This window comes from Rhinoraja longicauda, chromosome 19 (genome assembly GCF_053455715.1).
Source record: "Rhinoraja longicauda isolate Sanriku21f chromosome 19, sRhiLon1.1, whole genome shotgun sequence".
In the NCBI taxonomy this organism is placed as follows: domain Eukaryota; kingdom Metazoa; phylum Chordata; class Chondrichthyes; order Rajiformes; family Arhynchobatidae; genus Rhinoraja; species Rhinoraja longicauda.
Genome location: NC_135971.1, coordinates 30,849,827 through 30,921,915, shown reverse-complemented (window position 1 = coordinate 30,921,915; position 72,089 = coordinate 30,849,827). Strand labels below are relative to the sequence as shown.

General features: G+C 44.4%; 2 protein-coding genes across 2 annotated transcripts; both read right to left on the bottom strand.

Moving 5' to 3' along the window:
* Nucleotides 1-2,121: 2,121 nt before the first annotated feature.
* Nucleotides 2,122-3,235, bottom strand: LOC144602935 (putative G-protein coupled receptor 139). The gene is made up of 2 exons (XM_078416059.1): nt 3,091-3,235; nt 2,122-3,026 (listed from the first exon to the last, which is right to left on the bottom strand). The coding sequence occupies exons 1-2, from the start codon at nt 3,233-3,235 to the stop codon at nt 2,122-2,124; spliced, it is 1,050 nt and encodes a 349-aa protein (XP_078272185.1).
* A 23,129-nt stretch (nt 3,236-26,364) lies between these two features.
* LOC144602934 (major histocompatibility complex class I-related protein 1-like) lies at nt 26,365-61,948 on the bottom strand. The gene is made up of 7 exons (XM_078416058.1): nt 61,848-61,948; nt 55,246-55,337; nt 44,672-44,932; nt 40,108-40,383; nt 37,055-37,321; nt 34,027-34,134; nt 26,365-26,507 (listed from the first exon to the last, which is right to left on the bottom strand). The coding sequence occupies exons 1-7, from the start codon at nt 61,946-61,948 to the stop codon at nt 26,467-26,469; spliced, it is 1,146 nt and encodes a 381-aa protein (XP_078272184.1). The 3' UTR covers nt 26,365-26,466.
* Between the last annotated feature and the right edge of the window lie 10,141 nt (nt 61,949-72,089).

Below are 72,089 nucleotides of genomic sequence, written 5' to 3'. Positions count from 1 at the left end.
TGGGAAGGAGGCAGGAGAATGGAGTTGAGGGAAGGATAGATCAGAGCAGACGATGGGCCGAATAGGCTAATTCTGCTCCTATAACATATGAATTTATGAACTTCTCCATCCGTGTCTTTCCATTCGCATTTCCTCCAAATATATCAACAGTGATTGGCAACATTTCATCACATTTTCTCAGCTAACACTTCCGTCGCGCGTGTTTACAGCCTGACTTCGTCTGTGCCTAATCACGTGCTTACCCGTTCTATTCTGCATAGCCATTCGTTTTCCCTAGCCCTGACGAAGCACTGACTCAGTTGCATTGCCTACATATGCTCTCTCACCTCTCAAATATGTTTCTGGTTTTACTACAATGTGCACCATTGCCACTAAAAAATGCGAAGACCATCGACATATTACAACGGACTTTCAGCTTTGTTAAATTAAAATAGTAAGATATTGAGTCATAGAACTATATAACATGAATAGGTGTTCCTCGGCTCAACTCATCCATGCCGACAAGGATGGCTAATCTGAGGTACATTTGCCCGCGTTTGTCCACATCCTTCTAAAAACATTCCTGCTCGTGTAGGGTCAAAGTGTCTTTTAAATATAGTTATAGCACCTGCCTCAACTACTTCCACCAGCAGATCCTTCCATATAATCACTACATTCTGCGAAAAAGTTGCCTCTCAAATTCATATTAAATATTTCCTTCCCAATTCACACAATATCCTGTGGTTGTTGTTCGCAATCCACAAGGTAACATCTGTGCATTCACCCACCCTATTCTTCTAACGATTATATGTACCTCAAGAAGATCATCCCCCACCTCCTGCGCTCCAAGGAATAGATTACTATCTTTCCCAACCTCTCCCAATAGCATAGAGCTGCCGGCCGAGCAAAATTCTCGTAAATCCTCTCTGCGCACCTTCCAGGTTAAATGAATCACAAAATACTGGTTGAAGCAGACTGAAGAAGGGTCTCGACCCGAAACGTCACCCATTCCTTCTCTCCTGAGGTGCTGCCTGAACTGCTGAGTTACTCCAGCATTTTGTTATACCTTCGATTTATACTAGCACCTGCAGTTATTTTCCTACACTTGCAGGTTAAAGGTATCCTTCCCAAATAAGGGTAACAGATCTCCCGAAAAACACCACTATCCACAAGCCTCCAGCGAGAAAATAAAACAACCTTACACACCACTGTCTGCTTCCTTCGCTGAAGCTAAATATTTATTCAAACGGTTAACGAGGGAAAGGCCGTGGACGTTGTCCATATAAACTTAAGCAGGACCTTTGATTACGTTCTGCACAGTAGGTTGCTCTGGAAGCTTAGAGCGCATGTGCACCAGGAATAGCTGGTTGACAGAATAAATATTTGGCCTCAGCGAAGGAAGCACACTATGGTGTGTAAGGTTGTTTTTCTTGCTGGAGTACGTCTTCCAAAAACTAAATCAAATTCTAACGATACAATCTCCCACGTACAAAAGAATAGTGGCAGCCCCTAATAACCCCCCTATCCATATACCTTATACTTCAGATTCCCCGCTAGTAACTTGCTGACCGCATGCATATATTAGGTTCGCTGGTCTACAGTTCGCAAGGTTTTTTTGTGCAGCCCTTCTTAAATAGGTCCATACCGTATATTTACAACTATTGTTTTATTTCCATGCTTAAAAAGTAGTTATGATTCTTTATAATTGAATTTAAAATGTTTTACAATGACAGAAACATGCACCAAATTATTGGCATTGTTTGGAAATGGACGTAATGCCATATGATTAAAAAGTTAATGCTACACAGCTATGCAATAAACCAAACTCTAGTACAATTAATCGAGCAAAGCGGGCGATATACGGTGCTTACACGAGAATTTCTACTGTCCTTTCGAAGAATGTTGAAGTGGCGTTGCGTTTCACGCTTCGAAGCAACAGATATACTGGTCTCATTTATTAATTTATTTCAAGTCCGAAATATTGTGTGGCATCCAATATGATTAAACGTAAGAAACACCAAGATGCTTTTAGAATTCGATAGTAAGCTCCACGAAATAATTTCTGCACGTTTCTCTTTCTGCTTCTGAAATCAACTACAATAGTTATAGCTATAATGTATGCAGCATTACATAACAAATATTTTATTTCAATAGGTGGCCCAGGAATGCAACAGGACGTTTGATCACATTCTTTATTTCGTCTCTGAACTTGCTCTGGGACACCGCGTAAATGAAGGTGTTTGTGCAAGTACTTAAACATCTTAACATATATCCAAATTTTTCGGCAACGGTAAAAGAGTCGTTGTAATCGCTTTCCAGAAACTGAGTGTCTGTAAACTGTACACATATGAAGCAGGCAAGGATTACCACCCATAACAGAAGAAAATTCCCAGATATTGCGGCCAGTAGAATGATTGATTTCCTTCGGTCCTCCACCTCTTGGTCAGTCTGGATCTTCTCACTGCTCTTTCCTCTGAGTTTGCTCCTCACTCTATTGGACATGATGATTTGTTTGATGGTCAATGAATTGAGCAGGAGAATCAGCGCAAATGGTGCGAATGGTGTTAAGACGGTTTCGAACCATAAGTATGCAGCCCAAAACGGTGAGGTGTAGAAGCTTGCTTTTACAAAACAGGACCACGGTACATTGTCAATTATTTCACGCGGTTCATATATAAAGTAGACTGGAATATTTTGTAAAATGCTCAAACAACAAACTGTTATTATAACTGTTGATGCCATCTTTGGAGTGCAGTATCTAGTTCGCAGATTCTGAGAACATATAGCAATATGTCGATCAAATGTGAAAGTGACAGTCAGCCAAACGGAACAATCAATAGAAAAATAAAGCAGGGCCAGGTTAAGGCTACAAATAGGAGTGTAATTAAGGAATGAATCTGGAAAATATGCCTCTTTTATTTCATAAAGAAAAGCTTCAAATATTAAAACCATAAGGTCAGCTGCTGCCATCCACACGAGATATCGCGTGATGCATCTAGAAAGGCCACACTTTCCACACGACAGGATGTATATTGTCATTATGTTAGCTGAAAACGAGAAGGTAAAACAAAGAAATTAACATCTGTGAACAAAATCAGCCAATCTCGTTGCCGCAATTCATAGATTTAACGTTCAGTTTAACGACATGAAACTTGATGAAACTTGACCGGCTGAAGGCATCAACACAGGATCGAATTAGCCACTTTCTGGACGACAAAACGAAGAGGCTCTGATCTCCATAGCTGGGTAATGGCATCGCCAAAGCACATGTCCGAGCAGCAGTGAACAGTGAAACGCCATTTGCGAACATGCCCATAATTTGGCTTTCGCGAACAGGAATAGGAAATGAAACAGATGAAAGAAACTCAGATGGAAATCCACAAACCGGACGAAGGCGTCACATGCTGGATTATCTGATTCCCATACAATTAGATAAAGTGAAAATTATTACGTTGCTCTTCAGTTACAGAAGATAGAAATCGGAGGACGAGAGAGGGAGAGAGAGAGAGAGAGAGAGAGAGAGAGAGAGAGAGAGAGAGAGAGAGAGAGAGACAGACAGAGAGAGAGAGAGAGAGAGAGAGAGAGAGAGAGAGAGAGAGAGAGAGAGAGAGAGAGAGAGCTGTCCATAGCAATGACAATGCCAAAAGTAACAATGCCTTAAAAAAGGAGGGGAGTAACTTACCAGGAACACCGATTATTGCAAGAAGAGGATAATAAACGTATTTAATCTGCGTTATTAACGGCTGATTCATTGCGGCGATCCGACGATTAACGTGATGTTGCTATGGATGTGCTTGGCAATTGCTTTCAGAATAGTGTCGTATTTATATCCCAGCAAAATCTCTGGTGACATTTTAATGTTGCGTAATCATTAGAATATTGTTTTTGAACTGTTTAGCGGATTTAACGTCATGTCAGGATACGATATATTCCATAGGTAAAATGTCTGCCTTTCCATTGATGAAATGCATTAATGCTGCCATTTAAAGTAGACATTTTCCTGACACATGTGCATAACAGATGTGGATAGGTGCCTGCGTTTTCAACTCGCTCCACCATTTTCCTTGCTTAATAACAAGTGGTTTACTTGAAGGAGTCTAAAGTCGCATAAGTGATTTGAAATATATTAAATGTAGTCAGGTCTTGTCAGCTTAATAGAATTGTGCATATCCGATCAAAAAGGTAAATCCGCTTGATTAAAGTGTCCTGCCTGAGCTCTTGTCTTTGTTAAATCTCTTAATAAAGACCATCCACTGCATTCTTAAAATTGATGAGTGCGTGCGTTACTAAGGAAAACAAGATGAACTAGAAAATTCAAATCCGGCTGACAAACCAAGGATCAGTTCGCTTTTGTTGATCTAACGTGAGAGCTGGAACAAAACCATATTGGAAATAGGTTCACCCCAAACTTTCCAAAAGCATCGATAAACCAGACGTCAGTTTCATCTCAGTTTGAACATGGTTAGTTATTTCATGACAAATCAATATTTTTTTCTCTGTCTCTTTTCTCAACTACACTTGGCCAAACTGGCCGCGTTTTGTCCACGTCCCTCTAAACGCCCCTATCCATGTACCTATCCAAATGTCTTTTAACTGGTTTTCTATTAATAATACATGTGAACTACCTCCTTTGGCAGCTTGCAAAATATATTCCCCGCCGTCTGTGTAATACGGTTACCGCTCGGGTTCCTGTTAAATATTTCCAGCTATTAAATCTGAATACGCTGGTTATTGATTCATTTAGTAAGGGTACAATAATTTGTGCATTCCGCCAATTAATCCCCCTCGTGACTTTATATACCTCTATTCAGCATGGTGTGTTCCGAATAAAGACCTATCCCGTCCTATCTCAGAGTGAAGCCTTCAAACCTGACTAATTTTCTGGAATTATTTGAGGATGTAACTAGGAAAATGGACAAGGGAGAACCAGTGGATGTAGTGTACCTGGACTTTCAGAAAGCCTTTGATAAGTTCCCACATAGGAGATTAGTGGGAAAGATTAGAGTACATGGTATTGGGGGTAGGGTGCGAACATGGATAGAAATTTGGTTGGCAGACAGGAAACAAAGAGTAGGGATTAACGGGTCCCTTTTAGAATGGCAGGCAGTGACTAGTGGGGTACCGCAAGGCTCGGTGCTAGGACCGCAGCTATTTACAAAATACATTAATAACTTGGATGACGGGATTAAAACTAACATTAGCAAATATGCGGACGACACAAAGCTGGGGGCATTGTGAACTGTGAGGAGGATGCTGTGAGGATGCAGGGTGACTTGGACAGCTTGCGTAAGTGGGCGGATGCATGGCAGATGCAGTTTAATGTGAATAAATGTTGGTGGTAAGAGCAGGAAGGCAGATTATTATCTGAATGGTGTCAAGTTAGGAATTGGGGAAGTGCAAAGAGATCTGGATGTCCTTGTTCATCAGTCACTTAAAGTTAGCATGCAGGTACAGCACGCAGTGAAGAAAGCTAATGGCATGTTGGCCTTTATGACAAGAGGAGTTGTGTATAGGAGCAAAGAGGCCGTTCTGCAGTTGTACAGGGCCCTAGTGAGACCGCACCTGGAGTACTATGTGCAGTTTTGGTCTCCAAATTGGAGGAAGGACATTCTTGCTATTGAGGGCGTGCAGCGTAGGTTCACTAGGTTAATTCCCGGAATGGCGGGACTGTCGTAGGTTGAAAAACTGGAGCGACTAGGCTTGTATACGCTGGAATGTAGAAGGATGAGAGGGGATCTTAAGGAAACATTTAAGATTATTAAGGAATTGGACACGTTAGAGGCAGGAAACATGTTCCCAATGTTGGGGGAGTCCAGAACCAGGGCCCACAGTTTAAGAATAAGGGGTTGGGCAGTTAGAACGGAGATGAGGAAAAACCTTTCCGGTCAGAGAGTTGTAAATCTGTGGAATTCTCTGCCTCAGAAGGCAGTGGAGCCAAGTCTCTGGATGCTTTCAAGCGAGAGCTGGATAGAGCACTTAAAGATCGCGGAGTGAGGGGGTATGGGGAGAAGACAGGAACGGGGTACTGATTGTGAATGATCAGCCATGATCACATTGAATGGCGGTGCTGGCTCCAAGGGCCGAATGGCCTACTCCTGCACCTATTGTCCATTGTCTATTGTCCAAGCCCATTCTCCCCCGATTGCTCAGTTTGGCCGTGCGGCCAGCTCTATGACGAGTCCTGGTGGTTCCAAAGTTCTTCCATTTAAGAATGACGGAGGCCACTGTGTTCTTCGGGACCTGCAATGCGGCAAACATTGTTTTACATCCTTCCCCAGATCTGTGTCTCGACACAATCCTGTCGCGGAGGTCTACGTACAATTCATTCGTCTTCATGGCTTGGTTTTTGCTCTGAAATGCACTGTCAAATGTGGGACCTTATATAGACAGGTGTATGCCTTTCCAAATAATGTCGTGTCTATTTAATTTACCTTTGGTGGACTCCAATCAAGTTGTAGAAACATGTCAAGGATAATCAATGGAAACAGGATGAACATAAGCACAATTTTGAGTGTCATAGCAAAGGGTCTGAATACTAATGTAAATGTGATATTTCAGTTATTTCTTTTTAGTTACTTTGCAAAAATTACTAAACAACTCTTTTCGCTTTTTTTATTGTATGGTATTGTGTGTAGATTGATGATTAAAAAATGAATTTGACCCATTTTAAAATAAGGCTGTAACGTAGCAAAATGTGGAAAAGGTGAAGGGTCTGAATACTTTCTGAATGCACTGCAAGCAGAAAGAACTAGTCCATGGTACACAAGTGCTGGAGTGGCAGAGGGTCAGGCAGCATCCCTGAAGAACTAGAAAATGTGACGTTTCTGGACCAATCAATTCTTCAGACTATGTCCGTGATCGTGAACGGTGAAGATCGTTGTGCTCTGATTTGGAAGTAGGATTACGATCGTGCAGAAGATAGACACAAAATGCTGCAATCACTCAGCGCGACAGGCAGCATCTCTGGAGAGACGGAACATGGCTGAGGTTTCGGGTCGAGACCCTTCTTCAGACTGATTGTCAGGGGAGAGGGAGATACATGTATAAGGAAGTTTAAGGTGTGAAAACAGGACAAAGGTAATGGAGATCAAGGAACATGTAGAATATGTCATTATTAGCTGGGAAAATGTAAAAAGAAAGCAGAGATTAAATATGGTCGGAGACAGTAAGACTGGTGGGAGAATTGAGAAGGGGAGCGATGGAGTGAAAGGGAAAGCAAGGGTTACTTGAAGTAAGAGAAGTCAATGTTCATACCGCTGGGGTGTAAGCTGCCTAAGCGAAATATGAAGTGCTGTTCCTCCAATTTCCGCTGGGCCTCGCTCTGACACTGGAGGATACACAGGACAGAAAGGTCAGTGTGCGAATGGGAGCGGGAGTTAAAGTGTTTAGCAACCGGGAGCTCAGGTAGGTCTCGACGAACTGAGCGGAGGTGTTCATCGAAACGATCGCCGAGGCTGCGCTTGATCTCGCCGATTTCCAAGGTTCCACACCTGGATCAGCGGATACAGTACTTGAGGTTGTAGGAGGAGCAAGTGAACCGTTGCCTCATCTGAAAAGACTGTCAGGCTCATTGGACGGAGTCGGCGGCGGGGGGTGGGGGAGGGGGTATAGGGACAGGTGATGCATTTCCTGCAGTTGCAGGCGAAAGTACCTGGGGAGGGGGTGATTTGGGTGGGAAGGGGCGAGTGGGCCAGGGGCTGCGGGGGGGACGGTCTGTACGGAAAGCGGAAAGGGGTGGAGATGGGAAGGTGTGGCTTGTGGTCGGATCCCGTTGGAGGTGGCGAAAATATCGGTGGATTGGGTGCTGTATGGGACGGCTGGTGGGGTGGAAGGTGAGGACTAGAGAGACTCTGTCCCTGTTACGGCTGGGGAGAGGGGGAGCAAGTGCGGAGCTGCGGGATATCGAGGAGACCCGAGTAAGGGCCTCATCTATGATGGCGCCACTTGCAATTGTGCGGGCTGGTATTTGTAGATTGCAGTGCCTCCTCATATTCAAATCCAAATGAAATGCAGACGTATTTGACTGCACTAAGTATACCCATTTCTCCGTTCATTCAACAAGGCTTGAAGAAGAAAGCGCCCCGAGGAGTTTGGTGGTGGAGAAACGTAAAGAGAAGCCCAATTGCACATATTTCGCCTCACTTTCCCCAAATATTCAATTTCAACTCACCCACGAATTTGCTCCGGATATCAAACGTCACTGAAGAGGAACAATGGTGAGAGTGGGTACGCCCACAAACTGGAAGTACTTATATTGGTCCTGGTATACACATTGATTTATCCAGTTTCAAGTAATACCTTCGCTCATCTTTACTCTTTTCTTTGTACCATCCCTCCCCACTACCGCCACATCAATGCGCACCCACCTCTCCTACCAGCACAACCACCTTGATCAAAGCAACGTCCCCCCGTCCTCCCCACTCAGCACACCTACCGTGTCAGAACGTTACGGATTGTTCCTGGACCGTTTTCTCCCCCATTATCACCAGAAGTTTAAACAAACCTTCAACACACAAGCAAACTGTGTGCTTTTTGATAATGTCTATGTACGTTACTAATTCTAAACGACTCCACCACGAGCAAAAATATAAAGTCGATATTGTGAAGTCTTTAAAAATAAATTGTTCTGTAATTAGGCGGAAGAATGGTCCCGCACTTAAACATCGTCTGTCCATCGTGGTCCCTCCACGAATGTTGCCTGACTCGTGAGTTCTACTCGCACTTGGTTTACTCAAAATCTATAATGTTCACTTTCGCGTGATTCGCCGCGTCTTGTTGGATAACACTAAAGGGGATGCAGAATTTACAAGAAATGACTTTTGAAAACGGGTGTATTGCATTTGGAACAAAAGGGACTGATGAGTATATATAACTGAAGTCATTAAAATTGAGGAAACGTTTCGAAATGGTGAAGATAAATTCATTATTTCTCAGCAAAAAAAGGGCAATGATCGGCTTAGGCCGAGAAAGTTTACAAGAAAGTTCAAACGTTTTCTTTTTCAATCGACCAGTAAAGGATATGGGTGGGCATCGCTGGATGGCAGGCTGGCGTGGATTGTGAAATCACGGCTAAAATGTGTGGTTCACGATCTTCGTATTGGGTCGGAATATTAAAGTGAAGAAGCAGAAGGATGCTCCATCGTGAAAATAATACGAATCCATTTTACCTCCTTCGATGGTGCATTTAATTTGTGATGGGTGGACCTTCAATTCAAATTGACTGCCACAGAAATCAATGTTCTATGTTAAACCGGTGGTCTGTAGAGTATCTAGCGTGGTCCATCTATTCAGATAACCTTCATAAAAAGGCTCATCTCCTGGTAAAAATTCAGAGCTCTGTATCTCCGAATCTAAATGAAACTAATTCAATCCCGGAGGCATAGGTTCATGCAACGTGGAAACGGGTGCAACGGCCCAACTCGCCCGCTCCAACCAACATGCCCCATCCACACCAGTCCCACCCGCCTGCCTTTGGCCCATGTCCCTCTCACCCTATCCTATCCATGCACCTCTTTAAATGTTTCTTCAAGGTTGCGTTAGTACGTGATCAGTAAGTATATATTGTGTCAATGTGTATACAGTTGTTAGGTCGAAAATAAGTAAAAGTTAGATTTGTATCTTTGCAAGACTCAAAAATTTCACTTTATGGAGGAAGGAAAATGCGAGATTGAAGGCTTAACGGTTACTATGGCTACATGAGATGTGCGAAACAGGGATATTTTCCCTCTGAGGAATGGAATAATAATAGCTGTTTCGGCGACGTGTTCAAGCAGGAGTGCTGAAGGTATAATTTGCAACATCTGCTTCAGCAAATTAATGAAGCGGCTCTGACCCCGTGTATCGGTGCTCAAATGTACAACTTGTATTCATTGCAAATATCTCATCATATGTCATCACAACGAAAGGTTCAGCAGTAAACGAAATGGAGCGATCTATAATCCCACAGATTGAGGAAGCTTACGATCCAATTCTCGCACTCATTGGCATTCCAGGTAAGTTCGAAGTTGTTATTCGTTGACTTCGTGATTCTACCAAAGAAAAAGCAAACGGAAACAAAGAACTTACCATCTCGAAACTGTCAAACTCGCGAGCTTTGCAATGCGAGTGAAACTATCAGATAGATTGAAACCCTGCAATGATAGATTTGAAGTGTAGGAAGGATCTGACGATGTTTAAACCGAAAATAGACACCAAAACTGGAGTAATCCGCGGGTTAGATGCTGTCTGACTCGCTATGTTACTCTAGCTTGTTGTGTCTATGATAGTTTTGATATTTCATATAAAAATGTGTTTCGGAAATGCACGAAGAAGGAATGTGATTCCCTCTATGAGAATGTTTTATAAGATGTTGCGATTCGTTTCTCATCAAATTGCTCCAGTACTGGAACGATGAGATGCAGGCAAAACGGATATGAACATATTGGCGATCGGTATTTATTAGGGGAAATTAGGTTCGTGCAGAAAATTAGAAATAAGATCCTGCATCTTCCGGGTCATTCCCAGAAATCCCTGCCGTTGATGTTCCACTCTCATCCCTGCTCGGGTCCCTGTCCAGTCAACGTTGATCAGCATTCCCCCCCCCCCCCACCCCACCGTGTCTCTGTAGTCCCCTTGCTCAGCTGCAATAGCGACACATCTGATTTCGCCTCATCCCTCTCAAATTGCAGATTAAAACATCGCGTAGTGGTCGCTTTGGTTTATTTACCACGAGTTCCCTTATCAAATCCGGTTCATAAGACTAAATCCAGAATTGCCTTTTCTCTGGTAGGCTCCACTCCAAGCTGCTCTAAGAATCCATCTCGGAGGCACTCTACAGATTTCCTTTCTTGGGGTCCAGTACCAACCTGATTCCCCCAGTCTACCTGCATATTGAAATTTCCCATGACCGCCGAAGCAGTACCTTTTTGTTTATTTCCACATTTATTCCATGCAGAACACGGGATCTTTTCGACAAAGAGTTAATTCCTGGATTGTTTACGTTTGTTAAAGAGACCATTGCGCGATCTCGAGTGCTTGGTGATTCTTCTGGGCATTTTTCATGTCGGAGACACAGAACATGGAACAGTCCAACACATGAACTGACAATGTCGGTGCTGAACATGATGCTAAGATAAATTAGCCTAAATGCTTGCACTTGAGCCATCCCCTGCATACCAACCCTCTAAAACCCTCTTCAACACCATTATTGCATCCGCCCACCGCCACACGTGGCAGCGCGTTCAAGGCACCAACCACCCTCCCTGTAAAATGTTTCCCCTTTCACTTTAAAGTTATGCCCTTTCGCCTTTACCTTCACCCTGAGGGAAAAAAGATTTCGACTGCCTACCATACCTATACATCTCAAAATATTATGTACTATATATCAGAACTCCGCTCTACCTCTGGCTTTGGAGAGAATACAATCCAAGTCCGTTCAACCACAGCGAATGCCCTGTAATCCAGTCCTCATGCTGGTAAATATCGAGGCAGAGAGTGGAGCATTGAAACAAACGTGAACCCTCGAATTAACGCCGATGAAAATGCAAAGTGTCAATGTGAAGCATGATTTGTATATCCCGTCTAACATCATAAATCCAATGTAATGTCTCTCCATGTTTTATTACTTTCATTGAATCAAGAGGAAAAAATCGTCAGCTGTAGAAAATATGTCACTTGTTCAAATTCCACCAAATGCACTCTCCAGGAGCCAGTGTTAAGATTAACAGTTAACTTGTGCGATGTTTTGGGGATAATCAACCGCGTGGCAACAGGAATGATTTGGAGACGTAAGAGTCTGCAGATTCTGAAATATTGAGTAAAACAATGCGGGTTCAGCGACAACTGTCTGTCTGTCTGTCTGTCTGTCTGTCTGTCTGTCTGTCTGTCTGTCTGTCTGTCTGTCTGTCTGTCTGTCTGTCTGTCTGCCTGCCTGTCTGTCTGTCTGTCTGTCTGTCTATCTGTGTGTGTGCATGTGTGTGCTTGTGTGTATGTGCATGTGTGTGTGTGCGTGTGTGTGTGTGCGTGTGTGTGTGTGTGTGTGTGTGTGTGTGTGTATGTGCGTGTATGTGCGTGTGTGTGTGTAGGAAGGAACTGCATATGTTGTTTAAAACCGAAGATAGACACAAAAAGCTTGAGTAACTCCGCTGGTGACGTTTCGCGTCGAGACCCTTCTTCGGACGGTATATGGGTGGAGATGTATGTACACCCATATTACACCCATATTATTTCTTTTCTTTCTCTCGGTGATTATATTGATAACAGTGTAATATGTTTACATATTCTATTGTGCTGCTGCAAGTAACAATTTCATTGTTCTAACTGGGACATATGACAATAAAACACTCTTGACTCTTGACTCTTGATTCTGTGGGCAACATTGCCGATTAGGCTTAAGGCTGAAGGAGGGTCCTGATCCGTAACGTCGCAAATCCATTCCTTCCACAGATGCCGACTGATCCACTGAGTTACTCCAATGCGTTGTGTTTTATTTATGAAGGATTTGGAGTTAATCGCCAAGTAACGTTTTGTCCAAAGCGGTTATTCTCTGTGACTGCGCATTTTTCTATTCTTGTAGGTAATCTTATGGCGATTGTGATTCTATCTCGTGGGAACTGTGGTCTTTCCAAATGCATCACACGTTACATGGTTGCCATGGCTGTTGCAGACCTACTGGTGATAATATTTGATGTCGTATTATATGAGATTAATGATATGTATTTTCCACTTTCCTTCTTGCATTATACTCCGGTTTGCAGCCTTAAAAGTGCCCTGGTGTTTGCAGCCATTGATTGTTCGGTCTGGCTAACTGTTGCCTTCACAATTGATCGATACATCGCCATTTGTTGTCATAAGTTGCGAGTAAAATATTGCACCGAAAGAACTGCCGTTATAGTTTGGCAGTGTCTGGATTAAGCTTTGTCGAAAACATCCCAATTTATTTTGAGAACGAACACCTGGAGATCATTGACAAGATGCCATGGTTCTGCAAAGTGAAGTCAAACCTCTCCAGTTTACCAATATGGGTTGCATACTTCTTCTGCGACATCACCTTAACACCGTTGGTACCTTTCCTTTTGATTGTGCTGCTTAATGCCTTGACCACCAGACATATTTTACAAGCTAGTCGGATAAGGAAGGGGCTCCGGGGGGAGGGGAGAAGCGAGGATTGCCCTGTTCCGGAGATAGTAAACCGCAGAAAATCGATCATTTTACTGCTCTTCATCTCAAGCAGTTTTATACTGCTATGGATGGTAACATTTGTACATTACATATGCACACAATTTGCCGGCGTTGAGTTCATGGACACAGATTACAACGATCCTTTCGCCATTATGGAGCACATTGGGTACATGCTGCAATGCATGAGTTCGTGCACAAACACATTTATTTATGCAGTGGCTCAGGCAAAGTTCAGAGAATCACTGACGAATATTGTGAAATATCCTTTTACTTTATTGAATAAATTAGTTCTAACCTCGGACCATGGATCACGTAGCCTTTTGTCATAATCTATTATGTAAAACCATTTACCTTTTGTCGCATAATAAAAATTGTTTGAACAGAGCATTGTCGGCATGCCGTTTGTGTTTCGAACATGAGCAACTCCACGAAAGCATTTCTGAAACACTTATCAAATAACCTGAAGAAGCCAAGGAACATAACACAACCAATCTTCATCAGTTCGTAAACTGATAAATTGTAGGAGCAGAATTAGGCCATTCTGCCCATCATGTCTAATCCTCCATTCAATTATGGATGATCTATCTTTCCTTCTCAACCCCATTCTCCTGCCTTCTCCCCTTAACCACCGACACCCGTACTAATCAAGAATCTATCCATCTCCACCTGACTTGGTCTCCACAGCATTCTTTGGCAACCAATTCCACAGATTCACCACCCCCTACTAAGCAAATTCCTCCTCACATTTCTAAAGTTACGTCCTTTTGTTCTGAGGTTTTGGCCTCTGGTCCCAGACTTTCCCAATACTGGAAACATTCTCTCCACATACACTCTATCCACGCCTTTCATTGTTCAATCTGTCTTGCAAATGGAGGCACAAGAGATTGCCGATGCTTGAATCTTGAGCAAAAAAAACACATTTCTGAAGGAACCCAAGGATCTCGACACGAAACTTCATCTGTCCCTCCCCACCACAGATGCTGCCTGATCCACAGAGTTCCTCCGATAGATTGTCCTTTGTTATTCGTTCAATTATTCAATGCGATGGAACAGATTTAAATATTCTCAATGACTACCCGTATTTCTTTGTGATGTCACAAAGTCGAAATATTATCGTCCTGGCGTCGAACAGAAACTAACGCACTAAAATACACGGAACGTCTCACCACAGCATTTTCCTGCTCCCTCTCTACGTCCCATTATGAATTCATTGACCTCATTCTGATATCAGCAACCATGGGGAATATCATCTTTGATAGAAGCCTTTTATGCACCGTTGAAAATCGCCGAGCACGTCAACGTTAGGCAATGCACATTTGTACTTTTATTTTGTCTGCACGTTAGCTGCAAGCGCAGCGTCAGAACGCGGTATCATTTTATTCTGCATTCTCGTTTTTAAAAAAAATCTTTACTCTACGTATGTATGGCTTGATTTTATTCATGCATGGAATGATTTGACTGGATATCACGCAAAGGGTTTTTCACTGTATCTAGTTACCCGTGTCAATAATAAACCAAACGTTGTATTTATCGATTGTAGCACCCAGTCTTTATGTTAAACAGGTAGCAAGGTTTTATTAAAAGTTTGTTTTTGCCTTTGACTACTGGGTAAAGAGTCATTATTTTTGTCCGCTGAAGACCTCCTGGTGCTAGTACAATATTCTGTCGACGTGGGACGTTTCTGCATTTGCAACACTGAGGATCAGCGATATATTTCCAAATCAGAATGGCGGCCAATTTGCCATTGCTATTTTACATGGTAGACTTCAAAGGGAGAATAACACTCATTGTCCGCTTCGAAAGCGAAAGGGTGTTGATTCCAATGGCCAGAGGAAAATTATTACAATCTTCCATTCAGTGGCCAAAAGTAATATTGGTCCAAATGAGTCTTCTCTTCTATTGTACCCACAACAAATTTCAATTTTATTTAAGTAATCTCTCCCTATCTTCCCAGGACATAAGCACTTGCAGCTTCCATGTTAGGGCACACACACACATACACACACTGAACTTTCTTTTCCTCTCGTTGATTATATTTGTTTGCAGTGTACTACGACGATTGAGGAAGGACATTCTTGCTATTGAGGAAGTGCAGCGTAGGTTCACGAGGTTAATTCCCGGGATGGCGGGACAGTCACATGATGAGAGAATGGAGCGACTGGGATTGTATTCACTGGAATTCCGAAGGATGAAATGGGTTCTTATGGAAACATATACGATTATTAAGGGATTGGACACGTAGGATGCAGGAAACATGTTCCCGATGTTGGGGAGTCCAGAACCAGGGGCCACAGTTTAAGAATGAGGGGTAGGCCATTTAGAACTGAGATGAGGAAAAACTTTTTAACACAGAGTTGTGAATCTGTGGAATTCTCTGCCTCAGAAGGCAGTGGAAGCTGATTCATTGGATACATTCAAAGGAGAGTTAGATAGAACTCCTAGGGCTAGCTAATACCACCAAGTCTCCCAGTCTTCTGCCCATTGGAGACTATTTATGATGGCTATTATGGCGATTTTCGGGCCCAGTGACTGTCCTTCAAAGGTTCTGCATTAAATCAAGCACCGAGCTATTCCTACGTGTGTCGGAGAAAGAAAGTTTTATCTCATCCTTTAGCTAAATATCCTTGTAGGCTGCTCCATGATTTCCCAGTTATTCTAAGCGAGCCCAGGCATTTTCTCAAGCATCTAATTGTTTCATAAAGCCAGCCTGCTTGCTTATCATATGGTGCTGTTAACGGAAAATGTCATCTTCGGTGAAAAGCCTGTTTAACTTTTCCAATACATCAAGACCATAATGAACACACATCGACATGCCATACATATGAAATTCCAAACGGGCGTTGCGTAAAAATCCTTATCCTCTCTCCCTGTGACATCTAGCTCTCAAACCCTCCAGCAACGTGAACAGCCTCCCCACCCATTCTTCCCATCCCTTATTATATAAAATTCTATAGGATCGCTGCTTAGAATTCTCTTTAAATGGAACAGTCGCTGCCTCTCTGATCCACCCTTTGTTGTATATTTAATGGAATAACATGTGATCCATTCAGTGTAGCATTTGTATCCTTTCCAAAATGAAGTCACCAGAATGAAACACAATATTATGGCTCTGTCATCACAACCTCCCAGAAATGTTGGGGTAGATGGAGTCTAGCAGGAGGGAGGAACTAAATAAAACCAGTATTGATAAATAACTAATAAGGGAGATGAAAGTGGATCAAATGATTGATAGTTTTCCAGAGCTACGAGAACTAAATGTGTGACTATAGAAATGGTGGGTGAATTGGAATGATTTTTCAGATTCAGGAGAGATTCTAATGAATTGGAAATAATGGATAAAAACTCAAAATCTAGGGAGGTGTAGAAAAACAGGGAATTATAGACAGCCAGTCTGTCTTCAATGATTTTGAGAATGCTGTCGCGCATGATAAAACACATAAAAGGAGAGCACTTGGAGAAGAATAATAGGATTGGACAAGACAAACACACTTGTGGCATATTGATGCAGTCATGACCTTTGCAATTACACAGCTCCTGAATTTTGGATTGAGTCTTGACTGTGTGAAGTCTGCAACTTTTGAAAGTTTTCCACTTTCCTACCACGTTCTAAACAAATACTTGTTAGTAGAATCATTGCTATTATATATTGACCATGGCAAAGGTGGGTGGAAGGATAGGAGGTGTACAGGCAGGAGCAATTTTTTTTTATTACACGATTTGTGTAATTAGTGTGCAAGGAGTGGGTAAATACATGGCACCTACTACATAACATAAGTAAATAAGAAGCTATTCAATTTGGTGGGAATAACAGGAAGTCAAATTATCTGAATTGAATTAGATATAATAAAGGAATCCTTTCTTCAACATTCACTGAAACCAAGCGTGCAGGTGCATTGGGTAATTTAAGAAGGCAAATGGTATAACAGCCTTCATAATAAAATGATCCGAACATAGTATCAGCTATGCCTTTCTGTATTTTACTTCAGGTCGTGTCATAGCAGCAGAATTAAGCCATTGAACCCCCTCCGCCATTCAACCATGCTTGAGTAATCATTCCCTCTCAACCCCATTCACCTACCCTCTCCCTATAACCTTTGGCACCCTTACTAATCAAGAACCTGTCAATTTGTGCTTTAAAAATATCCAATAACTCAGCCTCCACTGCTCTCTGCGGCTGTGAATTCCACAGCCTCACCGCCCTCTGACTAAAGAAGTTACTCCTCATCCCTTTTGAAAGATACATCATGTTATTCTGAGACATGTACTTGCTAATAACATGGCATCTGTAGTTTTGGTCTCCTGATCTTTGGAAGAATGTTCATGTTATGGAAGGAGTGCTGTTAAGGTTCATCAGATTTCAGGGTTGGGAGGACTAATGAATGAATGGTGATTGGGGCAATTAGTTTTACACCAGTCCGAGCTCTAAAGTGATTAGGACCATTTAAAAATAACTATAAAATTCTTATGGGACTGTGCAGATTCAAGAGAGTCAAAAGTCAAGAGTGTTTCATTGTCATATGTCCCAGATAGAACAATGAAATTCTTACTTGCTGCAGCACAACAGAATATGTAAACATCGTATACTGTAAACATTATAATAAACGAGAGAAAAAAGACACACACACGCACGCGCGCGGGATATCAGGTCAGTTCAGGACCCAGTGGTCACTATCTGGACATCAGGCATAAAGGTGAGATGAACAGCGATTACTTCTCCCACAGAATGATGATCTTGTGGAATGTTATACCACTGGAACCAGTTGAACACAGATCATTAAATTTATTCAAGGAGTTATATGTTATTTGTATGGTCAAAGGATCAGAAATGATGGGGAGAAATAAAAGGAAAAAAACCCTGCAGATGCTGGTTTAAATCGAAGGTAGACACAAAATGGTGGAGTAACTCAGCGGGTCAAGCAGCATCTCTGGAGAGAAGGAATGGGTGACTTTTCTGGTCGAGACCCTTCTTCAGGGTCTCGACCCGAAACATCACCCATTCCTTCTCTCCAGAGATGCTGCCTGACCCGCTGAGTTATTCCACCATTTTGTGTCTGCCTTTGTGAGAAATAAGAGGATCAATGTACAAAATTTGGGTCACAATTGATCACATTGAATAATAGTTGTGGCTCAAATTCCTGAATTCCTATCACTTTTATGTTCTACATTTCAACATTTTGTATTTATCCTGCCCACATTTCCTCTACTTAGAAGAACATGATAACTGGGTCTGCTTAAAGGGAACAGAGACCCCGGTGCCTACGCCTTTATGCAGATAAGACAGATGCATACATTGGTTCAGTGTTAACAAAGTGAGGACATATCAGAAATAATGTTCTGAACACATTGCTATTTCAATGTGTTTACTCAAGATGCAAAAATGAATACTACTGTGTTTATAAGCAGTGCACTGAAAATGTACTAACCTATATTAAAAATGTCTTTGGACAAAATAACCAAAACATGGTCATCGGATCGCCCCGGGCAAGTCTTCCGCCCCCTGCCCACCACCACTTTCAGAAGTAGCTCTTTTCCAATTGTGGAGAAGAGCAGAATTCAGCACATCTATGCAATAAAACCCAGCAGAGAATTCTACAGAGAATGCTCCCTCTCCTCCCCTCCCACCCATGACTGGTGAGAATGAGGCACTAGATCAATGCATAGCATTTAGAGGGAGGCTGGGCAAACACAACAGAGAAAAGAACAGTAGGTTCGACATTGGAGAATCCAGCATAGACTTGCCAACCATTTTGCAGATCGCATAAGGTGGGAAGAGACTCACGTGGAACGTAGGCGACAGTATTAATAGGATAGGCATAGTAGCCTGTTCCTACACACTTGTCTCCACTACAACTTTGTATTACTTTGATTGCCAATGCATTTTTGATCATTTTGTTTCCAATCTTTCTTTAAAAAATACAAAATCAACTTTGACGGATAACTGTGATTGATGCTGTTGCAAATAAATGGAGGCAATACATTTTCTTAACCACAATTTAATTTTGTGCCTTGCATATTAATTGACCATATATCTTGGTTTTACTTTGCAAAATGAAGCCATTATAATACAGGGTGCAGTCCAATGTGTTTACTTGCATTTAATGCCCATGTAGTGAGTCCATACGAGCGATATTATCCAAAGACTTTATTGTCGATAAAACCCGTGACAAACGTAACGCACTTACTTTTGGACACGCACACACACTAACTTCGCTCGCTAATCTAATCTCTAACTCGAGTTTGGCGCCAGACACTCAAAAACCTCGCGCTCCCTCACCACGTGACCCGTAAACCAATCCGAGGGTTCTAGACTACCTGGCCAATCCGTATGTCCCTACATGACCCCCCCCCCCCCCAGAACCCTCGAAACCATACCTCACGGGGGCCCGAACCTCCCGCCCGGAACGTGTACGGAGGGGGGGAAACCGATACCGCCAGCGTGACAGAAGGCGGGGAGGACGCCGCCGCTGGAGGCGATGGAGGGTCCCCTGGAGCGGAGGGTGCAGGTGACGGGGGGCACTTGATCGGCAACGGCGGCCCGGGCCCAACCATAGGCGGCGGGGGCCCGAGAGGTGGCAAACAGGGCGCCGCTGGCGGGACCAGTGGAGCGGCCACCGGCCGGCTCCGAGGCTGAGCCACCGACACGGGGAGGTCCTGGTCCAAATGGGCCGGCTTGAGCCGGGATACCGAAACGAGCTCCTGGCGATTTCCCACCTGCAAGGTGAAGGTGACAGTCCCTCTTTTCAGCACCTGGAACGGGCCCTGGTAAACCGGCCGAAGAGGAGGGCGGTGAGAATCTTTCCGAAGGAACACAAAATCACAGCCCCGCAAGTCCGACGGAACGTGAACTGCTGTGCTTCCATGACTGGTGGTCGGGACTGGAGCCAGAGAACCCACCCGTGCCCGGAGGGAACACAAAACCGACGTGACGGACGGCGGCAAGGCGGGAGTGGAAGGGAGAATGTCACCCGGCACCCGCAGGGGCGAACCGTAGACGAGCTCGGCCGAGGACGTGCCCAGCTCAGCCTTCGGGGCCGTACGAATGCCGAGGAGGACCCAAGGCAGCTGGTCAGCCCAAACATGGCCGGTCAGTCGGGCACAAAGGGACGCCTTCAGCTGCCGATGGAAGCGCTCAACCATCCCGTTGGCCTGGGGATGGTAGGCGGTGGTCTGCTGTAAGCGAGACCCATACAGCTGTGCCAGCGCGGCCCAGAGGGACGAGGTGAACTGGGCCCCCCGATCCGTGGTGATGATAGCCGGAACGCCGAAACGGGCCACCCAATGCAACGCCAGGGCCCGTGCACAGGAGGCCGCCGAGGTGTCCGACAACAGGAGCGCCGCCGGCCAACGTGTAAACCGATCAACCACCGTCAGCAGATGGGTATAACCCCTAGAATAGGGCAATGGACCCACCAAATCCACATGGATGTGGAAAAAACGGACGGGGGGAACCTCGAATCTCTGGTATGGGGGCTGGACATGGCGATGAACTTTGGAGGTCTGGCACGGAATGCAGGCACGTGCCCAGGCTGCCACCTGCTTCCGCAGGCCGTGCCAGACAAACCGGGCGGCCACCATGGCTGAAGTCGCCCTGATGGACGGATGTGCCAGACCACAAATGGCCTCAAAAACCTTACGCCGCAGGGCAGCAGGCACCACCGGGCGAGGGCGTGGAAGGGAAACGTCACACCGCAACTTGGTACCTGTGGGGCCACACGCCACCTGTTCCAAACGCAGTCCCGAGGCTGTGGAGGCGTACACCGCGGCAGTTCCTTCCAGGCGCTGAGCCTCCGCTAGCTTCTGGAAATCCACCTGTCTGCCTACCACGGCTACGGAGAGAATGGCCGGCCCGGACAGGGCATCAGCAACGGCATTAAGCCTACCTGCAATATGACGGACATCGGTGGTAAACTCCGAAATCAGGGTGAGGTGCCGCTGCTGATCGAGCCGACCACGGATCAGAAACCTTAGCAAAAGCGAATGTCAGAGGTTTGTGATCCGTGTAGGCCACAAAAGAGCGTCCTTCCAAAAAATAACGGAAGTGGCGGACTGCTAAATAGAGGGCCAGGAGCCCCCTATCAAACGCACTATATTTGAGCTCGGCTCGAGAGAGCTTCCGGCTGAAAAACGCCAGGGGCTGCCAGTGACCGTCGACCTGCTGCTCCAAAACCCCACCCACCGCCACGTCTGAGGCGTCCACCATCAGAGCCGTGGGGGCGGAGGAGCGCGGGTGCACCAGCATGGTGGCGTTGGCGAGGGCCTGTTTGACCGCGACAAAAGCCGTCTCTGCAGCTGCGGACCATACCAACTCAGCGGGGTTACCCGCGAGGCATTGAAAAAGGGGGCGCATGACCCGAGCTGCTGCAGGCACGAACCGATGATAGAAATTCACCATGCCCACGAATTCCTGCAAGCCCTTGATGGTAGTAGGACGTGGAAAAGAGCGGACCGCGTCCACTTTAGCTGGCAAAGGAGTGGCACTGGCCGGAGTAACCCGGTGACCCAAAAAATCCACCGCTGACAGGCCGAATTGGCATTTGGCCGGATGGAGAATCAGGCCGTGGTCTTGCAGCCTCTGGAATACAGTGCGGAGGTGGACTAAGTGCTCCTGGACCGAACGGCTGGCAGTCAAAATATCATCGAGGTAAATGACCACGAACGGCAACCCTCGACCCACACGGTCCATCAGACGCTGGAATGCCTGAGCTGCATTTTTAAGGCCGAAAGGCATACGCAACCACTCAATCGACCCGAACGGAGTAATGGTAGCCGTCTTTGGAATGTCCGGCGGGTGGACCGGGATCTGATGATATCCCCGCACTAAATCGACTTTTGAAAAAATTGTAGCCCCCTCCAGGCTAGCTGAGAAGTCCTTAATGTGCGGAATCGGGTAGCGGTCCGGCCGTGTTGCCGCGTTGAGTCGACGGAAATCCCCACATGGTCTCCACCCCCCAGATGCTTTGGAAACCATATGCAAGTGGGAGGCCCATGGACTACTCGAAGGCCGAACAATTCCCAGCCTCTCTAAGTTTAGGAACTCCTCTCGAGCCATGGCCAGATTGTCGGGTGGGAGGCGCCGTGCCCGGGCAAAAACCGGCGGCCCCTCGGTCGGGATGAAATGAACAACCCCATGCTTCTCGGAAGGTGCATCGAACCGCTGAACGAGGAGCTGCGGGAAGTCGGCTAGGACATCATCGAACTGACCGGGAGCCGTGGTAATGGCCTGGATCACTGGGCTGGGTGGGGCGGCACTTGGAGCCGTACGCTAGGTGAGGGTTGCAGGCCCCTTCCGTGGACGTCTGCGTCTGCGACCAAAGAAAACGTCCATAGGAAATCTGCACCCAAGATGGCCTGGCCCACATCCGCAACGATGAAATCCCAACGGTAGGTCCTGGACTCGAAGGACAGGGACATGGCCCTTTTACCGTAGGTACGGATGGGGCTACCGTTTACCGCAATGAGGGGCGGGCCCTTCCTCCCGCTCGAACTTCGCAGTCATAGGGGGGCACAATACTCACGACCTCTCCCGTATCCACCAGAAAGACGATCCCGGTACCTTGGTCCGTCGCGTAGAGGCGGCAGTTACGGGCAATCGAGACTGCCTCTACATTCGATCGGCCCAGGCATTTCCCGGAAACGAACACGGGGCTCTGCAGCTTCGGGCCCCACTGCCCCACCGCTGATGGAAGAAACACCAGCCGCGCCTATTCGGCCCTGTTGCTCGAGCCCGCTGCCAATAAACAGGTGCCGCAGCCCCTTCTTGGCGGGCTGACTGCGAAATAGCGGCCGATGCGTCGCTCTCCCGGCCGCTCCCCCGACTGCCGCTGGGCCTCGAGACCCGGTTAACCGAGTCGTCTCGGGTATGTCGCTCCCTGACGAGCGTGTCGACTTTCTCGGCGAACGCTACCGGATCTTCAAAAGAGACGTTCGCCAAGACAAGCCTGATGTCCCCAGGTAGCTTCTCCCGAAAAGCCGCTTCGAACACCATGCACGGCTGATGGTCGCCCATCAAAGTCAGCATCTCGGACATCAACTCCGACGGCAGCCGCTGCCCCAGCTCTGGCAAATGGAGGAGCTTCAGAGCCCGCTGGTTCTGGCTCCAGCCAAAAGTCCTCAGCAGGAGCCTCTTGAGCCCCACGTACTGCCCCGTTTGGGGTGGACTGGTCAGGTACTGACCTACCCGCGTGGCCACCTCCGGCTGTAGACAGCTCACCAGGTGGTGGAACTTCTCCTGGTCTTCCTCCACCCTTTTAAGATGGAACTGAGATTCCGCCTGCACAAACCACTGATGGGCCCAGAACGGCGGTAGATGAATCTCGCCAGCGCTCGCTCCCGCCTGCGACATGCTGCTGCTTCAATTCCTACGTTCGAGGTCACCAATGTAATGAGTCCAAACGAGCGATATTATCCAAAGACTTTATTGTCGATAAAACCCGTGACAAACGCAACGCACTTACTTTTGGACACACACACTAACTTCGCTCGCTAATCTAATCTCTAACTCGAGTTTGGCGCCAGACACTCAAAAACCTCACGCTCCCGCACCACGTGACCCGTAAACCAATCCGAGGGTTCTAGACTACCTGGCCAATCCGTATGTCCCTACACCCATCTATTTTCAAAAATCTTACACTCAATGGTCTGGTCATAAAGCACATTCTACAGGCAACTATTATCCGGTGAATTCTCAAGAGCAAAGTAGCCACGTAAAATGAACTTGATCACTGTACCAGCAGTAAATGTGGATAATTTTATATTCTTATGGATGTTAAATTATTTGCATGAGGTTAGAAATGTACAAACAATCAAGACTTTTTGACATCATCAGATAACCAAGCATTCTGTAACAACATTTGTTGGTGCTGAGTCTCAAACTAAATGCAGTGTTAAACCAACATTTATTCAATCCAATAATGACTGCAGTTAATGGAATCTGCACCTCGAAACAGAAGGGTGAACAAATTCAATGGCTCAAGCAAAATTATTGGGATAAATGGTTTATGTCATAAATAGGGTCAAGAACCTGCATCAGGCATGTAAGGGAAGAGGATGGATTGCCAATACATAGCAACCAGGGAGGAATACATAGCAACCAGGTAGGTCAAAAGTAGAACAAGGTGGGGAGAAGATAATGGGTAGATGGAAACAGGTAGGGGAAGAGGAGGAAGAGGTGAACAACAGGAGAACAAACTTTCCAAGTGAGACAGAGGTTTATTTGAACCTCTTCCAACTTTATCTACTGCATTCAGTGCTCACACTGTGGTCTTCTCTACATTGGAGAAACTAGCTGAAACGTCAACGATTTTGTAGAGCGCATACCCTTTGAAGCAAAGATCATCCTGAAATCTGTTGTATGGTATTTTAACACCCCCTTCCCACTCTTACGCTGACCCGTCTGTTGTTAACCTTGGGCACTGAAAATCTTAAGCAAAATATCTGATAGTCCACCTGGGTGGACTTACAAGCCAATGGTATGAATATTAAGTTTTCATATATCAGCATCCACACCACTGGTGTTCATTTGTTTTCCCACAACCACCCCGACACCAACCTTGCTCCAACTGCCCATCATCCCTTTCCCTCCTGATTTAACCTGTCACTTACCAGGTTGTGCCCCATTCCTCCTTCAAACTGTTAGAATCTTGCCATCCTCTCTTTCAATTCTAATGCAGTGCCTTGACCTGAAATGTTGGTATATTCCATTTGCCTCCACAGATGCTGGTTGACCAAGTTGCTTTACAATGCTTTACCTTTTACTGTTTACATGCTTCAATGTCCTGTCTATGTGTATTGTATTGCAGTGTCTAACTGTATTGTACTGTTTTGTATTGTACTGCACTGTCATCCTGTCTATATGTTTTGCATTTGTATTGCACGATGGCCCCCGGAGGCACTATGTTTCGTCCCATTCGTTACATGATCTGTAAGGAGTGGAATGACAAATAAACTAAACTAACTAACTACTTCTACTGGCCTTTTTTAGTCCATAATTCTTGTTGGAAATATGCACCAAGTCTCACTCTATCTATAATTGAAACTTTTAAATTGGTGATCTTATAGAGCCATCTAAAATCACGAGGGCAATTGATCATGGGAATGCACAGTTTCTTTTACACAGGGCGAAGAACCAGCAAAGACAGGTTTAAGGTGAGGAGGAAGATTCAGTAGGAACCTGAGGGGCAACTTTCACCACTCAGTGGTTAATGGGTGTATGGAATGAGCTGCTTGAGAAGGTAGAATAACAACATTGAAAAGACACTTGGACACGTACATGGATAGAACATATTGAGAGTTCTGTGGGCCAAATGCTGGCAAATGTGACTAACATTGATGCAGCATTTTGTTCAGCTTGGAGCATTAGGCTGAAGTACCTGTTTCAATGTTATGTGGCCCTATGACTTTTTGTTAGGTGAACATAAACCTGGCAAATGGAGTTTAATAATGGAAAATATGTGCTCACACACTTTGGTAAGAGCAATTCAAAAGGGAGCTATTATCTAAATGGAGGGAGATTGCAAATGAGTACAGTACAAGAGATTCAAGTGCTTAAAGTGCCAAAGGAAACAGCAGCCGGTAGATGCAGCACAACACAGAAGGCAAATAGCATATTGGCATTCAAAAGTAGGTTACTATTGAAATTATGGTACATGAGGTGGCTAAGGACTTATAGGGAGCACTGTGTACACTTTGGTCCCCAGATTTAAGAAAGGATATATTAATATTGGATATCGCCCAGAAGAGATTCCTGGAATAAGCAAGTGTTGCCTTACCATGAATGGCTGAAGTCATTGGTTCTGTGTTCCTTGGAGTTGACATGAATCAGAGTTAACCTTATGAAGGTATTAAAGAGGTACGATGGGGTGATGCATTGATGGATAATGCATGGTGGAAAAGGGAAATAAAGGGACAAGACAATCCCATGTGAAACAGATGTTCAGCTGCACCTCGTCCAACCTTGTCCACTGCATTCAGTGTACACAATGTGGCCTCTTCTACATTGGAGAAAGTAGCATAGACTGGTCATCCATTTTGCAGAGCAGCAGCATTTTGACACAAAGGAGGTTAGAACATTTGAGGTATTTCAAGAGAAATCGGATATATATAAAAGAACAGGGAATTGTACCCTATGTAGAATAAGCACAGTAAAGGAGTTGAGGCCTAAGTCAGATCAGCTGTGATCAGCATCAATTATTGCGTAGCGCTAATTTGTACAAATACAGGACAGTCTATTATGAAATTCTGTCATGTTTAGTCAATTTAATTTAACTTTTTCCATATATTTCAGTTCCTGCATTTCAATCACATCCATGAAATCTTCTATTCAGCAATTGGTTAGCAGCGCCTGTTCTGGTTTGGTTGAATAGTTTGATAATCTGAGGAGGGAAATTAAATATTAGACAACTGAGAAATGGCATAGCAGAGAACAGAACTCAGAAAGATGCAATTTGTTTATTCACTTCAACTGTTGATTCATCCCACATAACATTTTCCTTCAAGACATAATGTCACAGCGCCAGACACCCAGGTTTGATCCTCACTACGGGTGCTGTCTGTGCAGTTTGTATCTTCTCCGTGCCTGCATAGGTTTTCTCCGGGTGCTCCAGTTTCCTCCCACATTCCAAAAACAGACGTGTAGGTTTGTTGGTTAATTGGCTTGTGTCCCTAGCATGTGTGGGTGTTCGCTGGTTGGTGCGGACTCAGTGGGCCGAAGTGTCTGTTTCAGCGCTATGTCTCTAAACTAAACTAAACAAGAAACATAATATTCCTTCAATCAGTTTAGTTCACGCAAGTTCTATGTTATCCAACCTTCACACCCACACTAGGGTCAAATTACAGAGGCCTATTAACTCATAAACCCTGGCATCTTTGGTATGTGTGTGGAAACTGGAGCACAGTGGAAAGCCATGTGGTAACACGAAAACATGCAAACTTCACACAGCCAACAACCGAGGTTAGGAATGAACCCCTGTGTCTGACGCTCTGAGGCAGCAGCTCTATCAGCTGCACCACTCTGCCTTAATTTGCATCATGTTCAGCACAAACATTGTTGGCCGTAGGGCCTGTTCCCCTATTTCAGGGGCATTCCCATGCATCATAAAATTCTGAGAATTCAACACATTGGGTCCCAGGAAGTAACCATTGGGTCCCTGCCACTTTGACCATCAGGTCCCATTGAAATTCCTCCAGATCAGTCGGACAGACACCAGTTAGGCAGCAACGGCATGCAAGTGATTCATGTCCCTCCAGCCCCTGCATCTCCATGCACCCACGAAGGTGCACCCCAAACTCCACCATCCCTGGCAGTGCATTCCAGGCACCCACCACATAGTATGTAAAATAAACTTGCCCTTTGTGAAAAGCTGCAGCTTCTACCCTGCACTGAATATGTGCAATAAGTTAAATGCATATTAGGCATTTAGTTAATTGGGATAACTTTAGTCAATTAGGAGGTGTGATTGCAAATCTTGTACAATATCATAAACAAAGTAAAATGGGACAAAGTTAAAATGGCCAGGCACAAAGAACAGAATAATCATGAACATCAATGACATGTAATTTTCCCCTCACAGCACAACCTTCTCTGGCCGTCTGAATAATATAGGTACTGAATAAAAACTTTGGGATGATCTGCTCCTGTGGTGCAAGACGTTGGTTGGGCAGCGTTTGGAGAATTGTTGTAAGTTTTGGTCCTCCCACTATAGGGGTCATTAACAGGGCCTGAGATTCAGGGAGAGGATGGGACTGAAGGCTGATTAAATCCCCAGGGCCTGATGGTCTGCATCCCAGGGTACTTAAGGAGGTGGCTCTAGAAATAGTGGAGGCATTGGAGATCATTTTTCAATGTTCTATAGATTCAGGATCAGTTCCTGTGGATTGGAGGATAACAAATATTATCCCACTTTTTAAGAAAGGAGGGAGAGAGAAAACGGGTAATTATAGACCAGTTAGTCTGACATCAGTGGTGGGGAAGATGCTGGAGTCAAATATAAAAGACGAAATTGCTGAGCATTTGGATAGCAGTAACAGGATCATTCCGAGTCAGCATGGATTTACGAAGGGGAAATCATGCTGGACAAATCTACTGGAATTTTTTGAGGATGTAACTAGCAAAATTGACAGGGGAGAGTCAGTGGATGTGGTGTACCTCGACTTTCAGAAAGCCTTCGACAAGGTCCCACATAGGAGATTAGTGGGCAAAATTAGAGCACATGGTATTGGGGTAGGGTACTGACATGGATAGAAAATTGGTTGACAGACAGAAAGCAAAGAATGGGGATAAATGGGTCCCTTTCGGAATGGCAGGCAGTGACCAGTGGGGTACCGCAAGGTTCGGTGCTGGGACCCCAGCTATTTACGATATACATTAATGACTTAGATGAAGGGATTAAAAGTACCATTAGCAAATTTGCAGATGATACTGAGCTGGGAGGTAGTGTGAATTGTGAGTAAGATGCAATAAGGCTGCAGGGAGACTTGGACGGGTTGTGTGAGTGGGCGGATACATGGCAGATGCAGTTTAATGTAGATAAGTGTGAGGTTATTCACTTTGGAAGTAAGAATAGAAAGGCAGATTATTATCTGAATGGTGTCAAGTTAGGAAGGGGGATGTTCAACGAGATCTGGGTGTCCTAGTGCATCAGTCACTTAAAGGAAGCATGCAGGTACAGCAGGCAGTGAAGAAAGCCAATGGAATGTTGGCCTTCATAACAAGAGGAGTTGAGTATAGGAGCAAAGAGGTCCTTCTACAGTTGTACCGGGCCCTGGTGAGACCGCACCTGGAGTACTGTGTGCAGTTTTGGTCTCCGAATTTGAGGAAGGATATTTTTGCTATTGAGGGCGTGCAGCGTAGGTTCACTAAGTTAATTCCCGGAATGGCGGGACTGTCGTATGTTGAAAGGCTGGAGCAATTAGGCTTGTATACACTGGTATTTAGAAGGATGAGGGGGGATCTTATTGAAACATATAAGATAATTAGGGGATTGGACACATTAGAGGCAGAAAACATGTTCCCAATGTTGGGGGAGTCCAGAACAAGGGGCCACAGTTTAAGAATAAGGGGTAGGCCATTTAGAACGGAGATGAGGAAGAACTTTTTCAGTCAGAGAGTGGTGAAGGTGTGGAATTCTCTGCCTCAGAAGGCCGTGGAGGCCAGTTCATTGGATGCTTTCAAGAGAGAGCTGGATAGAGCTCTTAAGGATAGCGGAGTGAGGGGGTATGGCGAGAAGGCAGGAACGGGGTATTGATTGAGAGTGATCAGCCATGATCGCATTGAATGGCGGTGCTGGCTCGAAGGGCTGAATGGCCTACTCCTGCACCAATTGTCTATTGTCTATTGTCTATGATAGGACTTTATTCGTTAGCAGGCAAGAGGCTGAGGGGTGATCTTAGAGAGGTCTATAAAATCAAGGGACATAGACAGATTGAATGCATAGAATCTTTTAACCAGCCTTGTGTAATCAAGAACCAGAGGACTTAAGTTTAAGTTGAGAGGGAAAAGAATTACTAGGGAAGTGGAAATATGGAGCAACATTCCTAGGGAAGTAGTTGAGGATGATACTAAAAAAAACCATTTAAAACACACTTGGACGGGTACATAGATAGGAAAGGTTCAGGGAGATATGGGTCAATTGCAGGCAAAGAGGTCTAGTTAAACATGGACTCCTTGTTGGCATGGCCAAGTTGAGGCAACGGGCCTGTTTCCATGCCATATGACTCTATGGCGCCGTGGGCTTGAAAAGCCAATTCCTTTCTGTTTCACTGCTAAATGTTAGTTAATCACCCTCACTAATAGTGACCACAATGGCAAACCCATGACCACGACTGGTTTACAGTGATAATAAGCTAAAACCATTGCCTCAATTCAAATGTGCATGACGTTGATGTTCAATTACTAAATTGTTGCTGCTTTTATAGCTTTGGCACAGTGAGAAATGGCTTGGTTCTGATCTGGGTTCTGGAACTGTTAGACATCTTGATACCATGAAAGCAGAACCTGTGTTTCAGGAAATATACTTGCTGATTGGTGGCACAGTCAAGCAGTTCCGGGGAACATTGCATTTTGAGGAGGAAATATTACACAGCCAAGGCCAAGTGCTAGAGAAAGCAGCATGTCTGTTATTTCAATGGACACTCTGCCCTTCATCCTTCCTGTCATTTTCATTACCCACTTTTGTTTATAATACTCTATAACATTTGCAATCAATTCTCACAATTTATGACATTTGCAGCTGGTGTAAAGATACACCAGTCAATACCTTCTGACTTCCAATTTAGTTTAGTTCAGAGATGCAGTTTGTAAACAGGCCCTTTGTGCCACCAAATCCATATTAACCACCAATCACCCATTCATAATAGATTTCCCATCCACTCCCTACACTCTCAGGGTGATTTACAGAGGCTAATTACCTACAAACCCGCTCATCTTTGGGATTTGGGAGGAAACCGAGCCCCCTGAGGAAGCCCACATGGTCACCGGGAGAACGTGCAAACTCCACGCAGAGAGTACCCAAGATCCAGATTAAACCTGGGTCTCTGGGGTTGTGAGGCAGCAGTTCTACCGGCTGCACCACCATGCTGCCCTACGTTCAAACTCTAAATCCTACATTGACTTTCCCTTCCACTTGTTATGATGCAATATTCAACAAAATAACTCCTTTAGACAGGGGGAAAGTGAACTGCAATTCATCGCCAAAATATCTCTTACAACAATGCGATCACAGGTAAGAAACCAGTGATATAGATGACTTTGAATTTACACTAAAAGCCTGATCATCCAGCTCCTTTGGGATTTGGGAAATAAAAGATTTTAAGGACTGTTGCATGTTACTCCAAACATACTTTAATTCCACTCATTGGGGCACTTGTTGAGCAAGTCAGTGGATGAGGTGCATCCATACACTTCTATCAGACTTAAGCGGAGGGATAATCATGTTAATTTGCCTGAAGAGTCTCGAACCAGAATGACACCTTTCCATGGTCTCCAGGGATGTTGCCTGACCTGCTGAGTTACTCTAGCACTGTTCCTCAGTCTTTCCCAATTTAATAATTCAAAAATATTCAGCATCTTTCTACATCATAGAGTCATGGAAATATGTAGCATGGAAACATGGCCTTTGGCCCACTGAGTTTGCACCAATCATTCATGTACACAAATCCTACATTTGTCCCACATTCTCATCAGTTTTCCCACATTGTATCATGCACAATCTGGGGCTCATGTTGTCAACCTCCTCGTGGTGAGCCGTGTCAACTGACCTCAGTCAGGCGAACGACAACAAACAGAGACAGCAGAAGCAGAAGCAGAAATAGCAGAAATAACAACGAACAAACAACAACAGCTTGCAGCCCAAATGCAACCTCAGTCGCTGCAACTTGGCGCCAACCCGGAGCATGCGCCTTTCTTAGGGCGGGCACCTACAGATATCAAACAGGGTGGCATCATCCTGCTGCAGCTGAATGCAGAAGGCCTCACAAAGGTGTAGACCACCATCATTGAACATCTGCTACAGACCCACGAAGTCACTGCAATCATATATCATATCATGTATATACAGCCGGAAACAGGCCTTTTCGGCCCTCCAAGTCCGTGCCGCCCAGCGATCCCCGTACATTAACATTATCCTACACCCACTAGGGACAATTTTTACATTTACCCAGCCAATTAACCTACATACCTGTACGTCTTTGGAGTGTGGGAGGAAACCGAAGATCTCGGAGAAAACCCACGCAGGTCACGGGGAGAACGTACAAACTCCTTACAGTGCAGCACCCGTAGTCGGGATCGAACCTGAGTATCCGGCGCTGCATTCGCTGTAAAGCAGCAACTCTACCGCTGCGCTACCGTGCCGCCCTTAGCCTTAGCCACGATAGCGTGCCGCTATCCTGCTCCAAGAGACTCACAAAAGTGACAGCTCCCCTCTGATGATGCCTGGTTATACCCTGGCTGCCGACACCGAGAGCAACACCCATGGGATTGCCACCTTTGTGTACAGCGCCTGGAGGGCGTTACATAACTTCTGCTGCCTCAAACGAAAGAAGAAGATGCACAATCTATCGGCCAACTAACTTACCAAACCATGTTTCGGGGATGTGGGAGGAAACCATAGCACCTGGTGAAACCCACTTGGTCACAGGAACAACATGCAAACTCTACAGATACAACAGCCGATGTCGATATTGAATTCAGGTCTCTGGCTCTGTGCTGCCCTGTTTCACATTATTGTCGACCTGTCATTTTGTTGCTCATTCATTCGGCTTTCCACCTTGAACTAATTCTCCCACCACTACTCACATTCCCACTTCATTTTGAGTCTCGGGTTCGATCCTGACTCTGGTTGCTGCCTGTATGGAGTTTGTACATTCTCCCCGTGACTGCGTAGGTTTTCTATGAGATCTTATGTTTCCTCCCACACTCCAAAGACATACAGGTATGTAGGTTTATTGGCTTGGTGTGTATAGGATAGTGTTAATGTGCCGGGATCGCTGGTCAGCGCAGATTTGGTGGGTCGAAGGGCCTATTTCCGCACTGTATCTCTAAATTAAACTAAACTAGGAAATTTTACACTGCAACCAATCTGCCTAGCAGCTGACAGAGCTTATGAACAGTGCGAGCCCCCCAGAGAACGGCACAGTGTCACAGCTGGTAGAGCTGCTGCCTCAGAGCAACAGAGGCCCGGCTTCAATTTAGACCTTGAGTGCCATCTATGTGGAGTTTGCACGTCCTCCCTATAACCTCATTGGATCCCTCCAGGTGCTCCGGTTTCCTCCCACATCCCAAAGATGTGTCAGTTTGTAGTTTAATTAGCCACAGTAAATTGCCACTAGTGAGTGGGTGACTGAATGAGAAGGTGCAATGATATAGAATTCATGAGATAATCTGATTGATGGTTGGCATGGACTCGGTGGGCCAAAGGAACTGCTTCCATGCTGTATTTTTCAATGATTTAATGATATTTTTAGGATTTGGTGGAGTGTTTCACCAGCGGGGCCCGAACAATGGCTGCCTCGCCAGGTCTGTCCCGTCTTTTTCCTTCTTTGTGTTTTTAGTTTGTTGTAAAATGTATGTTTTAGTTTACCTTTACTTTTGTATTATGGGGAGGGGGTGGGGGAAACTTGTTTTAATCTCTTTCCTCGACGGAGATACGACTTTTTCCGAGCAGTATCTCCGTCCACACTGCGGCCCAACATCGTGGAGCTGGCGGCCTCTTGCTGGGGCCTCGGAGCTCCAACCGCGGGAACCTGCGAACTTTAACACCATGAGGTGACAATCCCTTTGCCAGGGATTGCCCTTGAATACTCCAACCGCAGGGCCTGCGGACTTAAACATCGTGGAGCACGCAGTCTCTGGTTAGAGACTGACTTCAGGAGCTCCAAGCCACAGGAGCTTCGACCGCCCCGACGCGGGAGCTTCGAACGCCCCGACTGTGGATGGTTCGACTGCCCCGACCGCGGTAGAAAAAGGAGGAAAGAAGGTAAGACTTTATCGCATTTGATCACAATGGGGAACATGGAAGATTGCCACGCTCGCCATTGTGATGGATGTTTATGTCAAATCTTGGTGTGGTTGAGTGTCTTGTTGCTTTTTTATCATGACAGTACGGTAACCCAAATTCCTCGTATGCTGCAACACATACTTGGCTAATAAATTACGATTATGATTATGATTGTTATGAATCCATTACGTTTAACTAATTGCTTTACTCTAAATTCACATGAACAATTTTCAAATATCTGATTATCATAAATATTTAACCACAGCACAAAGGTGTGTTGACAGTTGTGACTGTCAAGCTATTTCAGGTGTTGCTGCTGCCTTATCATACTTGAGGTCGATAATGTCTTCAAGTCTAATACCTTTACTAGCAACAGTGCATCACTATTTTCCCATCTTACCTTTCCTTTTTTTTCTCCACCAAACAATTACTGCCAAGACAATAGCCAGCAATATCAGCACACACACGGCAATAAGGCCTATGTGCCTGTCTTTCCTCCCATTTCCTTCTGAAAAATAAGAAACGCATAATTTTACAAATCAATTGTTAAGCTGTGTAGATTGGCACTGTTTGAAGACTTCAGGGTAAAGAGGGTCTCGACCCAAAATGCCACCTATTCTTTTTCTCCAGAGATGCTACCTGACTCGCTGAGTTGTTCCTGCATTTTGTGTCTATCTATGGAGCTTTTCAAGGTATATAAGATGATATGTTGTTTGGAATCATGCAGTTCCACACCATGGCAAATGGCCAACATCTGTTCTGTACAACTCTGTGATCTATGGCACCTTCACAGCCACAACTTAATTCAAGAAAGAAGGTGAATTGAAAGCAGAATGCTTTAACCCTATATAATCTAACACTTCTTTTGGGGAAAATGCTGGATTCTTTTAAGTAATGGCAGAACATTTAATTAATAGCAAAACAATAAAGTGCATTAACAGGGTATTAACAGGAAAATTGAAGAAAGAAGGAATTGCAGATATTGATTTTCACAAACGCTTTAGTTTAGTTTAGTATATTGTCACATGAACTGAGGGGCAGTGAAAGGGTTTTGTTACGTGCTAACCAGTCAGTGGAAAGACTGTACATGAGAGATACAAAATGCTGGAGTAACTCAGCAGGACAGGCAGCATCTCTGGCAGACATCGACTCAGTCAGAAGGATCATGCCCCAAAACATCACCTATTCCTTTTCTCCAGAGATGCTGCCTGACCAGCTGAGTTATTCCAGCATTTTGTGTCCATCTTCGCTGTAAACCAGCATCTGCAGTTCCTTCTTACACATGGACAGGCGACATTTCGGTTTGGGACCCTTCCACAAAACTTTGTTTGAGAAATTGATTAGAATTCTTTGAAAATGCAACAGAGTGGATAAAGAGGAACCCATAGATAATGTCTAATCGAGCAGCAGTAGTTTGCAGGTGTGAAAAGCCTAAACTTCAAAGACAGAATGCTGGAAATACCCAGCAGAATAGGTAGCACAACTGGAGTGAGAAACAAAAGAAATACAATATATTTGGATTTCCATCAGGTATCTGATCATGTGATGCAAAGGCACATGGCTTATGACATTGAGGGTAATAATTAGCATGAATGGCAAAACAATTTTGAGCAAGTAGAGAGTTGTCTTAAAGGAGCGTTCAGGTTGAGAAACTGCAACCAATGGGGCGTCACTGGGATCAGTTGATGAAGCAGATGAAGGGCGTGCTGGCACTGTGGCCTAGATTGCTGATGATACATAGACAGGTTGGAAATTAAGTTCTGGAGTATGTCAACCGTCTTTAGAGTGAAACATCACATTCCTTAGTTGTGCATTGTTCGAGGGAGGAAACGTATTCAACAATGAGCATTTGTGTAGGTCAGTACAGAATAGCTGGAATCAAACTAGTACGATCGCTGTTCGTCAGGCAGACCTATCTGGTGGGCAGGTATGATCAGTAGATTTTGATGTACGGGCATTTGACGATACTGGTTAGGTCAAGTGGAGATGGTAATATTTTTCTTTGCAGAAGATGTAACTTGCATCACAGAACTTACTTCATTAGGTTTACTTTTATTATTGCCAGAGTTCAAGATATGGTGCAAAGCTTACTTTTGCTTGCTATCCAAACGGATCAGATAATACTATACATAAATAAACTCAAATACAATATATGGAGCAAAGAGGAAGATGCAGAGTACAGCATAGAGTTCTCAGCATTGTAACACATCAGTCCCATAGTTCATGTTCAATGTGCACAAGGAGGTTGAGGTGCATTGTACATTGTACATCTTGTACAAAGACGGCACGGTAGCGCAGCGGTAGAGTTGCTGCTTTACAGCGAATGCAGCGCCGGAGACTCAGGTTCGATCCTGACTACGGGTGCTGCACTGTAAGGAGTTTGTACGTTCTCCCCGTGACCTGCGTGGGTTTACTCCGAGATCTTTGGTTTCCTCCCACACTCCAAAGACGTACAGGTATGTAGGTTAATTGGCTGGGCAAATGTAAAAATTGTCCCTAGTGGGTGTAGGATAGTGTTAATGTACGGGGATCACTGGGCGGCACGGACTTGGAGGGCCGAAAAGGCCTGTTTCCGGCTGTATGTATATGATATGATATGATATGATTATGGAAGGGCACTGCCAAAGGCTGATTACAGATGGAAAGGGGGCGTTCCTGATTCGGGTAGTGCACATTTTCAACTTTCTGTACCTAGAGCCTGATGGGAGCAGGAAGGAGGAGGAATGGCTAGGGTGGGATAAGTCTCGTTTTCCAAGGCAACCTGGTGTATATTGAGTCAATAGTGGGAAGTCTGGTCTGTTTGATGATCTTTAACTCTTTGTATTTTCTTGCAGTCTTGGGCAGAGCAGTTCCCAAATCAAGTTGTGATGCAACCAAACAAAATGCTTTCTCCAGCGGCATCTATAGATGTTTGCAAGAGTCACCAGAGACATGATGAATATCCTCAGTCTCCTGAGGAAATAGAGGTGTCAGTGTGCCTGCTTGGTGATGTGGTCAGTCCATGACAGAATATTGGATAGATCCATGCCATGGAACACGAAGCTCTCAATCATTTCCACTTCGGACCATTGATTCGGATTGGGGCATGTATTCCCCCAGTGCCTTGCTGTTATTCATTTTTTATTGAAACACACTTTTCATTGATTTCAGTTCCACCACTGAGAATCTCAAATGCGCCTTCTGTGTATATTAGCTATTTATTTACTTTTGATATATTTTCCGTTGAGAAAGTCTTCTGCTCATTGTGGAGAGTGGGTGCTGATTACATGATGGCTTCGGGCAACACCACTACACAACGAAAGTTTAAGCATCTTGGAATATGGGATGCAGTCACAATTATTAAAATGGAAAAGACAGAAGATAATGATAAACTGTTTCATTAATACTTCAGCTTCTTCTATCTATGAAATAATTTTTAACGTCCTTACCCCAGATGATGGTCTTCCCACCGGGCAGGCTGCTGTGATCGACATGACAGGAATACTGTTTCCCATCATATGGATCATACTCAAGGATAGACCTTAGATGATATGTTCCATTGCTGTTGGGTACGACCCCAGAAGATTTGGTCTCAGAGATATGTTGACCATTCTGCAACCAGCTCACATTGATGGCCGGTGGGTAAAATCCAAACACAGTGCAGTACAGGACTGAATGATCATCAGGGCGGGCAGCGAGAGAGACCTCAGGGGAAACTACAAGACAGTAAGTTGGTTATTTTCACCTTCAGTAAAACTTGCAGTCACCCACCACAAAATATTCTTCAGCCCACTGCAACCACCAAGCGACTGTCTACATCCGCCCCATTTTGCCTCTTTCGTCACCATTACCCAACCACGATGTTGCAAAGAGATGGTACTGTTAAGACAGTACACAAGAAAGTTTGAAAGTACGTACCATTAGATTCAAGAACAGGTTCTTCCCCACTGTTATCGGACTACTGAATTATTCTCATGTAAGATAAGGTGTTGTCCTGATCTACCAACTAACATTTGTGAACCATGCACAATTTTTGATCTGCAGTTTCTCTGTAACTGTAAAGCTATTAGTTCAGTTTAGTTGATTGTCACATGTACCGAGGTAGAGTGCAAAGCTTTTGTTGCACGCTAACCAGTCAGCAGAAAGACAATATATGATTACAATCGATCCATTTACAGTCTACTGATATATGATAAGGGAATAAAATTTATTGCAAGGGAAAGCCAGCATAGTCAGATCATGGATAGTGTGAGGGTCATCACTGAAGTAGATAGTTGTTCAGCACTGCTCTCTGGTTATGGCAGGATGATTCAGTTGCCTGACAACAGCTGGAAAGAAACTGTCCCTGAATCTGGTGATGTGCGTTTCACACTTCTATACATTTGCCTGATGGGAGAGGAGATAAGAGGGAGTGGCCAGGATGTGACTTGTCCTTGATTATGCTGCTGGCCTTGTTGAGGCAGCATAAGGTACTGTATAAATGGAGTCAATAGAAGGGAAGTTGGTTTGTGTGATAATCTGGGCTGCGTCCACAATTCGCTGCAATTTCTTGGATGGAGCTGTTTCCAAACCAAGCTGTAATGCATCCTGATAAAATGCTTTCTATGTTGCATCTGTAGAAGTTGGTGAGACTACAATATATTGTAACTGTATATTCTGCACTCTGAATATTTTTCTCTTTGCACTGTTCTATTTGTGGATGGCTTGATTGTTGTTACGTGTAGTATGATCTGTCTGGATAACACAGACAAACTTTAGACTTTATCTCAGTTCACGTGACAATAATAAACCAATACCAACAGCAAATGTTTTCACTAAAATTGACAATGATAAATAATTGACAAGTTACAAAATAAAGGCCAATTGGGGAGTGGACATGCTTAAAATTGGCAGTATTTTCACTCGTCTTCAATAGGAGACACAAGTTACGAGATAAAAAGGGAGCAGTCACTTGTTTAGAAATCTCTTTTTGCAGAGAGTGGTCATCCTCTGGCAATCTCTACCTTAGAGATTTGTGAAAGCAGGATCATTGGAAGTGTTTAATGTGGTGGTAGTGAAAGATCGGGGTATTGAGAGCAATGAGGAATTGGCACTGAACAGGAGCAGAGGCCTGAAGAACATCAGCCATGGTCATATTGAATGGTGGGAGGTTTGAGGACCAAATGGCTTACTTGGGAACTTGATAACTGAGGAGAAACTGGCTTCTGTAAATTGTCTCTAGCTTGTGGGACAGAACTAATGAACGGGCGATTGCTGGTCTGTGCGGACACAGTGGCCCAAAGGTCCTGTTTCCATACTCTATCACTAAAATACACCCAAACTAATCTCCACTGCCTGCATGTGATCCATATCCTTGTATTTCCTGCATCTCCATCAGCCTGTCCAAAACCTTCTTCAGCACCATCATCATGTCCGCCTCTACCACCACTCCTGGTAGTGCATTCTAGGTCTTGATCTGCACATCTCGTTTACATTTTGCTCTCTGAAGCTGAACACTGTGCTCTATAGAGATGTGTGATATAGAACCCATTAGGGGCTGTCAACTGTGGTCAAGAAAAGCCATGGTTAAGTAATATGAAAGACATCAATCATACTTTCTCCCTGTCAAACAGGGGTGTAACGCTGAGGCTCTGTAAGGCACTGGTCAGGCCGCACTTGGAGTATTGCGAGCAATTTCGGGCACCATATCTGAGGAAGGATGTGTTGGCTCTGGAGAGGGTCCAGAGGAGATTTACAAGAATGATCCTAGAAATAAACGGGTTAACATATGATGAGCGTTTGACGGCACTGGGCCTGCATTCGTTGGAGTTTAGAAGAATAAGGGAGAACCTCATTGAAACATACCAAATAGTGAAAGACATGGATAGAATGGATGTGGAGAGGATGTCTCCACTGGTGGGATAGTCTACAACTAGAGGTCATAGTCTCAATATTAAAAGACATTCATTTAGGAAGGGAATGAGGAGGAATGTATTTTGTCAGAGGGTGGTGAATCTTGGAATTATTTGCCACAGAAGGCTGTGGAGGCCATCAATGGATATTTTTAAGGCATAGATAGATAGACTCTTGATTAGTATGTGTGTCAGGGGTTATGGGGAGAAGGCTGGAGACTGGGGTTAGGAGCGAGAGATAGATCAGCCATGATTGAATGGCAGAGTAGACTTGATGGGCCGAATGTTCTAATTCTGCTCCTATCACTAATGACCTGATGACTCAGTTGGCTTCCACCATGTGCTCCAGTTTTGTCCCACATACCAAAGACATGCCAGTGAGTTAGTTGGACATTTCAAATTATCCATACTGCAGCTGATTGAAAGGAGAATCAGAGGGAGCTGAGCGCAAGTTGTGAGAGAGAGAGCTGTGGAACAGTTTGGTGACATTGCATTGAAAACTAGCTTCGACTCAATGGGCCAAACGACCTTTCCCTCTGTCATTATTGGGTCAGAGATAATATTTCTCATTGCCTACCATCACAAAACAACACTCTTTGTTGCGAACTCACCTTTTCTGGTCAGGTATGTTTTTCCAATTGCATAGTATGTTTTCCATAAATCCACACAGTCATTTTCTAACAAGCTCTTGAAATAACGGTTCATTTTTTCATTCTTGTCCCATTTCTCTTTGAAGGACTCAGCCACTGGATCATGCACCGTCCACTTTAGTTTGTCCTTATCAAAACTAAATGCATATCTTCCGTCATAAGCCAACTTCAATATCCCTACATTGGGACTGCGATCGTTCACCTCACAACCAAACTGCCCTTGAACATAGTGATAATCTGAAAGAAAAACAAAATAATGATTTGATTAATTGTTATGACTGGGGTAATTTCTGAGCACCTGGGTCCAAGTGATTTATATATGTCGCAAGTAACAAAGGTCACAGCACAGATCCCTGCAGAACTCTACTGGTCACTGAACTACAGCCTGAATATTTGTCCTTCCGCTACACTCCTCTATCCTGGGGATTTATCCACCTTAATGCTCTTCAAGTTACCCCAACACCTCCTCTTGCTTAACTTCATAGTGCCCCTACATGTTAGTATTCTCCACACTGATCTCTCTATTCTCCATGTCTTTCTTGGTGAAACCAAATGCAAAGTATTTGTTTTGTACCTCGCCTACATCCACAAACTCCAAGCACATAATCCATTCTATATCCTTAAGCAATCCCACCTTCTCCCTCGTGTTTTAAATATAGATAGAAAAAGATGTGGGACTTACTGTAATCGGACTCGCCAAAGCAACTTCGTGGTCTCTATTGGCCCCTGTAGTTTTAAGCTTTAGAGATACAGCGCAGAAACATGCCCTTCAGCCAACACTAGGGACCATTTACATTTATACCAAGCCAATTAACCTACATACCTGTATGTCTTTGGAGTGTGGGAGGAAACCAAAGATCTCGGAGAAACCCCGCACGGTCACGGGGAGAACGTACAAACTCCGTACAGGCAGCACCCGTAGTCAGGATCAAAGCCAGGTCGCCGGTGCTGCATGCACTGCAAGGCAGCAACTCTACCATTGCCCCACTGTGCCTCCCTCTACTCACCCACTTGAGTTATTCCCTCCTTTCTTTACATTCCTCAAAGCTCCTGTTTGATTTCATCCTCCTGAACCTTGCATGCACTTTTTTTCTTTTTGACTAAAGTTACAACCGTTTTGGTTATGCAAGCTTCCCTTCCTTTGCCATCCTCCACCTTCGTCCTCACTGGAACTGGTGATTAAATAACTCATACATAAATCATAGGAGTCACTGTATGTCTTTGGAGTATGGGAGGAAACCAAAGATCGCTGGTCAGCGCGGATTCATCTCTAAACTAAACTAAAAAACGTCAATATAACCCTAGGATTTTGAAAGAGAAACACAGTCAAGCTGTAGGTGCTGGAGTGGGCCAGCTGCTGCTGGGGGTCCTAATGTTGGCATTACCGTTTGCAAGTCATGATTTGTTATACTGGCACATTGCACATCGCTCAGCTACCTGTTGAGCATGTTTCCGAAAACCTCATACCCACCAGGTAGTTTGGAATTGGGGAGCCATTTGCTGGAGGAGGAGGGGTGGGGTGCGGGGGTTGAGATGACCCCATGAGTGGATTTGTTGGGCAAGGAATGACATTGATGCTTGTGGTGAGACTGGCTTGACCATGTCTCTGTGTCTCCAGATACCATCCCTACACATCTTAATGCCTGACTTAATCCATGTCCACAGCTCCTCTTTTGGCCAATTTGCTTCACATTCTTTGTTGGTCCCATTCCGAATTACTTGTACTCGAGGTGCACGCGTAGCTCAGTTTTGATGCTGGTACATTTTGTTGACGTTTCCTTAGCCACCTTGGTGATTCATTCCCTCTGTCATTGAAATTCATTGTTTTGCATACTCAAGGTATGCAAAGAGTCTTCACATGAAGGACACCGACAAAGTTATAAAGTATCCTACAGGTCTTCCTTTGTTCTTCCACCTCCCCCACCCCCCTCACGGCGGTTCCCTCATGCCAAGTCCTCCTTTGTTCAATGATACACTACGAATGTCATTGAATTAACACAGTAATGGTGATAGGGCTTATTGACTTTCAATATTATTAAGGGGTTGGACACGTTAGAGGCAGGAAACATGTTCCCAATGTTGGGGGAGTCCAGAAGGAGGGGCCACAGTTTGGGAATGGGGGGTAGGCCATTTGGAACTGAGATGATGAAAGACCTTTTTCAGTCGGGGAGTTGTGAGTCTGTGGAGTTCTCTGCCTCAGAGGGCAGTGGAGGCCAATTCTCTAAATGCATTCGGGAGAGAGCTGGATAGAGCTCTTGGGGATAGCGGGGTCAGGAGGTATGGGGAGAAGGCAGGAACGGGGTGCTGATTGAGAATGATCAGCCATGATCATGTTGGATGGCGGTGCTGGCTCAAAGGGCCGAATGGCCTCCTCCGGCACCTATTGTCTATTGTCTATTGTCTATTCACATACCTAAGAAAGCTTTTACTATCCTCCTTTATATTTTTGGCTAGTTTACCCTCGTACCTCAACTTTTCTCCCCGTATTGCCTTTTTAGTTATCTTCTGTTGCTCTTTCAAAGAGTCCCAGTCCTCTGGCTTCCCACTCTTCTTTGCTTTGTTGTACTTCTTCTCTTTTATTTTTATGCTGTCCTTGACTTCCCTTGTCGGCCATGGGCGCCTCTTACTCCCCTTAGAATGGAGCTGCTCAGCGGGTCAGGCAGCATCTGTGGAGAACGTCACTGGGTGAGCAGTGAGAGAGGGTCTTGCAGTTCTCCCCGTTGGGTAGAGGAGGAGAATCTCTTCAAAGTAGGCATAGCCCACAAGGAGATATCACCGTGGAGCAAGTCAAACAGGAAATTAGAAATGCGTGCAACCAAACAGGAAATTAGAAATGGGTGCAACAAACAGGAAATTAGAAATGCGTGCAACAAAGGTAAAACAGTTATAATGGGTGACTTCAATCTACATATAGATTGGGTGAATCAAACTGGCAGGGGTGCTGAGGAAGAGGATTTCTTGGAATGTATGCGGGATAGTTTTCTAAACCAACATGTAGAGGAGTTTTCTAAACCAAAGACGTACAGGTATGTAGGTTAATTGACTGGGTAAAATGTAAAAATTGTCCCTAGTGTGTGTAGGATAGTGTTAATGTGCAGGGATCGCTGGGCGGTGCGGACTTGGTGGGCCGAAAAGGCCCGTTTCCGCGCTGTATCTGAAATATGAAATAATAATAATATGAAAATATGTCCAATGGCAAATATTATGTATGGACAAGAGTGGTGCAGATGGATTTGGACAGCCTATTTTACAATTGCTGCTCAAGATAATTTAGAGATGCAGCGCGAAAACAGGCCCTTCAGCCCACAGAGTCCCCACCGACCAGTGATCCCCACCGACTAGTACACAAGCACTAGCCTACACACTAGGGACAAATTATAATCTTTACCAAAGTTAATTAACTTACAAACCTGTATGCCTTTGGAGTGTGTGAGGAAACCGGAGCACCCGGGGAAAACCCACACAGGTCACGGGGAGAACGTACAAACTCTGCACAGACAGCACCTGAGGGCAGGATCAACCCCAGGTCTCTGGCACTGTGAGGCAGCAACTCTACCGCTCCACCATCGTGCCCTTTAGGTTATCCTTTAAATATATCACACAACATTTCTTTCAAATTCAGTCAATAAAAGTGAAGACAATTGGTGAGGTATGCAAGGGATATTAACAATAAGCCACCAACATTTCAATGATTTGTAAAATGCTGGAAACACAGCAGGTTCAACAGAATCTATGGTAAGAGAAACAGAATTAATGCTTCAGAATTGTGAAAATGTGTACGTTGCATATAGGAGTGGGAGGTATGGTTGGGAGTATCCCTGATAGGGAGTATCCCTCACAGGGTAATGTCATGTTGCTATGGTGATAAGCTGACGATTAAGCCATCAGCCAATGGTATTTTGGGATTTTATTTCACATTTCCAGGGTCTGCAGTTCTTAGATTAGAGACTCAGCATGGAAACGGGCCATTCAGCCCACCAAGTCCATGCCGACCATCAATCATCCATTCACACTAGTTTTATGTTATCCCAAAATAGACTCCAAATGTTGGAGTAACTCAGCGGAACAGGTAGAATCTCTGGATAGAGCGAATGTGTGACGTTTCCATTTGAGACCCTTCCTCAGACAGGGGAGACACTCTGTCTGAAGAAGGGTCTCGACCCAAAAAGTCATCCATTCCTTCTAACCAGAGACGCTGCCTGTTCCACCGAGCTACTCCAGCTCTTTGTGCCTATATTCGCTATAAACCAGCATCTGCAGTTCATTCCTACACATCTATGTTATCCCACTTTCTCACCCATTCTCAGCCCAATTAACCTACAAACCCTCACGTTTTCAAGATATGGGATGAAAGAAACCGGAACTCCTGGAGGAAATATGTGTGGTCACAGGGAGACGTGTAAACTCGCTCAAGTTCAGGATCAAACCTGGCACAGTGAGAAATTTACTGAGATTTTACTGAAATTTTAGATTTTTTAAATTTACATTGATCACAATCCAAATGTATTCAAATGAATGGACTAACTTGCTGTTTCGTTTACCCTCCGCATCCATTCATCGACTTGCCCTTTGATGATTCCATGGAAACCATTTTCAGAGACTGTATTTCTCACCCAGTAGCTCCTGTCAAATGCAGCCGCCATCCATTTCTGTCTTGGAACTGTAATGACCATGTTTTTGTCATAATACTGTATCTCACAACCGTCCAGAACTCCCACGACACTGTATTCTGGTAGATGAGTGCTCCCGTGGTTCAGGGTGTAGAAATAGACCAGACTGTGAGACCCTAGACATGAATCAAATAATACAATATTGTCAAATAATAGAAATTTCTATGGCCAAGAAAGATTTGGAGAGAAATCTGCGAAACAACAACCAGACTCACTTTGTACTAAACATTATACCCTTTATCCTGTATCTGTACATTGTGAATGGCTTCATTGTAATCATGTATAGGCTTTTCGCTGTCTGGATAGCACACAGGAAACATTTTCACTGTAAAACAGTACACGTGACATTAATAATAAATTAAACTAAGCTAAAATGTAGATAGGTGGGTCAAGGGTAGGTGGGGCATCTTGGTCGGCATAGATAAGCTGGGCTGAAGGGCCTGTTTCTATGCTCTATGATTCTAAATGACAAGTTTACTTCAATTAGTTTAGTTTAGTTTTAGCACACCGGGTTGTGCCATCAGCAGTGGCTACCTCTCAGTCTGTCGGTCCTTTCTTATTTTTTGTTATTTTTAGTGTGTGTTAAAAGTGTGTTTTTAGTGTTCCTTGGTTTGGTTTATGTGGGGGGTGGGGGTCGGGAAACCTTTATTCAATCTCTTACGATTTTTTTCTGTATCATATCTCCGTCTGTACTACGGCCTAACATCGTGGAGTTGGTGGCCTTTCCTGGAGACCAGCGGGCGTTCCAAGCCGCGGGAGTCTGCGTCACTTTGCCATCGCAGAGCTTGCAATCTCTTTGTCGGGGATCGAAGCTCCAACTTTAACTTTGCGAAGCCCGCGGTCTCTGGTAAGAAGAGGCTGATTCAGGAGCTCCAAGCCGCGGAGAGTGTTTCAACCACCGCAACACGGGAGCTTCAATCACCCCGACGCAGGAGCTTCGTTCGTCAGCTGCAGGGCATTGATCGCCCCGACTGCAGATCGTTCGACTGCCCCGACCGCGGGGGAACAAAGAGGAAGAAGTTTGCACAATATTGCCTTCCATCACAGTGAGGAATGTGCAATCCTCTGTGGTGGATGTTTATGTTAAACTTTAAGTGGTTGTGTGTCTCGTCGCTTTTCACTTCGTATGGCTGTCTGGTAAATCAAATTTCACTGTATCTTAATTGGTACATGTGACAATAAATTGACCTTGAAACCTTAGGTTTGAACCACCAGGTGGCGCCAGCAATGGCTTCTTCACCAACAGTCTGTCTGACCTTTTCTTCTTTGTCCCTGCTTAGTTTGTGTTAAATGTATGTTTTTTAGTGTTCTTTTGCTTGTTTAATGTGGGGGTGAGGCGGGGGGGGGGGAGTTGGGGGAAGCTGTTTCAATTTTCTTACCTCGACGGAGATGCAATTTGTTTCTGCATCATATCACCGTCCGCACTGCGGCCTAACATTGAGGAGTTGGCGGCCTTTGCTGGAGAGCGGCCGGGAGCTCCATCGTGGGAGCCCGTGGACCAGTTAGTCTGACATCAGTGGTGGGGAAGATGCTGGAGTCAATTATAAAAGACGAAATTGCTGAGCATTTGGATAGCAGTAACAGGATCATTCCGAGTCAGCATGGATTTACGAAGGGGAAATCATGCTTGACAAATCTACTGGAATTTTTTGAGGATGTAACTAGGAAAATTGACAGGGGAGAGTCAGTGGATGTGGTGTACCTCGACTTTCAGAAAGCCTTCGACAAGGTCCCACATAGGAGATTAGAGGACAAAATTAGAGCACATGGTATTGGGGATAGGGTACTGACATGGATAGAAAATTGGTTGACAGACAGAAAGCAAAGAGTGGGGATAAATGGGTCCATTTCGGAATGGCAGGCAGTGACCAGTGGGGTACCGCAAGGTTCGGTGCTGGGACCCCAGCTATTCACGATATACATTAATGACTTAGATGAAGGGATTAAAAGTACCATTAGCAAATTTGCAGATGATACTAAGCTGGGGGGTAGTGTGAATTGTGAGGAAGATGCAATAAGGCTGCAGGGTGACTTGGACAGGTTGTGTGAGTGGGCGGATACATGGCAGATGCAGTTTAATGTAGATAAGTGTGAGGTTATTCACTTTGGAAGTAAGAATAGAAAGGCAGATTATTATCTGAATGGTGTCAAGTTAGGACGAGGGGGAGTTCAACGAGATCTGGGTGTCCTAGTGCATCAGTCAATGAAAGGAAGCATGCAGGTACAGCAGGCAGTGAAGAAAGCCAATGGAATGTTGGCCTTCGCAACAAGAGGAGTTGAGTATAGGAGCAAAGAGGTCCTTCTACAGTTGTACCGGGCCCTGGTGAGACCGCACCTGGAGTACTGTGTGCAGTTTTGGTCTCCAAATTTGAGGAAGGATATTCTTGCTATTGAGGGCGTGCAGCGTAGGTTCACTAGGTTGATTCCCGGAATGGCAGGACTGTCGTATGTTGAAAGGCTGGAGCAATTACGCTTGTATACACTGGAATTTAGAAGGATGAGGGGGGTCTTATTGAAACGTATAAGATAATTAGGGGATTGGACACATGAGAGGCAGGAAACATGTTCCCAATGTTGGGGGAGTCCAGAACAAGGGGCCACAGTTTAAGAATAAGGGGTAGGCCATTTAGAACGGAGATGAGGAAGAACGTTTTCAGTCAGAGAGTGGTGAAGGTGTGGAATTCTCTGCCTCAGAAGGCAGTGGAGGCCAGTTCGTTGGATGCTTTCAAGAGAGAGCTGGATACAGCTCTTAAGGATAGCGGAGTGAGGGGTATGGGGAGAAGGCAGGAACGGGGTACTGATTGAGAGTGATCAGCCATGATCGCATTGAATGGCGGTGCTGGCTCGAAGGGCTGAATGGCCTACTCCTGCACCTATTGTCTATTGTCTATTGTCTATTAACATCACGGAGCCCGCAATCCCTTTGCCAGGGATCGACCTCGGAGCTCCACCGTGGGTGCATGTGGATTCTAACAACGTGGAGCTTGCGGTCCCTGGTCAGAGACCGACTCGGGGAACTCCAAGCTGCAGGAGCTTTCGACCGCCCCGACGCAGGAGCTTCAACCGCCGGCCGCTGGAGCTTTAATCGCCCCGACTGCGGGTGGTTCAACTGCCCCGACCGCGGGAGAATAAAGAGGAAAGAGATCAGACTTTATTGCCTTCCATCACAGAGAGAAACGTGGGGAATCCACTCTGGTGGATGTTTACATGAACTTTTATGTAGTTGTGTGTCTTGTTGCTTTTTTCAGTATGGCTGTTTGATAATTCGAACTTCACTGTATCTTAATTGGTACATGTGACAATAAACTGACCTTGAAACCTTGAACCTTGAGATACAGCGCGGAAGCCCTTCAGTCCAACGTGTCCGTACCGATCCCCGCACATTAACACTATCCCACACACAAAGGACAATTTACATTTATATCAAGCGAATTAACCTACAAACCTATTTGTCTTTGGAGTGTGGGAAGAAACCGCTGATCTTGGAGAAAACCCACGCAGGTCACGGGGAGAATGTAGAAACTCCATACAGACCGCGCCCATAGTCAGGTTGTGTAGGAAAATAACTGCAGATGCTGGCACAAATCGAAGGTATCGAGGTAAGAGATTTTTATACCAGCGCCCACAGTCAGGATTGGACCCGGGGCTCTGGCGCTTTAAGGCAACAACTCTATCGCTGCCCCACCTGCCCATACTGATCAACATTCGGAAATATGATATTCAGATATTCCACCCGCAATGGCAATTCACCACAGTTATTTGGTTCACAATATATTACTCCGTGTGTCGGTAAATAGTAAAATCTAGGGGTAGGTATTGCAAATATCAGGAGGATTAAAAGAGAACGGGTACCAAAATGGTTAGCATGGACTTGGTGGGTCAAAGGGCTTGTTTCTGTGCTGCACTCTCCACATCTCAATTAGTTGCACCACATCATGTTTATGTCATAACCTTCAGTCGTTTAGTCTAATCAGGGTGACACAGTGGCACAGAGGGAGAGTTGCTGCCTTACAGCACCAGAGACCCAGGTTCAAACCTGACCATGGGTGCTGTCTGCATGGAGATTTAATGTTCTACCGTAACTGCGTGGGGTTTCCCTGGGTGCTCCAGTTTCCTCCCACACTCCAAAGACATACATGTTTGTAGGTTAATTGACTTTGCTAAAGATTATAAATTGTCCCTCGTGTGTACAGGGATTGCTGGGTAGCATGGACTCTGAGTTGAAGGGTCCATTTCTGCGTTGTATCTCTAAATCGTCATGAGCAGCAATTATAAAACAGGTTGTCCAAATCGGTTTGCACCACGCCAGTACATCAATAGCAGACTGTAAAAATACCAATGTAACATTTACCTTCTGCTTCCTGATGACCTTCTGATAGCTCACCACATTGCCCTTTGTCAGAGCGTTCCCCTATCATCTCACTGGAGAGGCCTCACATTCATACTTCCTCAAATACCACAGATTTCCTGCTAAACTATTTTCTCAACTGTTTACTCTCACTGTCTGAGCTTGTGAATACGCAGAGATAAACATCACACAAAAACAGCAGGATTGAACAACTCATTATCAACCTTGAGCACAAATTGCTAAAGTAACTCAACGGGTCAGGCAACATGTCCCTGAAGAAAAAGGCTGGATGACGTTTCGGGTCGAGACCCAATTTCAGACTCAAGAAGGGTCAGTCTGAAGAAGGGTCCCAACCTTAAAATAAACTGAATCGTGCAGCATACAAACAGGACCTTTTGCCCCATCTTGTCTACACTTGTCCACACAACAACGCTGACTGTTGCTTATCTACACTTACATGAATTATGCCCTTATCCCTCCCTGTCTTCCCTACCAAAAGTCCAAATGCTTTATAGACATAGTGATTATATCTGCCTCCACCAACTTCCCTGCAGCTCATTCCAGATAACAACTGCGGTGAAAAATCTCTATCTTATCTATACCCCTAAGATAGACACAAAATGCTGGAGTAACTCAGCAGGGCAGGCAGCGTCTCTGGAGAGAAGGAATGGATGATGCTTGGAAACGTCACCCATTCCTTCCCTCCAGAGATACTGCCTGTCCCGCTGAGTTACTCCAACAATTTGTGTTAGTTTAAACCAGCATCTGCAGTTCCTTCTTAGACAGGAGACAAAGGGTGTCAGGTAACGAGATAAGATGAGCGAAATCTAAAGCCAGAGGAAGGGCCATAGGTGGAAGGAGACAGGGGGGAGGAGAAAGATGGGGATGGAAGTACAATGAGAGAAGTGAGATGGGGGGATGCGTAATCAAAGGGAAAAGGAATTGAGTGACTGGGAGGGTGGGAGGTAGTGGGAGAAATAGGTGCACACCAGGGTGGACAGGAAAGAGCGGAAGTGGGGTGAAGGGTGGGGGTGGGGGCGGGAGAGGGGAGGAAGGAGAGGGTATTGGCTCAAATTGAAAAATTCAATGTTCATATCATTGGAATGTAAGCTATCCAAGTAGAATATGGAGTGCTGTTCCTCCAGATTGCATGTGTCCTCACTCTGGCAATGGAAGCTAAAGACAGAAAGGTCGGTCTGGTAATGGGAAGGAGAGTTAAAAGGGGCTAGCAGCTGGGAGTTCCGGCAGGCATTGACAGACAGAATGCAAGTGCTTTTTTAAATGGTCGTCTAGTCTATGCCGATGCAAAAGAGGCTACTTTGGGACACAGAAAGTGGTAGGTGCCTGGAACACACTCCTAGGATACGTGAATGCCAATACTACAGCACAATTTTTGTGGATTTACAGACACACACATGAGCAGGCAGGAAATAGAGGGGTATAGACCACATGGTGATGTGGAATTAATTTAAACAGGCATCACAGTCGGCCTAGATCTCATGGGCGAAGAAGGGTCTGGACCCGAAACGTCACCCATTCCTTCTCTCCAGAGACGCTGCCTGGCCCACTGAGTTACTTCAGCTTTTTGTGTCTTTCTTTGGTTATCAGCAGTTTCTTCCTATACATCCTGCCTTGTGCAGCATTGTTCTGTGTTTACAAATAGATTGTAAACCTAACCCCTCATTTCTTCCCCTCTCCTGTGCCCCATCTTAACTTGCATCTACCTCTGCCTTCCCCCGTCACCTTTATCCATTCCTCTATTTTCACAATTCACCATTCGTTAAACCCCTTTTCTTCTCTGGCCTTTGTCCAATCATTTGCCTGTCGGAAAATCCACTCTACAACATTTTATTTTAGTTTATTGCCATGTGTAACGAGGTACAGCGAAAAACTTTTGTTGCGTGCTAACCAGTCAGCGTAAAGACAATACACGATTACAATGAAACCACTAAAGGTGTAGAGATACATGACGAGGGAATAACATTCAGTGCAAGGTAAAGCCAGTAAAGTCCGATCAAAGAAAGTCCGAGGGTCACCAATGAGGCAGATAGTTCAGGGCTGCTCTCTCGTTGTGGTATCCATCACCTATCATCTGCCATACTTTGTCCTGCCCCTCCTCTCTTCCAGCTTTATTTGCCCCACAATCAGTCTGAAGAATGATCCCGACCCGAATCATCACTATCCCACGTTCTCCAGTAGTGCTGCCTGTCCCACTGAGTCATTCGAGCACTGTATCTTTTTTTTGTTAACCAGCATCTTCAGTTCCTCGTTTCTTCTTTTTCCTCCTTCCCAGTCCTGAAGGGTCTCTGGCCTGAAACATTAGCTCTGCTTTCCTTCCCACAGATGTGGCCTGACCTGCTGCATATTGCCAACATTTTCTGCATTTTTATTACTATTCCTGCATGCATTAATGAATTACTATCATTTTCAACACTACAAACTATGAACATTTTGGCATGCAATTCTACCGCTAAAATATCACAAAAATAAAAAACAACAGTGTTGTTCAAACAAGTAGTTTACATAGAGACATGTTGGAATTTTGAGCAATGAAATGCTGGAGGAACTCAGTGAGTCAGGCAGCATCTGTGGATGGAATGGCCAGGTAACATTTTCAGTCACGACCCGTCTTCAGTAGTTTTGAATCCAGCCACGTGCAATACATCAGTAATTTTATTAGTTTTTAGGTTAGTTTAGATTTACAGCATGGAAACAGGCCCTTCGGCCCACTGAGCCCATACTGACCATTGATCTCCCATTCACACTAGTCTTTCCCGCTTCTCGTCCACTACTGACACACCAGGGGCATTTTACATAGGCCATTTAACCTACAAACCTGCATGTCTTTGGGGTGTGGGAGGAAACCGTGCAAACTCCACAGGTGGACCCGAGGTCAGGATTTAACCTGGGTCTCTGGCGCTATGGGGCAGCAACTCTACCATTGCACCACTGTGCTGTACTTCACAAAACCCATTAACCAGCTCATCACAGGTTAATGGCAAAAAAAATAATCAAAGGAGCATTGGCAGTCATGTGTGACACTGTTCCATGATTATGGAAAATAAGTTGGGGACAGGGGGGGTAGGACTGATGAATGAAAGAATGAAGGAATTATATTTTATTGTCACTTGTACCTAGGGTACCTGGGTATAGTGAAATGCTTTGTTTTCCATACAACCTCGGCTTATCCTTGACCGGACTTTGCTGGCTTCACCTTGCACTAAACATTATTCCCTTATCATGTATCTCTACACTGTAAATGCATTGATTGCAATCACGTGTTGTCTTTCTACTGACTGGTTAGCACGCAACAAAAAGCTTTTCACTGTACATCGGTACACATGACAATGAACTAAAGTGAACATGGGCAGTACACAAGCGTCGCCATGTGTTGGCGCAGACAAAGTTACAAAAGTACCGAAAGATCCTATCCACTGCCTGCTGCCGCACATGGCAGCAGATCCCATCCCCACAGTTCCCCCTTCGTTCTCAGTGGCGCTCCCACCCCCACAGTTCCCCCTTTGTTCTCGTCCCCCCCCCCCCAAATGAGATAGCCTCCCTGTGCTGAATGCCCTACTTCTACAATGTTCTAAGTATAAGATTAGATTAAGCTTTACTCACTGTTGGACTTGGTACCTGCAAACCTTTATTACTTTGTTGTTCTCTTTGAATAAAAACATTCTTGGGTGTTCCTGTCTGAACAAACTAAAATGTGTTTGTCTCTCTGTAACGTTTGAATTCTGGTATCATGCTCACCAATCTTTATTAACATGGAAACAGGCCTTCCTGCCCACTCAGTCTGCGCTGACCATCAATCACCCATACACTAGTTCTATGTTCTCCCTGTTTCACATCCTGCACAGTAGGGGCAATTTCCAGAGGCCAATAAACCCACAATTTTTTGGAATGTGGGAGGAAACCGGAGCACCCAGAGGAAACCCGAATGGTCACAGGGAGAACGTATAAACTCCATACAAACAGAACCCATTGTCAGGACCCTTCTTGTATTTGGGGACGGAAGAACTGCAGATGCTGAATTACACCAAAGTTAGAGACGAAATGCTGGAGTAACTCAGCGGAGCAGGCAGCATCTCTGGATAGGAGGAATATACATTCATGTATCTACCCCACTTCCTTTATGTATTAATTTTTTGTAATCGGAGCAGTCTGCAAAACTCTCCATAGACATGAACAAGTGTTTATTTGGATTGCCGAGCATTAAACTCTAGTCCCCTGCAATGAAATGATGATTTAGCATTTTACAAATCAATACATTGAGGGCCCTGTTTTCAATGATATGTGCATCCCATTATTTAGAATGCCCCTTCGCGTACTCTTACACTTTCGAAGCATTATCCACACATAGAGTCACAGAGACACACAAACAGACCCTTCAGCCACCAGAGTCCATTCTGACCATGATGCACTCACTTCATACAATAGACAATAGACAATAGACAATAGGTGCAGGAGTAGGCCATTCAGCCCTTCGAGCCAGCACCGCCATTCAATGCGATCATGGCTGATCACTCTCAATCAGTACCCCGTTCCTGCCTTCTCCCCATACCCCCTCACTCCGCTATCCTTAAGAGCTCTATCCAGCTCTCTCTTGAAAGCATCCAACGAACTGGCCTCCACTGCCTTCTGAGGCAGAGAATTCCACACCTTCACCACCCTCTGACTGAAAAAGTTCTTCCTCATCTCCGTTCTAAATGGCCTACCCCTTATTCTCAAACTGTGGCCCCTTGTTCTGGACTCCCCCAACATTGGGAACATGTTATCTGCCTCTAATGTGTCCAATCCCCTAATTATCTTATATGTTTCAATAAGATCCCCCCTCATCCTTCTAAATTCCAGTGTATACAAGCCCAATCGCTCCAGCCTTTCAACATACGACAGTCCCGCCATTCCGGGAATTAACCTAGTGAACCTACGCTGCACGCCCTCCATAGCAAGAATATCCTTCCTCAAATTTGGAGACCAAAACTGCACACAGTACTCCAGGTGCGGTCTCACCAGGGCCCGGTACAACTGTAGAAGGACCTCTTTGCTCCTATACTCAACTCCTCTTGTTACGAAGGCCAACATTCCATTGGCTTTCTTCACTGCCTGCTGAACCTGCATGCTTCCTTTCATTGACTGATGCACTAGGACACCCAGATCTCGTTGAACTCCCCCTCCTCCTAACTTGACACCATTCAGATAATAATCTGCCTTTCTATTCTTACTTCCAAAGTGAATAACCTCACACTTACCTACATTAAACTGCATCTGCCATGTATCCGCCCACTCACACAACCTGTCCAAGTCACCCTGCAGCCTTATTGCATCTTCCTCACAATTCACACTACCCCCCAACTTAGTATCATCTGCAAATTTGCTAATGGTACTTTTAATCCCTTCGTCTAAGTCATTAATGTATATCGTAAATAGCTGGGGTCCCAGCACCGAACCTTGCGGTACCCCACTGGTCACTGCCTGCCATTCCGAAAGGGACCCATTTATCCCCACTCTTTGCTTTCTGTCTGTCAACCAATTTTCTATCCATGTCAGTACCCTACCCCCAATACCATGTGCCCTAATTTTGCCCACTAATCTCCTATGTGGGACCTTGTCGAAGGCTTTCTGAAAGTCGAGGTACACCACATCCACTGACTCTCCCTTGTCAATTTTCCTAGTTACATCCTCAAAAAATTCCAGTAGATTTGTCAAGCATGATTTCCCCTTCGTAAATCCATGCTGACTCGGAATGATCCCGTTACTGCTATCCAAATGCTCAGCAATTTCGTCTTTACCATTCCATCCCACTATTGAATGGATCTACAGGAGGTGCTGCCTCAGAAAGACAGCTAATATCATCAGAGACCCACACCACCCTGGCCATACTCTCAGGGCCGGCCACCCTGGACCGGGAATTTGCCCGGAAGATCTGGTCCATCCATCATGGGCCGATTTCCTGATTGTTGTGGACCGAGGATAGAGGACCCAACTGGAAGGCCCGGCTCGCCCACCCAGAGTGGAAGGAGTCAGATGGATGGCTTATAGGCAGACTGCCTGCAGGAGGGAGTGCACTGCACCTACGGTGGAGTGGGCACTGGAGGTTCTGCAGCAGCCTGGGGCTTGGCTGTTCCAGACGCCGCTCCAAGAGGCAGGGCGCATGGACCAGTTGTGCCCTGCAGCAATAGAGGACACCACAGCTTCGCTTGGCCAGGCTGACCCTGTAACAACGCTGGGACAATGGGCCTCATGGTCAGGGCAAGAACCCTGTTACTACTTACAACAACTGGGACTTGAAAATGGCACCAAAAACTGGTGACACTGTATACTGTCTCAGCGTATTACTGCTATACACTTGTACTGTATCTGAGATGCTTATCTAAGATGTATCTAAGGGCTTATCTATAGTGATACTTGTACTAAACTGTATACAAAAATGAATTTCACTGTTCCTTGGCACATGCCACAAATAAAATACCATTGAACCAATGAACTACCTTTGAGGTTAGAGAGTCTGAGAACTGTGAGCTCCAACAGCTTTTTGTCACCAGCAGCAGGCTTTTAAACACTGCACAACACTAACCACAACCTTACCTCAACAACTCTGATCTGCCATGGACTTTATTTTGGTTGCAGTAAGGACATTTTGTTTTTGCACTATTATGGTCTGGTTACCTGGTATTACTAATATTAATTTATTCCATCACGGACGGGTGTATATTTAATATGTGCTTAAGAATTTCATTGTTCCACTGCCAGTATAATGACAATTAAATTCTCTTTACTCTCGACCAACCCATTCTTATTCTTCCCAAATTCCCATCATCTCTCTCCAGATTCTATCATTACCTACAAATGACAGTCAATTTACATTGTGGAGACAAGGAATGACAAATGTTGGTTTACAAAGAAAGAGACACACAGTGCTGGAGCAACATAGCGGGTAAAGCAGCATCACTGGAGATCATGGATATGTGATGATGGATAGATGTTACGGGTCAAGACCCCTTCTTCAGTCTCTAGACCCTACCCATGTTCTCCGGAGATGCTGCCTGACCGGCTGAGTTACTCCAGCACTTAGCGATGGACACAAAATGCTGGAGTAATTCAGCTGGACAGGCAGCATCTCTGGAGAGAAGTAATGGGTGATGTTTTAGGTCTAGGCCCTTCTTCAGATTTTGTCATCATTGTGCTAACTTGCTCCATCCCATTCACTCATCATCTTTCTGATTGGAAAATATTCATACCTTAAACTCTGAGGAGCTGCATTTAAATATCTAAGACCAACAGCTCTTTCATTCAAAGCATATCTTGCATTCATTTGTTCTGATATCTCTCTATACCACTATCTGTATCTCTCATTTCGCTTTCCCCTGATTATCAGTCTGAAGAATGGTCTTGCCCCGAAACATTACCTACTCCTTTTCTCCAGAGTCACTGTCTGACCCACTGAGTTACTCCAGCTTTTTTTGACCATCTTTGGTTCAAACCAGCATCGGCAGTTCCTTTCTACACAGCTCCTCGCCCTGCATTTTCCCCAGCGATGCAATCCATCTTTGTGTTTTAGTCAAGAGTTGAGTGCTTAATTGTCATATATATATTTTTTTAAAACTATGTCTGTTTCCCCGACACCAAAAAGTGTGTGCGTGCGTGCGTGTGCGTGTGTGTGTGTGTGTGCGCGTGTGCGTGTGTGTGCGTGCGTGCGTGTGCGTGTGTGTGTGTGCGTGCGCACACACATACACAGAGAAATGGAACAAAGATTTTTACTTAGAGCAGGATAACAGGTCTGTACACACAATACACAAATCAAGGTATGTCCACTTTGAAGAAGTTCTCCTCCCTCTTCGACGGCTTTTGTCCCGCCCCCCTGACATCAGTCTGAAGAAGGGTCTCGACCCGAAACGTCACCCATTCATTCTTTCCCGTGATGCTGCCTGACCTGCTGAGTTACTCCAGCATTTTGTGAATAAATCGATTTGTACCAGCATCTGCAGTTATTTTCTTATATTCCTAACCTCAATACTGATACAAACAAAATCTCAAAGTCCTTGGTGCAACCAAAGACAGTCCATATAATTTCACAGTTGAGGTTGGTGTTGTGTAGTGTTCAAGTGCGTGATGGTGATGGAAGCTATTCTTGAACCTGGAGGTCATGGTTTTCAAACACCTATACTTTCTTCCCCATGGTAGGAGGTAATGAGAGCGTGGCCAGGGTGATGATGTTGACTACCTTTTTGAGGCAGCGTCTCGTATAGATCCCTTCGATGGGGGGGGAGGTCAGTCCCCATGATGAACGGGGCAGTGTAACTTCCTGATTATTCACAAATATAAGTACTTCATCTGAAGAGCAGGCCTAAGTTGTAGAATTGCTCCCTAAATATCCCAGCCTCTTATTTTTCCTTCACGATGCACCTTAAATGTTTATTTTGCTAATTGTCATGTAATGCCATGACACTGCTCAAAGTAAAATTTTACAAAATAATGTGCTTACAAATCTCATTGTAGCATTTTCCCACATTGGAACTGCTATAAATATGTTATTCTTTATATCTTTGTCTGTTTCTCCTTTCACCAATTTAGATTATTACCATCGAAGGATAATGTCATTGTTTCGTATGGCTCCATAGATGCGTGCTGGAATGTGATTGCAAGATTATTAAATTCTTCCCATATTGAACAATGAACTACACTAAACTCAACTATGAATAATGAACAAAATAAAGACAAATTGTTGGAGTAACTCAGCAGATCAGGCGTCATCGCTGGTGAGCATGGAAAGGTAATGTGTCAAGTTGGACCTTGCAGACCAATGGACTGTCTTTGGCTGAACTAATTATTCAAGGTGTATTTGCATAAGTATTGGAATTATCAATTCACTGAACTTTTATTATGTTATCTGTTTGTATTGTCTTACAGGTCTGCTATGCTGCTGCAAGCATTTCATTGTTTTGTAGTCATAACATGACAATTGAACACTCTTGACTCTCTCTCCTTCTTGACTCTCTTGTGGAGTGTGAACAAACATAACACAAGCTGAAGGTTGCCATTCATCCTTTGTCCCCAATCTCTGATATTCTATAAGATCATAACTGATCCTCTAGCAGAAGACCATTTTTCCGAACTAAGCTACGATTCCTTTTGTATCGAAGCATCTTCCTATCCCTGCCTCAAGCACCTGATTGACTGAATGCCCACAGCCTTCTTGGGCAGAGAATTTGAAAGACTAATTACCCTCTGGGTGAAAAGATTTCACACCGAATTCAGTGATTCATTGGTATTTATTTTCACATGCACCTAGGTACAGCGAAATGCTTTGTTTCACAAACAACTCGGTAAAATCATATGGCAGACCTAACCGAGGCAATACACAATTGTCACCGTGTTTTGGTGCCATAAGAATGTGTGAACCCTTATTTTTAAACTGTGAATTTTGGTTCCAGACATACCAGTCTGGGGAGAAAAAAAAGAGCATCCCTCATGTTCATGAGCACTTGGTACTAACTATTCATAACTTCAAAAGTCATAGGAGAAGAATTAAGTTGTTCAGCCCATCGAGTCTACGCCACCATTTAATCATGGCTGACCTATCATTCCCTCTCAACCCCATTCTCCTATCTTCTCCCTGTGACCTTTGACATTCTTACTAATCTTGCGGTAGAGTTGCTGCCTTACAGCACTTGCAGTGCTGGAGAAACCGGGTTCGATCCCAACTACGGCTGCTATCTGTACGGAGTTTGTACGTTTTCTCCGTGACCTCGTGGGTTTTCTCCGAGATCTTCGGTTTCCTCCCACACTCCAAAGAGGTGCAGGTTTGTAGGTTAATTGCCTTCGTACAAGTGTAAATTTTCCCCAGTGTGTGTAGGGTAGCGTTAATGTGCGGGGATTGCTGGTCAGCACAGACTCGTAGGGCCGAAGGGCCTTTTTCCGTGTTGTTTTTCTAAACTAAAAACTAAACCTAACTAATCAAACATTTGTCAATCTCCGCTTTGACATACCCAATGACTTGGCCTCTACAGCCATCAGTGGCAATTAATCCCACAGATTCACCACCCTCTGACTAAAGAAATTCTTCCTTATCTCCTTTCTATTTTAACTTCCACTTTTGCATTACTTTGATATTATAAATGGCCAAAGGAGGGGGGGGGGTACGTTTGAGTGTGCAGGGAGACCATTATTAGAAAAGGCAAAATGTTCTGGAGCAGCTCAAAGGACCAGGCCGCATCCCTGGAGAACATGGACGGGTGACATGTAGGGCTGGGACATTATTCGGTTTTGCTAAATGCATTCAGGCACCCGTGTCAAATTGGTTCCAATATGATAATTTAGTGTGGCAGAAGGAATGGCAGATGCTGTGTGAGGAAGGGCGATACCACATGCGATATCTACTATAATTATTCCAAGTAGAAACGTGACTGTGTTAATCAGTGCAGATCATCAGCACAAGAAAATAGGAGCTGGAGACGGCCACTCTGCCCCTTAAGCATGAACCATCATTCAATATGATCACAGTTAATTTATCCAAAGCTTTCTTCCTCTCTCTCTGCCAGTTTACCACAGCCCTTAGTTCTCAGTTCCTCAAATATTTACCTGCCTCCAGAATGCTGCCTGGATTAGAGGGTATTACCTCGAAGAGTGGGTTGGACATGATCAGAACCAGGAAGTGAATGTTTATCTACTTTCCACTACCCATCCATTCCTCCTGACTCCCTTCTATTGACTCTGTTTACACCTCCCGCTGCCTCAGCAAGGCCAGCAACATAATCATGGATGAATCATACCCTGGCCACTCCCTCTTCTCCCCTCTCCCTTCAGGCAATAGGTACAGAAGTGTGAAAACGCACCCCACCAGATTCAGGGACAGTTTCATCCCAGCTGTTATCAGGCAACTGAATCATCCTACCACACAACCAGAGAGCAGTGCTGAACTACTATCTACCTCTTTGGTGACCCTCGGACTATCCTTGATCAGACTTTACTGGCTTTACCTTGCACTAAACATTATTTCCTTATTATGCATCTATACACTGTGAATGTATTGATTGTAATCATATATTTTCTTTCTGTTGACTGGTTTGCATGCAGCAAATGTTTTTCACTGTACCTCGGTGCACATGACAATAAACTAAACTGGAAACTGAAATTCTATTGTCAGGGAAGAGATTAACAAGAACCCAATGGGAAACTAATCTACCAGAGAAAGTAGCTGAGGCAGATACAGTAACAACATTTAAAAGACATTTGGGCAGATACATGCATAGTTTAGATTAGTTTATTGTCACGTGTACCTAATCAAGAATCAAGTGTTTCATTATCATGTGTTCCAGACAGAACAATAAAAAAATTACTTTCAGCAACACTATATATATATATATATGGTGTGCAGTGAAAGAATATATATAAAAAAGGAATGTTTGAGAACGAAATCAGCTTATATATATTCTTTCACTGCACACTATATGTATATATATGTGAAAAAATACATATAAAAAAGGAATGTTTGAGAACAAAATCAGCTTAATGCGGGCAAATTGGAGTAGCTTAGATGGGGCATCTTGGTCAGCATGGATGAGTTTGGCCGAGGTGCATGTTTTCCTGCTGCATGACTCAAAGTAAATGTGAAAAGATGGGGAAATGTTCGTAAAACTGAGGTTTCACTTCCCCTCTTACCAATGACAAGTTCACGTTACAGGAGTAGGATTAGGCTATTCGGCCCATCGAGTCCACGACACCATTTGATCATGACTGATCTCTGCCTCCTAATCCCATTTTCCTGCCTTCACCTCCATAACCCTTGACACCCATTCTAATCAAGAATTTGTCAATCGCTGCCTTAAAAATATCTACCAACTTGGCCTCCACAGCCCAGTGACAGTTAGTTCCACAGATTAACTACCCTCTGACTAAAGAGGTTCCTCCTCACCTTCTTTCTAAATGAGCACCCTTTAATTCTGAGGCAACGACCTCTGGTCCTAGACTCTCCCACCAGTGGAAACATGCTTTCAACATCCACCATCTGTGTTTTTCATTATTCTGTAAGTTTCAATGAGGTTCCTCCCTCAACCTTCTCAACTCCAGCGAGTAGAGGCCCAGTGTTGCCAAACGATCATCATATGTTAACCCACTCACTCATTCATGGAATCATTCTTGTAAACCTCCTCTGGACCCTCTCCAGAGCCAGCACATCCTTCCTCAGATTGGGGGCCCAAATTTGCACACAGCGCTTTTAGAGCCACAGAATGACATCTCTGTTTTTGTATTCCAGTTCCCTTGATATAAATACTAGCATTGAAATTGCCTTCCTGACTACTGATTCAATTCGCAAATTAACTTTTTGGGTGTCCTGCACCCTCATGTCACTGTGCGCCTCCGATTTCTAGATTACTTCTCAATTTGGAAAATAATCTACGCCTTTATTCTTATTACCAAAATGCATGACTCCACACTTTGCTATACTGAATGTCATCTGCCCACTCTCCTAATCTGTCCTAGTCCTTGCTTCCTCTGCACTGCCTAAAATAGGCGCCATCTATTTTATGATCATCTGCAAACTTGGTCACAAAACCTTCAATCCCCTTATCCAGATCATTTAAACACAACTTAAACGTGACGACTGCACGTTTGGAGTTATCGCTAAGTCAATAACAAAATGCAGTGTGTGTTGATCTTTTACTGATTTTGTATTGTACTTGTGCCTCGTCCTCTTCCGACATTTAGCCATAAACTGGAACTTGATCCTGTCAAACAACGGCCTTTCTTGTTTCCCGCCTCTCCCACATCGTAATCCCATTTCTTACAACAAGAACTTGAAATCAAAGATGTTTTTGTTTCAAACCGCGTCGCACCTGTTTGTTTTACACGAGTTTAAATCAGATTAAACCAGCATCTGTAGTTCCTTCTTACACAAAGGAAACCGGGTATGGTGCAAATCAAAGCAGAAACTCCAGTCTGGATTGTCCTGAAACAGGGTGATTAAACACTTTTAACGTTCGCATGAACCTCAGACTGAATGTGTAATGCGCGCTTTTTAAAACCGAGTCGCCTCCTGTCCAGATTGAGAAAAAGTCAAGACGCTTTAGCCAGTAGCGAATAAAACGAGAATCGTTAACTTACCGGCTAGAGCCTCTTGTACGCGGAATAAACTCAGCAAGAGCAACAGAACCATTCTGCGCACGGCCTCTTACAGTCAAGAGCAGCGACTGAACCAAACCTCAACAACAGTCCATCAAAGCAGGACCTCACCATGCAATCAGAGTAAAAATAACACTCATCGTCACCGGTTGTCGAGCGAGGTCATTGGACCAGCACGAACAATTCACTGCAATGGAGACACGAGGAGGTGCAGATGCCGATTTACAATAAAGAAAGACACTGGTAGAACTCAGAAACATAGAAAATAGGTGCAGGAGTAGGCCATTCGGCCCTTCGAGACTGCACCGCCATTCAATATGATCATGGCTGATCATCCAACTCAGTATCCCGTACCTGCCTTCTTTCCATACCCCTGATCCCTTTAGCCACAAGGGCCACATCTAACTCCCTCTTAAATATATCCAATGAACTGGCCTCAACTACCTTCTGTGGCAGAGAATTCCACAGACTCACCACTGTCTGTGTGAAAAAAAACTTTCTCATCTCGGTCCTAAAAGACTTCCCCCTTATCCTTAAACTGTGACCCCTTGTTCTGGACTTCCCCAACATCGGGAACAATCTTCCTGCATCTAGCCTGTCCAACCCCTTAAGCATTTTGTAAGTTTCTATAAGATCCAAACTCAGCAGGCAGGTAGCAACTCCGGAGAGCATGGATAGGCGACGACAGACACAAAGTGCTGGGGTCACTCAACGGGTCGAGCAGCATCTCTGGAGAAAAAGGATAGGTGACGGCAGACGGGGAGATAGCTGGAAGCGAGATGGAGGCAGGACGAAGCCTGGCAAGTGATAGATGGATACAGGTGAAGGGAAGTTGATTTAATCGGCAGATCATCGGGCAAAGGCCAGAGATGAAAATACAAAATGTCTGAGACAAGGATACAATAATTGCAAATTGTAAACCCTGAGCAAGAAATTAACGTGAAACACCTGTCCTTATTCCCCCCCCCCCCCGACTCAACTCCATCCAAGGACCCCAACGGTCTTTTCAGGGGAGAGAGAGGTCACTTGCACCTCCTCATCGACTGTATCCACTGTTCCAGGTGTTAACCTCCCTACATCGGCGAGACCAAGCCAGGCTGGGCGATTATTTCGCCTCCGCTCAGTCTGCCTAAACCTACCTGGTGTCCCGGTTGCTAAACACTTTAACCCCCCCGCCTATTCCCACACTGACCTTTCAGTCCTGGGCCTCCATTGTCAGAGTGAGGCCCAGTGCAAATTGGAGGAACAGCACCTCATATTTCGCTTCGGCAGCTTTCACCCCAGCGGTACGAACATTGACTTCTCTAACTTCAAGTAACGCTTGCTTTCCCTCTCTTCTCTCTCTTCCTAGTTCTCCCACCAGTCTTACTGTCTCCGACAACATTTTATCTCTATCTGCTTTGTTGTTAACTTCTCCCAGCTAACAATGATCTATTCTACATTTTCCCTGATCACCATTCCCATTGTCCTATTTTCATACCTAACACTTCCTTATCTGTGTATCTCCCTCTTCCCTGACAGTCTGAAGAAGGCTCTCGACCCTAAATGTCACCATTCCTTCTCTCCAGAGATATTGCCTGCCCTGTTGAGTAACTCCAGCATTTTGTGTCTATCTTCGGTTTAAACCAGCATCTCCAGTTCCATCCTACACATTTCATTTTCATCCATAACCTTTATTCATCCATCTGCCAATTAACCCCACCCTCTCCCCACCTTTAGTTCCCTATCACTTGCCGGGCTTTGTCTCTCCCCACCCCTACCCCATCTCCCTTCCAGCTTCCTATCCCCACTATAGTCAGTCTGAAGTAGGATCCCAATCTGAAACAGTGTCTATTAATGTGCTCCAGAGATGTTGCCTGACCTGCTGAGTTACTCCAGCACTTTGTTTTTTTCGCACGCTATAGCAAATGGAATAGATAACATATGGCAGGGCGTAGTTGCCTAGAACTGTAATTACGTTTCAGATAACGCTCCATTCTTATGCTGCTAACTGCTCCTAACGTTACTTTATGGTTCAGGAGACCCATAAATCCAATTGCATATCCTGACTTGAATCATTCCAATGCGGAACAAAAAGAAGGAAACCAAACACAGTCCACAGCTGGTAGAGCTGCTGCCTCACAGCACCAGAGACCTGTGTTAGATCCTGACCTCAGGTGCTGTCTGTGTGGATTTTGCTAATTCGGCCTGTGACCACCTGGGTTCCCTCCAGGTGCTCTGGTTTTCTCCCACATTCCACAGATGTGTGGGATTGTTGGTTAATTGACCTCTGTAAATTCCCCCTAGCTTGTGTAGAGAATGGACAAGAAAGTGGGACAACATTGAACTAGTGTGATGTGGTGACCGATGGTCAATATGCTGGGCTGAAGGGCATGTTTCCATGTTGTATCTTTCAACTCAAAATGGAATTCTGTGAAGTAGTTATATTGGAAGCTAGTTTGGACATTGAAACTGTGCAGCGCATAGTGGTGGATATAGACGACACTGGTGTCTACACGTTTAGTAAGGACCTATCTCTCAGGTATGGGGAGAACGTACACAATAGCATTGGTATTGGTTTATTATTGGCACTTGTATTGCGATACAGTGAAAAGCTTTTGTTTGCGTGCTCACCAATTAAATCAGATCAGGAATGACTAAGGGATTGTATTGAATGACAGGGCAAGCTTGTGGGCCTGTTTCAATGCAATAAACTCCATATTAACGTACCATATATAGAATGCACATGGTTGGTGGTGAGCCCAAAATGTTGCTTTTGTAATTCGAGATATCCTCAGTGTCGGAGCGGTAGAGTTGCTGCCGACAGCAGCAGAGACTTGGATTGATCCTGACTATCAGTGCTGTCTCTACGGTGTTTGTATGTTCTCGCTGTGACAGTGTTGATTTTCTCTAGGTGCTCCGGTTTCCTCCCACATCTCCAAGAAGTACAGGGTTTTAGGTTAACTGTCGTTGGTAAAATTGTAAATTGTCGTTGATGTGTGTATGGGGAGTCAGTGAGGAATCGGTGGGCCGAAGGGCCTGTTTCCGTGCTGTACCTCTGAAGTCTAAAGTCAAAATGTTAATTTCTATTCAATTTAATTTTCAGCTCTTAACCAAAATCATTTCAATCAATCTAAAGATGTCTGTGTTTCCCTCTCACTACACCAGATTTAAGTCTGCACTTTTGAAAATGCTTATAATTTTTCTTGGATAGTGCTATACTAATTCACTTTTGTTACAGAAGTTATAACTCTCAGCAGTGACCACAGTAAGCAAGAGACATCAAATACTTGAACACAAGAAAGGAGAAGCAGGAATAGGCCCACAAGTCTCTGACAGAACTAGTCCATACCAATGTTTTAGTCCATATTACTCATCCACTGATCTAGGCCACATTATTCTGCTTCCTTCTCCCTAAAATTTAGTTTAGTTTATTATTGTAATGTGTACCAAAAGATGGTGAAATACTATGTTTTGCACGCTATCCAGTCATAACACACAATACATGAGAGCAATCATAGACAAGTAAGAGTGCAATGATTGTCGTGGTTAATTGTGGAGATCACAAGAACAATGAAGCATTTGTTGGCATGAGTAAAGTCTGTTCTGCAGCTCAATTAGGTCATGACTGATCTACACTTGACTACAACTTCCCATTCTTGCCTGTAGCCAATAACGCACAACTTCCAAAAGAAACAAATCCATCCTTCCCAGTAACGTAATGAATCAACACTCTGTGCAGTTAAAAATTCCCACGAATCATTATCTTCTGGGAGAAAAATAAAACAATTTTCTGCTCAGTTTGAAACCTTGGCGTCCAAGTTCTAGTTTCCTCCATGAGGGAACCATCAAGAACAGGAGGAAATAGAACAATAGTCGGCTATCAGCCCCACCAAACTTGACCCACCATTCAATATGATGATCACTGATCAGTTGGCTTCAGCTCCTTAGTTTAGTTTGGTTTAGAGGTACAGCATGGAAACAGACCCTTCGGCCCATCGAGTCTGCACTGACCAGTGATCCCTGCACACTAACACTATCCTACACACACTTGGGGCCAATTAATCTACAAACCTGTATGTTTTTGGAGTGTGGGAGGAAGCTGGAACCACCGGAGAAAACCCACGCAGGTCACAGGGAGAAAGTACAAACTCCATACATACAGCACCTGTGGTCAGGATCAAACCAGAGTCTCTGGCTCTGTAAGGCAGCAACTCTACCACTGCGCCTCCGTGTCACCTCTTGCATCACTGTGCTGCCAACACAGTTCTATCCAATCCATATGGGACAAATTACAGATCCCAATTAACCTACATCCCTGCAGCTCTTTGGAATTTGGTAGGAAACCGGAGCACCCGGAGAAAACACATGCAGTCACACAGAAAACTTACAAAGTTAGTACAGACAGCACACATAGTCAAGATCAAACCTGAGTCACAGGAACAGCAAGGAAGCAACGCTATTGCTGTGCCACTGTGAGGCCCCTCTGTTTGAAATGTGGGTGGCAAGTTCTATCTTTATTCATGAAGGTAATTGTCAAGAGCATCAGAAAATTGTGCAGGAGTAGAGTATTTCTCCTCTGTTCCATTGCTCCGTAACCCTCAATTCCTTGAATCTTTCAAAGATTTCTCTATCTGTTCTTAAGCATATCTAATGCCTTAGCCACTACCACCACTGGGCACAGAATTCCAGCGATTCACTCCCTTCAGATAAAAATAATTTTTAGGCACCTCAGTTTTAACCAACTGGTCCCTTATTCTGTAGTTGTATCCCATTGTATTTAGACTTTCCCACCAGTGAAACATCTCAACATCTATCATGAAAAGCCCCTGAAGATATTGCATGCGTGAATAAGGTAATTCACCATTTTCTAAACTCCAAGGAATGCAGAACTAAACTGTTTACCACTCTTGATGGGACAACCATGGGAAGAAATTCCAGTTATGGACACTATCATCCTGCATAATTACAAGAAAACCTCCCTATTCTTCAACTCCATCCCCTTTGCAGTAAAGACTGCATTATTTTCATTGGTTATTGGGCCTGTTGCTGACTTATTTTGATGCATGCACTTGAATACCCAGATCCCATCTGAACTTAATTCATTTACAATCTCTCTCCATTTATACAATAATTCACTATTTCAGGTTTAGCTTGAGGTTTGTTATTGTGATGTGTACCAAGGTATGGTGAAAAGCATTGTTTTTGCTGCTGTATTCATAAATACAATCAAGCCAAACACAAGTACAATAGGCAGGCTGAAAGACAAGATACAGAGTGAAGAATATAGCTCTCAAATTTATAGTACAACAGTTCCAAAGACAAAATCCAGTCCACATTGAGGTAGAGGAGAATTGGGACAGGGTCCTAACATATAGAACGACCATTCAAAAGCCTGATAACAGGGGGGAAGAAGCTGTCCTGAGTCTACACCTCTAAGTTCTGCATCTTCTGCCTGATGGGAGTGGAGAAAAAGGGAATCACTAGTGTGAGAAAGGTGGTCCGGCGCGGGGGAGCTGAGATCGTCCTGATGTGGGAACTTGATCGCCCGGATGCAGAGGGCCCGGCCGCCGGCTATGGGAGCCAAGATCATCCCTTCAACAGAAGGCTGCAGGCCCCTGACAGCGGGAGAACAAAGAAGGGAAGAAATTGAATTGTTTTTCGCATTCCATCACAATGAGGAATGTGGAGGAGTTGATGTGGTGGATGTTTATGTTAAAATGTATTTTGTGTGTCTTGGTGGGTTTTATTGGTATGACTGTATGGCAAATCAAATTCCTTGTCTATTGCAAAACATACTTGGCTAATAAAGTATGATTATGATTATGATATAGTAAGAAGCTTTTGTTTGCGTGCTAACCAATTAAATCAGATCAGGAATGACTGAGGGATTGTATTGAACGACAGGGCAGGCTTGTGGGCCTGTTTCAATGCAATAAACTCCATATTAATGTACCATATAAAGAATTCAAGTGGTTGTATGGTTGGTGATGATCCCAAAGTATTGCTTTTGTAATTCACAATATCCTCAGTGTCACAACAGTAGAGTTGCTGCCCACAGCAGCAGAGACTCTGGTTGATCCTGGGTACTGGTGCTGTCTGTATGGTGTTTGCACTTTCTCCATGGGACTGTGTTGTTTTTCTCTGGGTGCCCTGGTTTCCTCCCACATCTCAAAGAAATACAGGTTTTTGGTTTAATTGGCTTTGATAAATTGTAAAATGTCATTAGTTGTGGCATAGTACTAGTGTTCGGGGAGTTAGCGAGGACGGTGGGCCGAAGGGCCTGTTTCCGTGCTGTACCTCTGAAGTCTAAAGTCAAAATGTTAATTTCTATTCATTTTCATTTTCAGCTCTTAACCAAAATCATTTCAATCAATCCAAAGATGTCTGTGTTTCCCTCTCACTACACCAGATTTGTCTGCACTTTTGAAAATGCTTATAATGTTGCTTGTATAGTGCTAAACTAATTCACGTTTGTTTCAGAAGTTATAACTCTCAGCAGTGACCACAGTAAGCAAGAGACATCAAATACTTGAACACAAGAAAGGAGAAGCAGGAATAGGCCCACAAGTCTCTGACAGAACTAGTCCATACCAATGTTTTAGTCCATATTACTCATCCACTGATCTAGGCCACATTATTCTGCTTCCTTCTCCCTAAAATTTAGTTTAGTTTATTATTGTAATGTGTATCGAAAGATGGTGAAATACTATGTTTTGCACGCTATCCAGTCATAACACACCATACGTGAGAGCAATCATAGACAAGTCAGAGTGCAATGATTGTCGTGTGTTAATTGTGGAGATCACAAGAACAATGAAGCATTTGTTGGCATGAGTAAAGTCTGTTCTGCAGCTCAATTGGGTCATGACTGATCTACACTTGACTACAACTTCCCATTCTGGCCTGTAGCCAATAACACACAACTTCCAAAATGAAACAAATCTATCCTTCCCAGTAACGTAATGAATCAACACTCTCTGCAGTTAAAAATTCCCACGAATCATTATCTTCTGGGAGAAAAAAAATAAAAAATTCTCCTCAGTTTGAAACCTTGGCGTCCAAGTTCTAGTTTCCTCCATGAGGGAACCATCAAGAACCGGAGGAAATAGAACAATAGTCGGCTATCAGCCCCACCAAACTTGACCCACCATTCAATATGATGATCACTGATCAGTTGGCTTCAGCTCCTTAGTTTAGTTTGGTTTAGAGGTACAGCATGGAAACAGACCCTTCGGCCCATCGAGTCTGCACTGACCAGTGATCCCTGCACACTAACACTATCCTACACACACTTGGGGCCAATTAATCTACAAACCTGTATGTTTTTGGAGTGTGGGAGGAAGCTGGAACCACCGGAGAAAACCCACGCAGGTCACAGGGAGAAAGTACAAACTCCATACATACAGCACCTGTGGTCAGGATCAAACCAGAGTCTCGGGCTCTGTAAGGCAGCAACTCTACCGCTGCGCCTCCGTGTCACCTCTTGCATCACTGTGCTGCCAACACAGTTCTATCCAATCCATATAGGACAAATTACAGATCCCAATTAACCTACAACCCTGCAGCTCTTTGGAATTTGGTAGGAAACCGGAGCACCCGGAGAAAACACATGCAGTCACACAGAGAACATACGAAGTTAGTACAGACAGCACACATAGTCAAGATCAAACCTGAGTCACAGGAACTGCAAGGAAGCAACGCTATTGCTGTGCCACTGTGAGGCCCCTCTGTTTGAAATGTGGGTGGCAAGTTCTATCTTTATTCATGAAGGTAATCGTCAAGAGCACAAGAAAATATTGCAGGAGCAGAATACTTCTCCTCTGTTCCATTACCCCATAACCCTCAATTGCTTGAATCTTTCAAAGATTTCTCTATCTGTTCTTAAGCATATCTAATGCCTTAGCCACTACCACCACTGGGCACAGAATTCCAGCGATTCACTCCTTTCTGATAGAAATATTTTTTAGGCACCTCAATTTTAAACAACTGGTCCCTTATTCTGTAGTTGTATCCCATTGTATTTAGACTTTCCCACCAGTGAAACATCTCAACATCTATCATGAAAAGCCCTCGAAGATATTGTATGTGTGAATAAAGTCACTCACCATTTTCTAAACTCCAAGGAATGCAGACCTAAACTGTTTACCACTCTTGATGGGACAAGCTTTTCATCTCTTGACTTAATCTGGTGAATTTCATCTGGTCTGCATCCAATGCTCCTATACCAGTTTTTATGTTAAAACTGTGTGCAGTATTCCAGTTATGGACTCACTATCATCCTGCATAATTGCAATAAAACCTCCCTATTCTTCAACTCCATCCCCTTTGCAGTAAAGATTGCATTATTTTCACTGGTTATTGGGCCTGTTGCTGACTTATTTTGATGCATGCACTTGAATACCCAGATCCATCTGAACTTCATTCATTTACAGTCTCTCTCCATTTAGACAATAATTCACTATTTCAGGTTTAGCTTGAGGTTTGTTATTGTGATGTGTACCAAGGTATGGTGTAAAGCATTGTTTTTGCCGCTGTATACATAAATACAATCAAGCCAAACACAAGTACAATAGGCAGGCTGAAAGACAAGATACAGAGTGAAGAATATAGCTCTCAACTTTATAGTACAACAGTTCCAGAGACAAAATCCAATGTCCACATTAAGGTAGAGGAGAATTGGGATAGGGTCCTAGTATATGGAACGACCATTCAAAATCCTGATAACAGAGGGAAAGAAGCTGTTCCTGAGTCTACACCTCTAAGTTCTGCATCTTCTGCCTGATGGGAGTGGAGAAAAAAGGAATCACTAGTGTGGGAAAGGTGGTCCGGCGCGGGGGAGCTGAGATCGTCCTGATGTGGGAGCTTGATCGCCCGGATGCAGAGGGCCCGGCCTCCGGCTATGGGAGCCAAGATCATCCCTTCAACGGAAGGCTCCAGGCCCCTGACCGCGGGAGAACAAAGAAGGGAAGAAATTGAATTGTTTTTCGCCTTCCATCACAATGAGAAATGTGGAGGAGTTGATGTGGTGGATGTTTATGTTAAAATGTATTTTGTGTGTCTTGGTGGGTTTTATTGGTATGACTGTATGGCAAATCAAATTCCTTGTCTATTGCAAAACATACTTGGCTAATAAAGTATGATTATGATTATGATATAGTAAGAAGCTTTTGTTTGCGTGCTAACCAATTAAATCAGATCAGGAATGACTGAGGGATTGTATTGAACGACAGGGCAGGCTTGTGGGCCTGTTTCAATGCAATAAACTCCATATTAATGTACCATATAAAGAATTCAAGTGGTTGTATGGTTGGTGATGATCCCAAAGTATTGCTTTTGTAATTCACAATATCCTCAGTGTCACAACAGTAGAGTTGCTGCCCACAGCAGCAGAGACTCTGGTTGATCCTGGGTACTGGTGCTGTCTGTATGGTGTTTGCACTTTCTCCATGGGACTGTGTTGTTTTTCTCTGGGTGCCCTGGTTTCCTCCCACATCTCAAAGAAATACAGGTTTTTGTTTTAATTGGCTTTGATAAATTGTAAAATGTCATTAGTTGTGGCATAGTACTAGTGTTCGGGGAGTCAGCGAGGACTCTGTGATCCGAAGGGCCTGTTTCCGTGCTGTACCTCTGAAGTCTAAAGTCAAAATGTTAATTTCTATTCATTTTCATTTTCAGCTCTTAACCAAAATCATTTAAATCAATCCAAAGACGTCTGTGTTTCTCCCTCAGTACACCAGATTTGTCTGCACTTTTGAAAATGCTTATAATTTTGCTTGTACAGTGCTATACTAATTCACGTTTGTTACAGAAGTGATAAC

Bases quoted from the DNA above. Each gene is read 5' to 3' on its own strand.
- LOC144602935 (XM_078416059.1), bottom strand. From the start codon at position 3,235: ATGCCATTACCCAGCTATGGAGATCAGAGCCTCTTCGTTTTGTCGTCC. The intron at 3,027-3,090 runs GCAACGAGATTG...TCTCGTTTTCAG, and splicing joins CGTTAAATCTATGAATTGCG to CTAACATAATGACAATATAC.
- LOC144602934 (XM_078416058.1), bottom strand. From the start codon at position 61,948: ATGGGATTACGATGTGGGAGAGGCGGGAAACAAGAAAGGCCGTTGTTT. The intron at 55,338-61,847 runs GTACAATACAAA...CTATTGCTGCAG, and splicing joins CGGAAGAGGACGAGGCACAA to GGCACAACTGGTCCATGCGC. The intron at 40,384-44,671 runs GTTAGTCCATTC...TTTTTCTTTCAG, and splicing joins GAGGGTAAACGAAACAGCAA to ATTATCACTATGTTCAAGGG.